The sequence below is a fragment of the Rutidosis leptorrhynchoides genome, chromosome 2, assembly GCF_046630445.1.
Source record: "Rutidosis leptorrhynchoides isolate AG116_Rl617_1_P2 chromosome 2, CSIRO_AGI_Rlap_v1, whole genome shotgun sequence".
NCBI lineage: Eukaryota > Viridiplantae > Streptophyta > Magnoliopsida > Asterales > Asteraceae > Rutidosis > Rutidosis leptorrhynchoides.
Genome location: NC_092334.1, coordinates 484,335,641 through 484,407,729, shown reverse-complemented (window position 1 = coordinate 484,407,729; position 72,089 = coordinate 484,335,641). Strand labels below are relative to the sequence as shown.

The 72,089-nt window shown below is 33.6% G+C and overlaps 3 protein-coding genes, 2 non-coding genes and 2 pseudogenes across 6 annotated transcripts; 5 read left to right on the top strand and 2 right to left on the bottom strand.

Annotated features, from left to right (window-relative positions):
- The first annotated feature begins 30,110 nt into the window (after positions 1–30,110).
- Positions 30,111–33,180, top strand: LOC139892654 (uncharacterized). Its single transcript, XM_071875767.1, has 5 exons — positions 30,111–30,494; positions 31,501–31,621; positions 32,166–32,377; positions 32,479–32,652; positions 32,890–33,180. The coding sequence occupies exons 1-3, from the start codon at positions 30,336–30,338 to the stop codon at positions 32,324–32,326; spliced, it is 441 nt and encodes a 146-aa protein (XP_071731868.1). The 5' UTR covers positions 30,111–30,335; the 3' UTR covers positions 32,327–32,377; positions 32,479–32,652; positions 32,890–33,180.
- Positions 33,181–37,177: 3,997 nt separating this feature from the next.
- On the top strand, positions 37,178–39,692 carry LOC139889443 (zinc finger BED domain-containing protein DAYSLEEPER-like; annotated as a pseudogene).
- Positions 39,693–40,932: 1,240 nt separating this feature from the next.
- Positions 40,933–42,962, bottom strand: LOC139892653 (phosphoribosylglycinamide formyltransferase, chloroplastic-like). The gene is made up of 5 exons (XM_071875766.1): positions 42,582–42,962; positions 41,821–41,932; positions 41,555–41,731; positions 41,340–41,466; positions 40,933–41,231 (listed from the first exon to the last, which is right to left on the bottom strand). Exons 1-5 carry the CDS (start codon positions 42,937–42,939, stop codon positions 41,118–41,120), a joined length of 888 nt encoding a protein of 295 aa, XP_071731867.1. The 5' UTR covers positions 42,940–42,962; the 3' UTR covers positions 40,933–41,117.
- A 3,086-nt stretch (positions 42,963–46,048) lies between these two features.
- On the bottom strand, positions 46,049–48,005 carry LOC139892652 (checkpoint protein hus1-like). 2 transcript variants are annotated; one of them, XR_011774185.1, is made up of 2 exons: positions 47,962–48,003; positions 46,049–46,478 (listed from the first exon to the last, which is right to left on the bottom strand). XR_011774185.1 is itself a non-coding variant. In XM_071875765.1 (2 exons), the coding sequence occupies exon 2, from the start codon at positions 47,625–47,627 to the stop codon at positions 46,659–46,661; it is 969 nt and encodes a 322-aa protein (XP_071731866.1). In that variant the 5' UTR covers positions 47,628–47,657; positions 47,962–48,005; the 3' UTR covers positions 46,522–46,658. The 2 variants fall into 2 exon arrangements, 1 of the variants encoding a protein (XP_071731866.1); XM_071875765.1 differs by lacking the exon at positions 46,049–46,478 and adding an exon at positions 46,522–47,657 and having other exon boundaries at positions 47,962–48,005.
- Positions 48,006–50,954: 2,949 nt separating this feature from the next.
- On the top strand, positions 50,955–51,150 carry LOC139895459 (U2 spliceosomal RNA). Its single transcript, XR_011775905.1, has one exon. It is a non-coding gene; the product is annotated as a U2 spliceosomal RNA (small nuclear RNA).
- Positions 51,151–51,545: 395 nt separating this feature from the next.
- Positions 51,546–51,729, top strand: LOC139895467 (U2 spliceosomal RNA; annotated as a pseudogene).
- Positions 51,730–52,294: 565 nt separating this feature from the next.
- On the top strand, positions 52,295–52,456 carry LOC139895433 (U1 spliceosomal RNA). The gene has a single exon (XR_011775881.1). It is a non-coding gene; the product is annotated as a U1 spliceosomal RNA (small nuclear RNA).
- Positions 52,457–72,089: the final 19,633 nt, after the last annotated feature.

The window sequence follows — 72,089 nt, the reverse complement described above, 5'->3', positions numbered from 1 at the left end:
CATCTGATTTGGGAACTATTGATTAAACTGAGGTGACATCTGATACTGTTGAGGAAACTGATATTGAGGTGGTAACCATTGCTGTTATTGGAAAGCACTTCCAATTTACTGATAATTATTTGACTGCACCGGATACCCACTAATCGTCTGATTCGGTACACTACCACTTGGATTCACGGTTACCTGACGTTGTTCTAATTCCCTTATTCGATCACGTGCTTCCTTTAACTTACTTTGCAAATCTAAAATTTGTTCCTGCGGATCCTCTTCTGACACATATCCGTCTTCATCTGGGGCTCTGAATGTTCCGGGGGCTGACGGACCAGTTGCGTTTCCTGTATTATCTGCCATATCTGCACTACCACAACATCTCACACAAACTCTTAGTGAAAAACAGGTTAGTACCTATCAACTAACACATGTAATCCCTACATTCACTTAACCCGTTCCCTCATATATGTTTGACACAACACAAGGTTTGGGAACATGACATTCAACACAATGTACATGCGGCCAAACCTATGCTCTGATACAAAGTTGTAACACCCTGATTTTTTTTTTAAATCACAGCGGAAGTCTTAATTTACATAAATACTCTTAGTTAATTACGAACATGATTATCACAAATCATTAGCTAGTTACTTATTACAAACCACCGGTGTTACGTTAAACAACTAGTTACATATTTATAAAAGTTAAGACATCAGAGTTCGTCTTGTCAAACATATCGTCAACCCAACTCCCGTCCCTACCAGCACTAAGATCGAAAACCTGCAAGGGATAAGGTGAGGGGGGTTAGCACGAGGCTAAGTGAATGGAATCATCTAATAGATCTAGCATACAGTACCAACTTGTACAACTACAGCAACTACAACAATCCATAACAGGCAACTGACAACTAATAACTAGCAACTATCAACTGACAACAATCAACTAGCAACTATGCTCCAACTAGAGACTCGGCGGCTTGTACGAGCACACGACCACTAGCTGATCAGTCTAGCGTCTACCGAAAGTCCTTACTACTGAATCTCCAGTATAGTAAATCCACACGCAGGTGATGCGTCATTCAGTACTATACTCAACAAACAGTAGCCAACTGGACCCAACCACAACAAGGTTGACCTCTCTGAGCTGAACCTAACAACAATAGGTTCCAACAGGCAACTACAACTTGTGCACACAACTGTTAAGCAATTATCATTACGAACAACTGTTCCTACGACTAGCATGGCAACTCTACGATGATCATTATTACAACATATCTACTAAGCATAGCAACTATAACAGTATAACATAGTAGCACAACTTGCTACTCTATACTACACCCGGAGATAATCTCACTCACCGATTACCAGCTACAGCTCAGTTATCTTACTTCTGAGCTTCTTCCTTGTTCTTATCACCTGAGAACAACACAACAAAGTCAATATACATATCTTAATCAATAGTATAATCAAATCATACTATAAACTAGGTCATAACACCATATATTCATAATTTTATGAGTCTACATCATGACTCCATTCAATAATGGCATACAGGTGAGTGCAAAACACGACATACACACTAAAACTCCTTTTCCGACCCAAAAATAGTTTGATCTAGTTTCTTAAAAGTTCACCATTGAAAAGTATTCTTTATTACGATTCTAACGATAGTTTATTCATCAAAAATGGAGTTACGTTTTGAAAGTTACGCCCGTTTCAATTTCATAAAAGGCACTGTAGCAAATAGAGACACTGTAGCAAATAGTGACACTGTAGCAACTCGGTACTGTAGCAACTCGGGTACTGTAGCAACTCGGCACTGTAGCAAATAGTGGCCTGTAGCAAATAGTGACACTGTAGTAAATAGTGACACTGTAGTAAATAGTGACACTGTAGCAACTCGGTACTGTAGCAACTCGGGGCACTGAAGCAACTCGGGGTACTGTAGCAATTCGGGTACTGTAGCAAACTGGGTTTCGAACCAATTTCGCTGATTTTGTGATTTCTTCCCCAAAAACTCGATTTCTAAGTGTTTTTGACCAAATTTTAAGCACAAGAAAGTTACTAAACATATATACAACCTATTTCTAACATCAATTAAGCATAATAAACATATTTCATGAAGATTCAAGCTCATATTCACACTTTTTATTCAAGAACACAAAAACCCAATTTCTAACAATCAAAGCATGGATTCAACAAGACAAACCTGAGATGATGCTCACAATGATGCTAGAAATCAGTCTCTAAAGTCTCTTAATCCAATTTCAAGTTTAGATCAATTAGGATTTCAAGAGTGAAGGAGTTAGGTACGGGAGTAATATTTCTAATTTGGGGAAAATGATGGAATAATCCAGATTCAAGCTATTTATATTGGGTTATAAAACCATACCCCATAACACACGGGTATTTACCAGTTATCTGATATCTTTCGTACTTAATTTGACTGCCCTAACGGAGTCCAAATTAAACAAACGAACCTATTCTGTTACTCTTGTCACAAACTGGTCTCAACTAAACAACCAAATAAATATAAACATATAATTATAAAAATCACTAATTACGCCATTTCCCAGGGTACAATGGTCATTTCATCTAGACCCAAAACGCGGGTGTTACAAAAAGCTTTTATAAATGAGTTCATATTATGCTACGAAATACTATTAACTACTCTTAATATTCTGTATGATTAACTTGTTCCATTTGACTATTTTGAAGGAAATGGCACCGACTACTCGACACACCGTGAATATGAATGAAGAGGAATTCCGTACTTTTCTAGCTTCAAACATAGCCGCAGTACAGGCTGCGCTACATACCAACAATAACCTTGGATCTAGCAGTACAGGAAATCGTGTAGGATGCACCTACAAAGAATTCACTGCCTGCAAACCTTTGGAATTTGATGGAACCGAAGGACCGATCGGATTGAAACGGTGGACCGAGAAGGTCGAATCGGTGTTTGCCATAAGTAAGTTTACTGAAGAGGACAAAGTGAAGTACGCTACGCATACCTTCACAGGTTCTGCGTTAACATGGTGGAATACCTATCTAGAGCAAGTGGGACAAGATGATGCGTACGCACTACCGTGGTCAGCATTCAAGCACTTGATGAACGAGAAGTACCGTCCCAGAACCGAGGTCAATAAGCTCAAGACAGAACTTAGAGGGTTACAAACCCAAGGATTTGATATTACCACGTACGAAAGACGATTCACAGAATTGTGCCTATTGTGTCCGGGAGCATTCGAAGATGAGGAAGAGAAGATTGACGCGTTTGTGAAAGGATTACCGGAAAGAATCCAAGAAGATATAAGTTCACACGAGCCCGCCTCCATACAACAGGCATGTAGAATGGCTCACAAACTAGTGAACCAGATTGAAGAAATAATTAAAGAATAGACTGCTGAAGAGGCCAATGTGAAGCAAGTCAAAAGAAAGTGGGAGGAAAACGGTGATAAGAATCACCAATACAATAATAACAGCAATTACAACAATAATCGCAATAATTATCCCAACAATCGCAACATCAATCGCAACTACAACAAACGGCCCAACAACAACAACAACAACAACAACAACAACAACATCAGCAACTACAACAATCATCCCAACAACAATAATAACCGCAACAACAACAACAATCAGAAGCAGCTATGCCAAAGGTGTAAAAAGTATCACTCGGGGTTCTGCACCAAATTTTGCAACAAGTGTAAAAGAAATGGTCATAGCGTGGCGAAGTGTGAGGTATACGGACCAGGGGTTAATAGAACGAAAGGAACAAATGGTGTCGGAACGAGTAATGGCGGAGCAAGTAGTGTCGGAGCAAGTTATGCCAATGTAGTTTGTTATAAATGTGGAAAACCGGGCCACATTATTAGAAATTTCCCGAACCAGGAGAACACGAATGGACAAGGCCGCGGAAGAGTTTTCAATATTAATGCGGCAGAGGCACAGGAAGACCCGGAGCTTGTTACGGGTACGTTTCTTATTGACAATATATCTGCTTACGTTTTATTTGATTCGGGTGCAGATAAAAGCTATATGAGTAGAGATTTTTGTGCTAAATTAAGTTGTCCATTGACGCCTTTGGATAGTAAATTTTTACTCGAATTAGCAAATGGTAAATTAATTTCAGCAGATAATATATGTCGGAATCGAGAAATTAAACTGGTTAGCGAAACATTTAAGATTGAATTGATACCAGTAGAGTTAGGGAGTTTTGATGTGATAATCGGTATAGACTGGTTGAAAGAAGTGAAAGCAGAGATCGTTTGTTACAAAAATGCAATTCGCATTATACGAGAAAAAGGAAAACCCTTAATGGTGTACGGAGAAAAAGGCAACACGAAGCTACATCTTATTAGTAATTTGAAGGCACAAAAACTAATAAGAAAAGGTTGCTATGCTGTTCTAGCACACGTCGAGAAAGTACAAACTGAAGAAAAGAGCATCAATGATGTTCCCGTCGCAAAAGAATTTCCCGATGTATTTCCGAAAGAATTACCGGGACTACCTCCACATCGATCTGTTGAATTTCAAATAGATCTTGTACCAGGAGCTGCACCAATAGCTCGTGCTCCTTATAGACTCGTACCCAGTGAGATGAAAGAACTACAAAGCCAATTACAAGAACTTTTAGAGCGTGGTTTCATTCGACCAAGCACATCACCGTGGGGAGCTCCTGTTTTGTTTGTCAAGAAGAAAGATGGTACATTCAGGTTGTGTATCGACTACCGAGAGTTGAACAAACTTACCATCAAGAACCGCTACCCACTACCGAGAATCGACGACTTATTTGATCAACTACAAGGCTCGTCTGTTTATTCAAAGATTGACTTACGTTCCGGGTATCATCAAATGCGGGTGAAAGAAGATGATATTCCAAAGACTACTTTCAGAACACGTTACGGTCATTACGAGTTTATGGTCATGCCGTTTGGTTTAACTAATGCACCAGCTGTGTTCATGGACCTTATAAACCGAGTGTGTGGACCATACCTTGACAAGTTTGTCATTGTTTTCATTGATGACATACTTATTTACTCAAAGAATGACCAAGAACACGGTGAACATTTGAGAAAGGTGTTAGAAGTATTGAGGAAGGAAGAATTGTACGCTAAGTTTTCAAAGTGTGCATTTTGGTTGGAAGAAGTTCAATTCCTCGGTCACATAGTGAACAAAGAAGGTATTAAGGTGGATCCGGCAAAGATAGAAACTGTTGAAAAGTGGGAAACCCCAAAAACTCATAAACACATACGCCAGTTTTTAGGACTAGCTGGTTACTACAGAAGGTTCATCCAAGACTTTTCTAGAATAGAAAAACCCTTGACTGCATTAACGCATAAAGGGAAGAAATTTGAATGGAATGATGAACAAGAGAAAGCGTTTTAGTTATTGAAGAAAAAGCTAACTACGGCACCTATATTGTCATTGCCTGAAGGGAATGATGATTTTGTGATTTATTGTGACGCATCAAAGCAAGGTCTCGGTTGTGTATTAATGCAACGAACGAAGGTGATTGCTTATGCGTCTAGACAATTGAAGATTCACGAACAAAATTATACGACGCATGATTTGGAATTAGGCGCGGTTGTTTTTGTATTAAAGACTTGGAGGCACTACTTATATGGGGTCAAAAGTATTATATATACCGACCACAAAAGTCTTCAACACATATTTAATCAGAAACAACTGAATATGAGGCAGCGTAGGTGGATTGAATTATTGAATGATTACGACTTTGAGATTCATTACCACCCGGGGAAGGAAAATGTGGTAGCCGATGCCTTGAGCAGGAAGGACAGAGAACCCATTCGAGTAAAATCTATGAATATAATGATTCATAATAACCTTACTACTCAAATAAAGGAGGCGCAACAAGGAGTTTTAAAAGAGAGAAATTTAAAGGATGAAATACCCAAAGGATCGGAGAATCATCTTAATATTCGGGAAGACGGAACCCGGTATAGGGCTGAAAGGATTTGGGTACCAAAATTTGGCGATATGAGAGAAATGGTACTTAGAGAAGCTCATAAAACCAGATACTCAATACATCCTGGAACGGGGAAGATGTACAAGGATCTCAAGAAACATTTTTGGTGGCCGGGTATGAAAGCCGATGTTGCTAAATACGTAGGAGAATGTTTGACGTGTTCTAAGGTCAAAGCTGAGCATCAGAAACCATCAGGTCTACTTCAACAACCCGAAATCCCGAAATGGAAATGGGAAAACATTACCATGGATTTCATCACTAAATTGCCAAGGACTGCAAGTGGTTTTGATACTATTTGGATAATAGTTGATCGTCTCACCAAATCAGCACACTTCCTGCCAATAAGAAAATATGACAAGATGCAGAAGTTAGCACGACTGTATTTGAAGGAAGTCGTCTCCAGACATGGAATACCAATCTCTATTATCTCTGATAGGGATGGCAGATTTATTTCAAGATTCTGGCAGACATTACAGCAAGCATTAGGAACTCGTCTAGACATGAGTACTGCCTATCATCCATAAACTGATGGGCAGAGCGAAAGGACGATACAAACGCTTGAAGACATGCTACGAGCATGTGTTATTGATTTCGGAAGCAGTTGGGATCGACATCTACGTTAGCAGAATTTTCCTACAACAACAGCTAACATTCAAGCATTGAGATGGCGCCGTTTGAAGCACTTTATGGTAGAAAGTGCAGGTCTCCAATTTGTTGGAGTGAAGTGGGGGATAGACAGATTACGGGTCCGGAGATTATACAAGAAACTACCGAGAAGATCATCCAAATTCAACAACGGTTGAAAACCGCCCAAAGTCGACAAAAGAGCTACGCTGACATTAAAAGAAAAGATATAGAATTTGAAATTTGAGAGATGGTCATGCTTAAAGTTGCACCTTGGAAAGGCGTTGTTCGATTTGGTAAACGAGGGAAATTAAATCCAAGGTATATTGGACCATTCAAGATTATTGATCGTGTCGGACCAGTAGCTTACCGACTTGAGTTACCTCAACAACTCGCAGCTGTACATAACACTTTCCACGTCTCGAAATTGAAGAAATGCTTTGCTAAAGAAGATCTCACTATTCCGTTAGATAAAATCCAAATCAACGAAAAACTTCAATTCATCGAAGAACCCGTCGAAATAATGGATCGTGAGGTTAAAAGACTTAAGCAAAACAAGATACCAATTGTTAAGGTTCGATGGAATGCTCGTAGAGGACCCGAGTTCACCTGGGAGTGTGAAGATCAGATGAAGAAGAAATACCCGCATCTATTTCCAGAAGATTCGTCAACACCTTCAACAGCTTAAAATTTCGAGACGAAATTTATTTAACGGGTAGGTACTGTAGTGACCAGAACTTTTCCATGTTTATATATATATTAAATGAAATTGTTATTTACATGATTAAGTGTTTCCAACATGTTAAGCAATCAAACTTGTTAAGACTTGATTAATTGAAATAGGTTTCATATAGACAATTGACCACCCAAGTTGATCGGTGATTCACGAACGTTAAAACTTGTAAAAACTATACGATGACATATATATGGTTATATATATAGTTAACATGATTTTGTTATAAGTATGTATCTCATTAGGTATTTTAACAATGAGTTATATACATAAAAATGAGACTATTAATTTAAGAAACTCGAAAACGATATATATAACGATTATCGTTATAACAACGTCTTACTAGGTACATATGAATCATATTAATATATTGATACACTTGGTTAATTATGTTAAATGATAAGTAAATATATTATTAAGTGTATTAACAATGAAATACATATGTAAAATTAAGACTACTAACTTAATGATTTCGAAACGAGACATATATGTAACGATTATCGTTGTAATGACATTTAATTGTATATATATCATACTAAGATATATTATATATCATAATATCATGATAATATAACAATTTAACATCTCATTTGTTATAATAAACAATGGGTTAACAACATTCAACAAGATCGTTAACCTAAAGGTTTCAAAACAACATTTACATGTAACGACTAATGATGACTTAACGACTCAGTTAAAATGTATATACATGTTGTGTTTTAATATGTATTCATACACTTTTGAAAGACTTCAAGACACTTATCAAAATACTTCTACTTAACAAAAATGCTTACAATTACATCCTCGTTCAGTTTCATCAACAATTCTACTTGTATGCACCCGTATTCGTACTCGTACAATACACAGCTTTTAGATGTATGTACTATTGGTATATATACTCCAATGATCAGCTCTTAGCAACCCATTTGAGTCACCTAACACATGTGGGAACCATCATTTGGCAACTAGCATGAAATATCTCATAAAATTACAAAAATATGAGTAATCATTCATGACTTATTTACATGAAAACAAAATTACATATCCTTTATATCTAATCCATACACCAACGACCAAAAACACCTACAAACACTTTCATTCTTCAATTTTCTTCATCTAATTGATCTCTCTCAAGTTCTATCTTCAAGTTCTAAGTGTTCTTCATAAATTCTACAAGTTCTAGTTACATAAAATCAAGAATACTTTCAAGTTTGCTAGCTCACTTCCAATCTTGTAAGGTGATCATCCAACCTCAAGAAATCTTTGTTTCTTACAGTAGGTTATCATTCTAATACAAGGTAATAATCATATTAAAACTTTGGTTCAATTTCTATAACTATAACAATCTTATTTCAAGTGATGATCTTACTTGAACGTGTTTTCGTGTCATGATTCTGCTTCAAGAACTTCGAGCCATCCAAGGATCCGTTGAAGCTAGATCCATTTTTCACTTTTCTAGTAGGTTTATCCAAGGAACTTAAGGTAGTAATGATGTTCATAACATCATTCGATTCATACATATAAAGCTATCTTATTCGAAGGTTTAAACTTGTAATCACTAGAACATAGTTTAGTTAATTCTAAACTTGTTCGCAAACAAAAGTTAATCCTTCTAACTTGACTTTTAAAATCAACTAAACACATGTTATATATCTATATGATATGCTAACTTAATGATTTAAAACCTGGAAACACGAAAAACACCGTAAAACCGGATTTACGCCGTCGTAGTAACACCGCGGGCTGTTTTGGGTTAGTTAATTAAAAACTATGATAAACTTTGATTTAAAAGTTGTTATTTTGAGAAAATGATTTTTATTATGAACGTGAAACTATATCCAAAAATTATGGTTAAACTCAAAGTGGAAGTATGTTTTCTAAAATGGTCATCTAGACGTCGTTCTTTCGACTGAAATGACTACCTTTACAAAAAAGACTTGTAACTTATTTTTCTGACTATAAACCTATACTTTTTATGTTTAGATTCATAAAATAGAGTTTAATATGAAACTACAGCAATTTGATTCACTCAAAACGGATTTAAAATGAAGAAGTTATGGGTAAAACAAGATTGGATAATTTTTCTCATTTTAGCTACGTGAAAATTGGTAACAAATCTATTCCAACCATAACTTAATCAACTTGTATGGTATATTATGTGATCTTGAGATACCATAGACACGTATACAATGTTTCTACCTATCATGTCGACACATCTATATATATTTCGGAACAACCATAGACACTCTATATGTGAATGTTGGAGTTAGCTATACAGGGTTGAGGTTGATTCCAAAATATATATAGTTTGAGTTGTGATCAATACTGAGATACGTATACACTGGGTCGTGGATTGATTCAAGATAATATTTATCGATTTATTTATGTACATCTAACTGTGGACAACTAGTTGTAGGTTACTAACGAGGACAGCTGACTTAATAAACTTAAAACATCAAAATGTATTAAAAGTGTTGTAAATATATTTTGAACATACTTTGATATATATGTATATATTGTTATAGGTTCGTGAATCAACCAGTGGCCAAGTCTTACTTCCCGACGAAGTAAAAATCTATGAAAATGAGTTTCATTTGCCTTTTTACCCTTTATATTTTTGGGCTGAGAATACATGCGCAATTTTTATAACTGTTTTACGAAATAGACACAAGTAATTGAAACTACATTATATGGCTGAATTATCGAAATTGAATATGCCCCTTTTTATTTAGTCTGGTAATCTAAGAATTAGAAAACAGACACCCTAATTGACGCGAATCCTAAAGATAGATCTATTGGGCCTAACAAACCCCATCCAAAGTACCGGATGCTTTAGTACTTTGAAATTTATATCATATCCGAAGGGTGTCCCGGAATGATGGGGATATTCTTATATATGCATCTTGTTAATGTCGGTTATCAGGTGTTCACCATATGAATGATTTTTATCTCTATGTATGGGATGTGTATTGAAATATGAAATCTTGTGGTCTATTATTATGATTTGATATATATAGGTTAAACCTATAACTCACCAACATTTTTGTTGACGTTTTAAGCATGTTTATTCTCAGGTGATTATTAAGAGCTTCCGCTATCGCATACTTAAATAAGGACGAGATTTGGAGTCCATGCTTGTATGATATTGTGTAAAAACTGCATTCAAGAAACTTATTTTGTTGTAACATATTTGTATTGTAAACCATTATGTAATGGTCGTGTGTAAACATGATATTTTAGATTATCATTATTTGATAATCTACGTAAAGCTTTTTAAACCTTTATTGATGAAATAAAGGTTATGGTTTGTTTTAAAATGAATGCAGTCTTTGAAAAACGTCTCATATAGAGGTCAAAACCTTGCAACAAAATCAATTAATATGGAACGTTTTTAATCAATAAGAACGGGACATTTCACTAGGATCCCGAATACACTTTAGGTAGAATAAATCATGTAAGGTAATTTTTTCTTTATTGTGACCTCTCTGTGTAATTGAGTTAGCCAAAAATCTATGAATAATACGAAGCTCGGCTCTGTCAATATGTGTATAGGAGTGTCCTCCTGCTCATGTAAAAATATCAAAATGAAACATATGGCTCCAAATGGCGTCAGCGTCAAAGTTACTATCTACCCTTTCACCATAATGAATCAAATTTGTACAATCGGGTAATAGCAACTCACCAGGAGTATATATCTGTAAGGCCCTGGCCATGTCCAGCATGGACATTCTGTACATCCTACCGCCAAGGATAAACCTAAGAAATCTTCTATCATCTATTCTAACTATATTTGTATCAAGTGATACAGTACTCATCAACTCAACACCCCATTCCTTATATACAGGTCTACGAATGGTGAAAAGTCGTTCCCAATCTGTAAAAGAAGAACTGCCATACCTTTGTACCAAAAGCTGTCTAACACGGTCAGCTAGATGGACCGTTCCCAAAGGGGCCCAATCGATTACCCTTGGCACCTCTACATTTTTTGTTACCAATTTGAATTTGTTCCTTTGATATGTCTCGTAATCTCTCCATCTCCTATCAAATCTTAGATTAGGATGCAGAGTGTGCTCAGGAATCGTTGGGAATTCTACTGGCGGCCTCATTGAGAATACTATGAATTCTTCAACAAACTGTACTGGATCATAATAAGGTATGTGCTGATCAGGCTGTTGTTGTGGTTCTTGTTCGTGTTGCATTTCTGGTTCTGGTTCTGGTGCTGGTGCTGGTCGTCTAGATGATGATGCTCCTGAACCTCCCGTATCGGCTTTCTGTAAAACACATTAAACACAAAATTTGTGCATCCAAATATGCATTAGTGTTAGCAAAATAACAACTTAAAACAATCACTATTCACTATAACATGTTAAATCAAAATTAAACTTATACACATTTTCACAATTTTTCACAATTCTACACTTTTCAAATAAGCACATATGAAAATGTATACAAAATTCATAAGCATTTAACTCAAATAACATGTCAAAATAGTCATTACTAATAATTAAACAAGTCTCAAATGGCAAATATATCAAATTAATCAAGTTCATGAATTTTGGACTTAAAAAGTCCACTTTAATCTCTAAAAATCATGTTTAGGATCAATGTTTGGATCATTTAACTATCTAAACACGTTACACTACTCAATTTAGCAATAATTCATGACAAAAATCGGCCATAACCTGTTTATATCAAAAAGCCCCAAATTGCTCAAGAACACAAACCCTAGATTTCTAAAAATTTTGAAGTTTTTGGCTTCAAATCATGTTAAATAGCATCAATCTAGGTTATACATGCATAAAATACTAACAATTTAACACTAATTACACTAGAAATTAACAAAATTGCATTAGGTAAAAAATTGGAATTTATCACAAAAACTAGCAAATTTATGAGTTTAGGGGTGTAATTTTTACCATTTTGCTGAAGAATGATAATCTAGGCATGATTAGAGCAAGAAAAATGATGAATTACGGTGAAAAATGGCGAATTTTAGAGAGAATTTTGGGGTTGGTTCGTGTAAATGTGTGTGTTTGTGTTGAAGAACAGACTGACTGTCTGTTTTGATCTGGCCAGAAATTTGCCTCCATGCGATCGCATGGAGGTATAGGGAGATTCCCATGCGATCGCATGGGTACCCGGCTACAGTGTTTTGCCCCTTTTTTTTTATAAATAAAACCTTATACTTTATAAAACTTATAATTAATTAAATTTTAAAAATTTGTTTTCCTTTAGGAGCGAGGGTGTTTCGGATCGATGTCCTAGTCTGTCCCTTGACAAAATTTTTAAAATTTGTCAAATCAAAGCGCGGTTTTAAAAGTAAAGATTTTTGGGTTTTTTAATGTTTTTGGCATACTTTAATTCAATAAGATTAAAAATAATGATAATAAAAGTTCTCGTCCCTCCCTCGGGTAAAGCAAATTCGGTTCAACGACCTAGTCTTCAACTCACGACGAATTTTAAAAATCATATTTTTAACTTAGCGAAATAAAGTAAATTTTTGTTTTTAAATTCACACCAAACTTAAATTTAAAATGCATAAAATTAAAAATTCACACCAAACTTAATTAAAAATTTATATTATAAATTCACACCAAACTTATATTATATTTTTGTTTTTATACATACAAACTTATATTAAAAAGATTAATTTTTCAAATATTTACAATTTTAAATATATTAATTTTAAAAAGTTTACAATATTATTTTAATTTTTATATATAAATTTTTAAAACATGGTAAAAATAAAATTAAAAATCTTTTTGGTTTTTATCCCACTTTAATCAATCAAATATTATCAAAAATATACGCCCCTCTTTTCGGTAAAGTAATTTCGGTTCCATGACCTAATTTAACTTATGACGAATTTTTGAAATATATTGGGTTGATTGATTAAAGATATTTATACCTTAAGAATAAACGTTATATTTCGCAGTGATGTAATAAATTTTTGTATGATATCAATAATTTCGGTCGCCAAACCTAATTTTATTCAATACCAATTTAATACTTTATAGCGAACAAATTAGCGTTTATTATCAAAAGGTTAAAAATAAAAATAAAAAATTAAAAAATGTACAGACTTACCTGTGAGATAGTATTCTTAGTGATACGATCTATCCCATTCATAAGATAGTTGGTTTAATTGATTTTCCATGGCTACATAGGCGTAACCTCGAGCATTCAGTGTTTTTTCTTCTAAACATATGAACGGTCCGTCTCTGCATAAAGTAACAAATTCGGTGTTTGAATAGGTTTGATTATTTGAACATTTACCTCCATGTGACCATTTTTCGCATTTGTGACATCTTTCTAGGTGTCGTGCTCTTCTTTTCGCTGCGGATTTTGATTTTCCTTTACCAAATTGTAACTTATTATCTTCGCATCTGGATTCTTTTCTTACTCCGTCCAATCTTTCTCTGATTACTGATACTAGTTCACTCGAAAGTGTGTCATTATTACGTTTAGTGATCAAAGCGTGTAGCATTAGACCATGGTTTAGTTCACAGGAAGTCTTCATTTCCTAAAAAAAATAAAAATTCAGAATGGGGGGAGAAGACTAGTTCTTTAGGGTCTGCTAGGTAAAGACCATACGGGTTCCATTTTCGAGAACTATACGAAAACAGACAATCTAACTCTAACAGAAATACATATTATCCTTTAAAGACTTGATTCTCCCCACACTTAGTTAGCTGTGGTATCGAAATTGTGATTAACTTCATTGTCGATTTCCATTGGACTATCTATGTAATGTTTAACTCTGTGACCATTAACCTTAAATTCAATCTCATTTGAATTTATTAATTCTATCGTTCCGTATGGAAAAATTCTTTTGACTATGAATGGTCCAGACCATCTTGATTTCAATTTTCCAGGAAATAGCTTGAATCTTGAATTGAAAAGAAGAACTCTGTCTCCTTCTTTGAATTCTTTTGAACTTCTGATTCTTTTATCATGCCATTTCTTTGTTCTTTCTTTATAGATTAACGAATTTTCGTATGCTTCATGTCTTAATTCTTCTAATTCATTTAATTGACTTAACCGTAGACGTCCAGCTTCATGTAAATCAAGATTACATGTCTTCAAAGCCCAAAATGCTTTGTGTTCAATTTCTACTGGAAGATGACATGATTTTCTGTAGACGAGTTTAAAAGGTGTGGTTCCAATTGGAGTTTTGTAGGCTGTTCTAAAAGCCCAGAGTGCATCCTCCAATTTAATAGACCATTCCTTCGGATTTGATCCTACGGTTTTTTTCTAGAATACGTTTTAAAGCTCGGTTGGTATTTTCAACTTGTCCACTTGTTTGTGGATGATATGCGGTGGAGATTTTATGAGTTACTCCATATCTTTTGAGAACTTTCTCAAGTTGATTATTACAGAAATGAGTACCCCGATCACTTATTAAAGCTTTCGGTGTTCCAAACCTTGCAAAAAGACGTTTTAAAAAGTTGACTACAACTCGTGCATCGTTAGTTGGGAGAGCTTGTGCTTCCGCCCATTTAGATACATAATCAATGGCTACGAGAATATAGAGATTATTATGAGATTTTGGAAATGGACCCATAAAGTCAATACCCCAAATGTCAAATACTTCACATACTTGAATGACATTTTGTGGCATTTCATCACGTTGACTTATTTTTCCGGCTCTTTGACATGCATCACAGGATTTGCAAAGAAGGTGCGTCTTTGTAAATTGTAGGCCAATAGAATCCAGCATCATAAACTTTTCTTGCTGTTAGTTGAGGCCCATAATGCCCTCCTGTTGGTCCTGTGTGACAATGGTTTAAAATTTTACTAGCTTCATCTCCGAATACACATCGGCGTATTATTTCATCTGGACAACTTTTAAACAGATGTGGATCTTCCCAGAAATAGTGTTTTATATCACTGAAGAATTTCTTTCGTTTTTGGTACGATAATCCTTTTTCAAGGAATCCACATACTAAATAGTTTGCATAGTCTGCAAACCATGGAATTTCATTATAATCTATCTTCAATAGATATTCATCAGGAAAGTTGTCTTGTATGGCCGATTCATTTAGAACTTCTAATTCAGGATTTTCAAGACGAGAAAGATGATCAGCGGCGAGATTTTCTGCTCCTCTTTTATCTCGGATTTCAATATCGAACTCTTGTAAGAGTAAGATCCAACGGATTAATCTTGGTTTGGCATCTTGTTTCGAAAATAGGTATCTGAGAGCAGAATGGTCGGTATAAACCACCGTTTTTGCTAGAACGAGATATGAACGAAATTTGTCAAAAGCAAAGACAATAGCAAGGAGTTCTTTTTCAGTAGTTGTATAGTTCGTTTGTGCTCCTTGTAACGTCTTACTAGCATAATATATAGGTTGAAATCGTTTTTCAATCCTTTGTCCTAAAACGGCTCCCATTGCAAAATCACTTAGATCGCACATTAGTTCAAACGGTAAATTCCAATTCGGTGTTATCATGATCGGCGCATTAGTGAGTTTCTCTTTAAGAATATTAAAAGATTTGATGCATTCATCTGAAAAGATGAATGGAGCATCCTTTTCTAGGAGTTTATTCATAGGAGTGGCAATTTTAGAAAAATCTTTTATGAAACGTCGGTAAAAACCGGCATGCCCTAGAAAACTCCTAACTCCTCTAACATTGGTGGGATGTGGAAGTTTAGCAATTACATCTACTTTAGCTCTATCCACTTCAATTCCTTCTTTTGAAATTTTATGTCCAAGAACGATGCCTTCTTTAACCATGAAATGGCATTTCTCCCAATTAAGTACTAGATTTGATTGTTCGCATCTAATAAGCATTCGTTCAAGATTAACTAGACATGATTCAAATGTATCACCGAAGACTGAAAAGTCATCCATGAAAACTTCCATGCATTCTTCTATCATGTCGTGAAAAATCGCCATCATGCACCTTTGAAAGGTTGCAGGGGCGTTGCAAAGTCCAAATGGCATGCGTTTGTAAGCAAAAGTACCATAAGGGCACGTGAACGTGGTTTTCTCTTGATCTTCGGGTGCTAATGGAATTTGAAAATATCCGGAAAATCCATCAAGAAAACAATAGTAACTGTTTCCGGCTAATCTTTCCAACATTTGATCAATAAAAGGTAAGGGAAAGTGATCTTTTCTGGTGGCGTCATTTAATTTTCTATAATCAATACATACACGCCATCCTGTTACAGACCTAGTAGGAATAAGCTCATTTTTTTAATTTGTAATGACAGTCATGCCACCCTTCTTAGGCACGCATTGAACTGGGCTTACCCATGGACTATCAGAGATTGGATAAATTAAACCTGCATCTAGCAGTTTAATAATTTCTTTTTTAACTACATCTTGCATATTTGAATTTAGTCTTCATTGGCGTTGCACATACGTTTTATGACCTTCTTCCATAAGGATTTTATGTGTGCAATACGAAGGACTTATTCCTTTAATATCATGAATCTTCCATGCAATGGCTGGTTTATGAGCTTTCAACACAGAAATGAGTTGTGATTTTTCATTTTCAGTAAGAGAAGACGATATTATTACAGGTAATTCAGATTCACCATGTAAATAAGCGTATTCTAAATGATTTGGAAGTGGCTTTAACTCTAATTTCGGAGGTTCTTCTATCGATGATTTATATCGATATCTGTCTTCTTCTTTTAGCATTTGAATTTCTTCTGTTGTTGGTTCATATCCATTAGCTATTAGTGTAGCTAACATTTCAGCTTCATCAATTGGTTCATTACCTTCTCCTAAAGAACATTCTCCTGTTCCTTGTAATTCTGGAAATTCTTCTAACAATTCTGCATGTGAATCTATAGTTTGAATATAATAACATGTATCATCTGCAGATTGCGGTTGTTGCATTGCTCTATCAACTAAAAAGGTAACACTCTCATCCTCTATACTTAGGGTCAATTTCTTACCGAACACGTCTATCATTGCTTTAGCCGTGTTTAAGAATGGTCTTCCTAATATGAGAGGAACTTGAGAATCTTCTTCCATGTCCAGAACAACAAAATCTACTGGAAATACTAAAGTACCAACTTTAACTAGCATGTTCTCCATTATCCCTCTAGGATATTTTATTGATCTATCATCTAGTTGTATACTTATTCTTGTTGGTTTCAATTCTCCAAGGTCTAGTTTAGCGTATAATGAATACGACATTAAATTTATACTAGCACCTAAGTCTGCCAATGCTTCTATTGAACTAAGACTACCCAGAAAACATGGTATTGTGAAACTTCCTGGATCAGATAGTTTTTCTGGTATCTTATTCAACAGCACTGCTGAACAATTAGCATTCATAATAACAGCCGAGAGTTCTTCCATTTTCTTTCTATTTGAGATTAGATCTTTCAAGAATTTAGCATATCTAGGCATTCCTGAAATCACATCAATGAAAGGAAGATTTACATTTATCTGTTTAAACATATCCAAGAATTTGGATTGCTCGGCTTCAAGTTTCTCTTTCTTCATTTTACTCGGGTAAGGAAGTGGTGGTTGGTATGGTTTAACATAAGGTTTATCCTTAGCTGTGTTATCTTCATTAACCTTTTCAACTACCGGTTCTTTTTCCTTATCTTGATCAGGTTGTGGTTCTTGTGGAGTAGGAATAGCTTCATCAGAAGTTACAGGTATTTCAGGTGGTTTAAGTGTTGTACCACTTCTTGTGGTAATGGCTTTAGCTGTTTCATTCCGGGGGTTAGCATTTGTATCACTAGGTAAACTTCCCGGTTTTCTTTCACCTATTAACCTTGCTAGGTTACTTACTTCTTGTTCCAAGTTTTGAATAGAAGCTTGTTGATTTCTAAATGCTTGAGCATTTTGTTCATTAGTTTGTTTTTGAGATGTGAAAAACTGCGTTTGAGTTTCAACTAGCTTTGTCATCATATCTTCTAAATTCGGCTTTTTATCATCGGTTTGTGGTGGTTTGTTTTGAAAATTTGGTCTTTGCTGATTGTAAGTATTATTGGATACTTGTTGATTGTTAGGACCTTGTTGGTTGTTGTATGGAATATTTCGATTATAATTCTGGTTTTGATTGTAAATTGGTCTTGGCGGTTGATAATTATTCTGATAATTATTTCCAGGCCTTTGGTTTAGATATGAAACATTCTCTCTTTGTTCCATTGTTAATTCAATACTGAGATAATCTTTTGTCAAATGTGGTCCTCCACACTGCTCACAACTAATTCATATTGAGTGGATATCTTTAGTCATCTTTTCCATTCGTCTCTCGACAGCATCTATCTTTGCGGAAATGGAATCTAAGTCATGGCTAGAATCGACTCTAGCTGCTTTAGATGATCTAACGATATCTTTTTCTTGGTGCCACTCATGTGAGTGGGAAGCAGTGTTATCAATAATTTTGTAAGCATCAGTTTCGGTTTTCTTCATAATAGAACCACCAGCTGCTATATCGATGTCTTTCCTTGTAGTGATGTCGCATCCTTGGTAGAATATTTGTACTATTTGACAGGTGTCTAAACCATGTTGTGGACATCCTCTTAATAACTTTCCAAATCTTGTCCACGCCTCATATAGAGTTTCATTCGGCTTCTGTGTGAACGTAACAATTTCTCCTTGAAGTCTTACGGCTTTAGATGCCGGAAAGAATTGTTTAAGAAATTTTTCAACTAAAACGTCCCATGTATCAATCGCCCCTTCAGGTAACGATTCCAACCAATCTTTGGCTTCTCCCTTTAAAGTCCAGGGAAATAACATGAGATATATCTGTTCATCCTCCACTTCTCGGATTTTAAATAGAGTGCAGATCCTATTAAAGGTACGAAGATGTTCATTTGGATCTTCCTTCGGCGCACCACTAAATTGGCATTGATTAGTCACCATGTGTAGAATTTGTCCTTTGATTTCATAATCTGGCGCATTAATGTCTGGATGAGTAATTGCGTGACCTTGGCCAGTGCGTTTAGCTCTCATTCGGTCTTCCATACTTAAAGGTTCCATATTCTCCATAATTGAATTTGTTGAATCGGAATCACAAGAGGATTCTGATTTAATGGTTCGTTCCTCAACAATCTCTGTTTGAATGATTGGTGGTTCCGGAGGAAAAATTAATGGTTCAGGATCTACGAATTGTCCCTGAATATTCTCCGGATTCTCAATTGTGAGGTCGGGTTCAAAAAATGGATTATCGGAAATTTGAATTGGAGTACTTGGTCGACTGGATAACGATTCTAACGAAAAATCAACGGCGGTAATATTAGCTAGATGTCTTGATCGAGTTACAGGTGGTGAACGTACAAAAGGTGGTGAATGTCTTGCTCGGTGAATTCACTGAATATCCTATTAGTTTTTTAAAAGGAAAGAAAAATTATATAAGTTATCCAATTAATAGACTTTTCTGATTTTGCCCACGTTTCGAATAGCCAAAAGATGCAGCAGAGGGGCAGGATTCGTTTGGTCTCAATATAATTGAGGACTGTTTGGCTCCAATAACCCGGTCCACGTACAAATCCAACTATTACTACGAACCAGAAAATTTTGATGTCTATCAATTTAACCACTTAAAATAATTTTTCGTAATTTTAAGAAGTATAGATAAGAAGTAGAAAAAAAATCTATGTCCTAAAACTAGAATAGCGAGAAATAAGAAAGAAAAAGAGTGCGTCGAAAAAGGTCGAAAAAGAAAAGATCGAAAAAATAAAAGGCGTCGAAAAATAAGAAATAATAAAAAAATGACTTATAGAACTTAAAAACACTCGACTAACCCAACCTTATTACTATCACTAACTTAAAATTATAATCGCAAATTGAGATTACTAATTGGAATGATAATTTATACATAGGTAAAAGGCGTCTAAAAATATTAAAGCTTACAAGTAAAACTATATCCCAAATGGCAATATCTTAAAAAGGTACTAAAACTTAAAAAGGCGTCGCAAAATTCTAAAGCACCTAAATCTTAGTCTAAAGAAAAAGCACATAAGGGATTTTACGGCAAAGCCTAAAAATCTAGAAATAAAAATAACTATAGCAAAAACTATGAATTAAAACTAAATACGAGCGAAAAATACAAAAAATTACGCTAAAACAATTAAAAAGGGACAAAATATAAAAATATACTAAAAGTTGTAAAAAGTACAATTTTTCATAAAAATATTATTTTTATATTATTTATTTAATAAAACTATTAATTTTACAATTTAAATAAACTAATTTAACTAAATATAAAATAAATTAAAAACTAAAATTAAACTAAATAATAAAATATTAAAACCTAATTAGGGTTTATTAAATAATAATAATAATACACCGTAATTAATGCAGTTAGGGTTTCCTGTTGGCGTGTCAGACACTCTCATGCGATCGCATGAGTTTATGCCTTCGGGCTCATGCGATCGCATGAGCCAGGATTTTGGGCCAGGTTACGGGCTGCTACAGTAGCAGGTCCGAGAGTTTATTTTTTTTTATTTAGCTTTGCGCTTCCGGCTTTTAAGCAAGAAAAGTCCCCGGCAGCGGCGCTAAAAATACTTGATGTTGTGCGAGGTGTATATAAAATAGCTTATATTTTACAAGGAAATACTATTAAATACGATACAATTTTACTCAAGATATTTATTTATTTATTGAATGGATATACTTAAACCTTGCTACAACACTTATAGGCAGTGTACCTAATCGTACAGTAGTGTAGTTTTTAGTAAGTCCGGTTCGTTCCACAGGGAAAATCTTTTAATCAAAGCTTAACGCTATATTAGTTTTATTTTATAAAAATACAAATATATATATAAGTAATATTATTATTATAAAGGGGGGTTTTTACCGTTTAATGACCGGTTTGTCGATTTTAAAAACTTTAGTCGCAGTTAAAACAAAATGTAAAATATTGAATAAATAAAAGACTTAATTTAAAGCGTAAAGTAAATAATGATAATGAAATTGCGATAATTAAAAGTGCGATAAAATAAACTTGCGATAATTAAAAAGTACGATAATTAAAAGTGCAATTAAATACAATAACAAAAAATAAAAGTGCGATAATTAGAAGTGCAATTAAATATAAAATAAAGGAAATTAAATATGAAATAAAAGAATTATGCTTATTTAAACTTCCGTAATCATGATGTTTGACGTGTTGATTTTAGTTTTATGCCCATGGGTTAATTGTCCTTTGTCCTGGATTATTTAATATGTCCGTCTGGTTTTTGTCCATAACAGTCCATCAGTCATAAACATAAAGTGCGAGTGTCATCGTCAAATTATCCTTATACCCGAAGTTAAATATTCCAACTAATTGGGGACTTAAACTGTAACAAGATTTTAATACTTTGTTTAATAATTACACCAGGATGTCGACTGAATGTAACCCAAGGTTTTAATACTTTGTTATCAATTATGCCAAGTGTCCTTGTACATGATTTCACCCCTGTTTTAATAATTCTAGTGGCTATTAATCCATTCCCATGTCCGGTTAAATGAACGATTATTCGTACATATAAATACCCCGCCCATCGTGTCCGATCGAGTGTATATGGTTATTTATAGGGACATCCAATTGTAAATCTTTATATTAAAATTAACAAACTATCATTTAGTTAAACAAATATAAATCCCATTAATAGCCCATAGTCTAATCTCCACAAGTGTCGTTCTTTTGTCCAAACCCCAATTATGGTACAAAGCCCAATTACCCAATTTTAATATTTTTAGTCCAACATCATGATTACTTCGGATTAAATAAGCATAATAATAACTTAGCTACGAGACATTAAATTAAAAAGGTTGAACATAACTTACAATGATTAAAAATAGCGTAGCGTTACCAAGACAGAATTTCGACTTACACCCTTACAAAGTTCGCTAACACACCCTTATTATTAGGATTTAAAATTAAAATTAAAATATAAATTATATATACATATACTACGTTTGAGTGAAGAAGAAAAAGATGTGTTTTTGTGGTGCACCAAAGCTCGATTTTTATAGGCATGTGGGCTGGAACTGTGCACCATGCGATCGCATGGATTTATGCCTTCCAGGCCATGCGATCGCATGGCCAGCTGGGGAGACTCAAAAGTCTTTGTTTTTTTATGCCGACGGTTTTTAAATATAATATAATATATAATATATATATTAATTTTAAGAATTAATTATATATTATATTATATTCATGTGCATAGTTGACTTGAAATTTTTAGTCCGTTGCGTCGAGCGTTGAGAGTTGACTCTGATCCCGGTTCCGGATTTTCGAACGTCCTTGCGTACAATTTAATATCTTGTACTTTGCGTTTTGAATCTTGTACTCTTGTAATTTCGAGACGTTTCTTATCAATAATTGGAACCTCTTTGATTGTAATTTGTTCTTTTGAGCTTTTTGGTCGTTTGCGTCTTTAATTCGTCGAATCTGTCTTTTGTCTTCACCTTTTATTATTTAAACGAATATCACTTGTAAATAGAACAATTGCAAATAAAAGCTTGTCTTTCTTGAGGAATAATGCTATGAAATATATGTTCGATTTTAGTATTATCATACATGAATGTAGTTCCAAACTTTTTGAGATTCAACATTACAAATTCTGCTTATCGTGTCGGAAACATATAAAGGTTAGGTTTAAATTTGGTCGAAAATTTCCGGATCGTCACAGTACCTGCCCGTTAAAGAAATTTCGTCCCGAAATTTGATCGAGGTCATCATGGCTAACTTTAAAAATGTTTTCATGAAGAATATGAGTTGATAAATAGAGTTTTATCATCATTGAGTAATATAGATAAAACAATTTGATTACGCGAAGAGTATAAGTGAAGCTATCGCAAGAGAGTGAAATGTGTAAACGTATATTCATTTTAACCGATGACGTAGTTATGATTGATTTTCGGAATTCATGGAATTTAAAGAAATCTTTGCAATAAGATTTGGTTCTTCGGCGATTAAGGAAATCAGGATCTTATTTGATTAAATGCGATAATCTGTCTCGATTTCTCTGTCTGATATTTTACTATAAATCCACCCCCTTCGTTTCTTTATTTTCACAGCTCACACCTTCTAATCTTTCTCCCCAATTCATACTTTAAAGCATTCGTTAATATGCTTCATCCAGTATTGATTCTTGATATACTCTTAACTTTCATATCAGTCATTCTTCTTTTTCATCTACCACCGGAGGAAGTTATTTTCTTCTACCATTACCTTGGGGTTATTGTGTTTTTCATTCTCCCGTGTCTTTATATTGCTATACGCATTGATATACAAGGTTTGTAATTTCGGGGTTGTTATCGGGCTTTATATTCTCCATTATATTTCGGAGCTTCATGCTTTCGTTTTCTCTTCCCGACCTTATGTCAAGCGGATAATGGTCCAGAATTTGTAGATATGAATTTTTGGATGAACATAGTTAATGTTCCAAGAAGAAAATCGTAATGGCACGATCTTGATTTGGCAAATTACCAGAATATCTGAAAACATAGAGCTATCAAGATGATATGTTCTTAATATGTTTGGAAATTGGGTAGAATGTAAGAGTCGTGTAAATAGTACATGATGACGGTATGTTCTGTGAATCATCACGTTCCATTAGAAACTCAATATGACTTACTGTAATATAATCACATTGATCAAGTGTCATTATATTATACTAACTCATGCTTCAGTTCCCAACACTACTTCAAAAACATTCCTATTTTAAATTCGAATTTTTTTTTCTTCAGAATTTAGAAACTAACACAGTTTCTTTTTATGTTGTAACGCAGATATTGCGAATAGATAGAAGATTTCGGATAAGAATAGTTTTGAAAATATCTTCAGGAATATCGAAGATATTTATAATAAAAGATACGATGATATCTTAGAATTCTTAACATAGATGGATGATGAAGAAGATTTGTCTGTGAAGGTTTAGAATAAGAAGTAAGGTGTTTGCTAACGATTTCAGTAGACACTGAATCATTTGGATCCTTTGAAGGCAGGTTTAGTCTTTGTGATTTGTCCACAGCCTCCTTCATGGTCTGCTCAATCCATTTTCCAGTTTCAAACCTTCTCTTTTTCTCAGCTTTACCACCATACTATTCTTTATCATCAAACTTTTGACTGTTAAAGTCGTTTACAGTTTTTGCTGCTTCATCAGCATTTTTCCAATTTCGGAGAACTAGTTCATAGTTTGGGATGTTTTTTCAGAAAATTCACATTCGAAGTATGTAAGTCTAGGAGATAGACGTTATATGTATACATATAACTTTTGACGTAAAATTGTCGCGAAATTCAAAATACTGATTGCTAATTCTCAGTAGTTGGTGTGACAATTATTGTTACAGGATGTATGTGAGTACATGATGGGGTTTTAATGAATAAGTATAGTGGCTTTTCGGAGAGGCTTAAGTCGAAGGTTAATGAAGTTGTTGATAAGTTTACTGCTAATGTGGCGAGATATGAAAGGTTCCCCTGTAACAATGATGAAGGGGTAATTGTTATAATAAGGTTTATTCGTATAAACAAATGAAGGTGATTTGTTGAAGCTATGACAAAACTGTCTATTTTGAAAAGAGATTGAAAAATTATATTTGGTAATAAATATCAAAGGATCTGACACGGATAGGTGTTAAACTATAACTTTGGTTTCGATAGCTTTTCAGGTGCATGATAGTGGATAATATGTGGTTGGATCATCATCTCGCATATCTTTAAGAATTTCGAAGTGTTTGAACACATATTGTAATTGTTAATATACATATGATGTTATAAGATTTTGAATGATACAAATATTTTTGTGAGTTCCATGAATAGAAATGAGGTTCTAGGACAGTTTTGAAGTCAAAGTATAGTTTTGAAAGATGTAGAAATCAAAGAGTGATGATTTCGGTTATATCTTGAATCGAATTCTGAGATTTCAAAATCAGAATATGTAATTAGATTTTGAATGAGTATGGTTGTTTTGATTTCTATAAAAGAATGTATATTGTTGTGAAAGTAGGGAGTATAATGGATGATTTGCTGAATCAGATTCGAAGAATGTAACATATTAATTGTGAATTTATATATCTCTCGGGTATTACCTACCTGTTAAAAAAAAATTTCACAATTAATATTTTGTACAAAAGAATTTTATTACAGTCTTTATGGAAATATATATGTGTATATTTCTTCAGATGTAATATAGATTTAATGAGTTAATATTAAATTAAACTCATTTGATTTATGGTTAAGGCTAGGATAGATAATTTCTAAACTTTAGAAATTACATAATCGTCGTAGAATGTTTCCCCAATGAAGTTATGAATCAATACTTCATCGTTGTGGTATTCCTTGGTATCTACATGGCGTATGACGTTGATGCTCGTGGGACAGATTGTGAAGTTGAGGTTTGCGATGCGGTTGTTGTTGGTGGTGGTAATGGTACTGTTGATGTTGTTGATGGTGGTACTGGTTATGCTGCTGGTGCTGCTGCTGGTGTTTGTAACCTTTGCACCATATTCTCCAAAGCCACTACCCGAGCGCGAAGCTCGTTGACTTCTTCTATTACACCGGGTTGATTGTCGGTTCGGACGAGCGGATAGATAAGATCTAGAATTTGGTGTAGTATATAATCATGACGAGATACTCTGGAAATGAGAGAGAAAATGGTGTTTCGGACAGGTTCGCCGGTAAGTGCTTCAGGTTCATTGCCAAGAGGGCAATGTGGTGGATGAAAGGGATCACCTTCTTCTTGTCTCCAATGGTTAAGTAGATTACGAACCCATCCCCAATTCATCCAAAATAGATGATGGCTAATTGGTTGATCCATTCCGGTCACGGTGCTTTCGGAGCTCGTGTGAAAATCCATATCGGCATAGCTGTCAAAATTCGAGGAACTCGAACTGGTTGAGGGATCCATCTTGTATGATCAGGGAAAGAATTTTTTGGTATGAAATAGAATGTAGAATTTAGATTTGGTATTCTTCAATACATAATTTACATATGTATATATAATACCAAAATCCCATAAATTACGGAGGAATCTTTGAAAGATGTCAATCAAAGTTCACAGTAACAGATATGCTAAGATAAGAATTCGTCTATACATTATTATGCAATAAATGTAGGAAAACGCGTCTAGACTTAAGAATGATAAGCAGGTAATTTCCTAAGGATGGTAAGTAGATGATTTCCGACTAAAAATGATAAGCAAAACTTTTGACATGCAGACACGGTCGAAGTCCAGACTCACTAATGCATCTTAACAACTATCAGTTAGACACACTAATGCAAGACCTGGTTCGCTAAGACCACCGCTCTGATACCAACTGAAAGGACCCGTTCATATACATTATAAACGATTCACAATAGTTGATTACATCGCAAGGTATTTGACCTCTATATGATACATTTTACAAACATTGCATTCGTTTTTAAAAGACATACTTTCTTTACAACGAAAGTTGACGGCATGCACACCATTTCATGATACATCCAACTATAATTGGCTTAATAATAATCTTGATGAACTCAATGACTCGAATGCAACGTCTTTCAAAATATGTCATGAATGACTCCAAGTAATATCCTTAAAATGAGCTAATGCACAGCGGAAGATTTCTTTAATACCTGAGAATAAATATGCTTTAAAGTGTCAACTAAAAGGTTGGTGAGTTCATAGGTTTATCATAACAATCATTTCAATATATTAATAGACCACAAGATTTCCGTTTATAAATATATGTACACTCGCAAGTGTATAAAAGTATTCTATAAGTTGTAGGCACCCGGTAACAAGCCTTAACGTTCATGTTTTACCCTCTGAAGTACACCAGATCAGGTGTGTTTAAAATAACCTCGAAGTACTAAAGCATCCCATAGTCAGGACGGGGTTTGTCAGGCCCAATAGATCTATCTTTAGGATTCGCGCCTACCGTACATAGACAAGTAGTTTAATGTTACCAAGCTAAGGGTATATTTCTGATTTAAACCCACGTAGAATTAGTTTTAGTACTTGTGCCTATTTCTTAAAACATTTATAAAAACAGCGCATGTATTCTCAGTCCCAAAAATATATATAAAAGGGAGCAAATGAAACTCACAATACTGTATTTCGTAGCAATTATGTATATGACGGTACTGAACAAGTGCAGGGTTTGTCTCGAATTCACGAACCTATATTAAGTATATATATTTATATATTGGTCAATATCTGTCTAACAATTTAGGTCAAGTCGTAGTGTATCACAATCCTAATGCTCGAGATCGACATGCAAAAGTCAACAAAAGTCAACTTGACCCAAAATGACTTCCAAAATCTATACATGTTTATTATATAACTTATATATAGTCGTTTTATATATTTAAATATATTTATCATATCTTATTATACTAAATAATACAAGTCATTTATTAATAAATAAAAATTTATTTTTAAATTCATATATGATAAAAATATACTTTTATATATCTCAAGTAATAAAATTTATAAAATTCACTTAATATCATAAAAATATAGTGGTATGTATTATTAATGTAATTATATTACGTGTGGTAAAAATATCTTTGTACGCATATTTATTTGATTAAATAATATTGATAATAATAATAATGATAAAAATAATAAAATGATAGTTTCAATAAAAATATTAATTTCTAGTAATAAAGATAATTTTAGTAATAACATCAACTGATAACAATTATAATAATCGTTTTAATAATATTATTAAAATTAATAATAATTCAGTTGACCATATCTTTTAATCCGTTCATCGAACTCACACGATTTCTAAATGAAAAGTTATTAATTTTTCTTTAGCTTTTCAACGACATGCATATCATATACCTTATCTCAGTAGCATATGTATCAAATTCGTGATTTATCATAAACTATTTAACGACGAAACTAAGCATACAAACATGCATAATCATATATACTCGAGCACTAGTCAGAGATACACTATTAATATATAAAAGATAAGATATGAATGCTCACGTATCAATATTGTGATTCAATATTGCAGGAAAGTACGTAGATGCAATTAAAATGATAAACGTTAGGTTGACCTCACGAGCAATACCCTCGAATAATACCCATAACCTCCATAGCTATAACTCATAATTTCCTTAGCTCTATCCCGTTTGAAAACTTATTTTGAAATCGTCTGAATATAACTCCGTCGTAGTATTTTATGTATACTAATAATATCTTGAAATAATACTAAGTAAATATATATATGTAATTCAATTGAGAGAGTTTAGAGAAATATATTTTCAAGTTTCTATGAAATAATGAAACCTATTGAATTCTATTTATAATAGATTTTTGAATTATTAAAATGAATTATTAAAGTATGAATTATTAAAGTGAATTATTAAAGTATGAATTATTAAAGTGAATTATTAAAGTATGAATTATTAAAGTGAATTATTAAAGTATGAATTATTAAAGTGAATTATTAAAGTGAATTATTAAAGTTAAAGTAAAGTAAAAGTAAAGTAAAAGTAAAGTAAAGGTAAAGTTAAAGTATAGTAAAAGTATAAAATTATGTACGTATAATACGCTTATAAATATATTTAATACTCCCTCCGTCCCAGATTAATTGTCCCCAGACAAAAAGCACACAATTTAAGAAATGTCAATATCACACTGTACTTTTTCTGTACCTTTTTCTTACTTTACTGTTTTACCCTCAACTAATTAATTAGAAATCTCTCTCACATTTGTAATTTAATTAATTCATTAGGGACAATATTGTAAACTTTATCAAAATTACTTTCCATATTTGGAAGTGGACAATTAATCTGGGACGTCCCAAAAAGGAATACTGGACAATTAATCCGGGACGGAGGGAGTATTAATTTAAATCGTTATATCATAAAACATTTTAGAAAAGTAGAATTATATATATTCATAATAGGTTTCAAGTTTTTAAATTACAGTCTGTTGGTGAAGCATGAGATAAAGTCCAAAGGTTTAATAAACGTATGAAATCATCTTAATAAAAAAATGTCGAGTTACTTAACTTGTCGATATCCAACATCTAAGTTATTTACACTCTACGTTCTTACTTATAGATCACTTTACCATTTTCCGAATATTGTCAAAAAGAATAGATTTCTTAAATCACAGTGGACCTCATAACATTGGCCCGTAATTATATCATAATGTATCTGATAATTCAATCATTTGATATTATCTCTTAATTCTGTCGATAAATATATCGAAACAAATACGTTCATGTAAAGTATCATATATATCAAATACTTTGTTAATGTTTTCAGTTATTATATATTATATATACATATCTATATACACATAATTGTTCGAGAATCGTCGAACACGGTCAAAGGGTAATTGATTACATGAATGTAGTTCCAAACTTTTTGAGATTCAACATTACAAATTCTGCTTATCGTGTTGGAAACATATAAAGGTTAGGTTTAAATTTGGTCGAAAATTTCCGGATCGTCACACCAACGGAACTAGCAACGTGCGTTGCTTATTTTTTTATTATAAAAATAATATAGTTTTATACCCTTTTTAATAATTACCCAATTATATTTTGCCACATCACCACACTACTTCTAACCAACACCAACATCCAACACCACCACTACTCCACTCAACAACACAACACGTCCTAGTCACTAAAAAGTACAAAAAGTGCACAACACGAACCCACGACACGAACTACCAGTGTTAGCTATTTTATGTATTCTTTAAAATGTATTTTTGGAATGAAACAAAGATTGCATTTTACGGAATAGAGTAGCGTGGAAAGAGGGAACAAGAAACGGAGTTTCCCCAAATTCAAGCAAACAAAGATTACTTCTACTACTATAAATATATTCAAAAATCAAAACCATTTCATCTAAACTTACTTCCAAATCCTATTTTATCACTTCTCTCACGCCACCGCTTACAAAACCCTAACCCTAATCCAAATTATCTAATCCAATTATTCAAATTCAATTAAAATTATTGAATTATATCAATCAGACCACATCAAATCAGATCAGATCGGATTGATTGTTAGGGTTGTTACGAGTAACCGTACTGAATTTGTGTTTGATTTGGTGAAACACACACACAATGTCTGCGATTGTGTGTGGGAAGAGATCATTCTTTGAAGAATTATCGGCATCACCGGCTTCACCGGTTGCAAAAAAACATCGGTGTTCTTCATCTTCTCCGGTCCGCCTTTCGCCGTTAGATCACCTCCGTTCTGTATTTCCTGATTTGGATAAGCAGGTCGGGGATTTAATGTCTCAATATATAATATACACAATATATATGTGGTTAATGATTGATTGTTTTAAACGAATTAGGTTTTATTTCTCTAATTACTAATTTACTGGCCTGGACTTGCTTTATCAATTTGGAAATGAAGTATTATAGATATGATATATCTATAGTAGTGCTCATTTAATTTGAAAATGAATACTTTCTGTATTGTGCTGCACAGGGGCGGATCTTTTCTAAGACAAAAGGGGGTGGTTGCCCCTACTAGCATTTTTGTTGTAACTAGTTTTTCCCTATTAAATGTGGTAAAAAATATATATGTCTCTGTATTATCCCCTCTCAAGATAATATGAAAACACAAACATGGTCAAACATAAATATGAAATACGGAGTACTATGTATGACCTAGAGCAATCAATTAATTTTTTTTTGAAAAGCTGAGCAATCAATTAATTGAGTTTTCTTATCTTATATTTGGTCAATATATTATTATTTTCAAGTCTTTTTTATTGTTGAGTGTTTTTTCAAGAATATACAATGCCATGTTATGTAATTTTATTAAATTAAATATAAAACAATATCTTCGTTTTAGTATGGAAGTTTGATTCCAAAATATGTATTTAATGAATATAACCATAACCATTAGGAAGTCATAGAGCCTTGCGGTACCAGTACCATATACTGATATACTTCTTGATCATCGTTAATACTCCATATAAATTATTTCTAATGTTGACTGATAATTTCAATTGATTAATAGAAAAATACATTTCATGTTTTTATATGTTTATAATGATGGTTCCATTTTATATTTGTATTTAAAGAAGTACACCAGAATATGATTATAGGATAATGGCTTCGCCCCCTCGACAAAACGTTTCAAGTTCCGCCACTGATTGTGCATTAGAATTGTAACATTTCTATTGTTTAAATAGTTCATCCGGATGTAGTCTTTTGTTTGTGATACAACTCACAAGTTTTTATAAACTGAAGGAATTTTTATTACTAATTGCAGCTGCTGGAGAAAGCTTTAGTAGTAAGCAGAGATGATGTAGATTCCGCTATTAAAAGTCTCAATGAAATGTGTCTTGGATATGTGGATGCTAACGCAGGATCAATCGCATTGTCAAATGCAGGTAGGACAGTTATAATCTTATATTCTGAATCACAAGTATGGTACTAGGGTCCATATAATGATAAGTAATGCCCCGGATTTGAAGTGGCAAATTTTGTGTTGCAAGGTTTTGGGGTAAATGTTTTGACATTTATAATTTCTTGGAATAGAACGTCCCTTGTACAGATTTTTATAGCCAATAGAAAAAATAAAAAATTTCACGCTTATGTCTAGCAATCTGCAATATTGGTTTCATAAGTTTGTGCTCCCGGCAGGTGTCAATTATGTTAGGACTCATTATATCAAAGATCATCACTTGAACACGAATTGAAATGAATTTAAGGACTAACAAATTGCCAGATCAACTTGTCTTTTATCTGCTTATTTATGCACATACAATGATAAGCAATGTAGTTAATTTAGTGTTCTTTAGAGTTTCCAAATCCTCTACACAGTAGGAAATCTGAACGAACAAGATGTGAATAATCCTTTAATTATGGCTTTATAATTGAAAGTTATGTTTACTTGTCATCTTTTTTATCAATGCAAAATTGTATGTTCGGCAGCTACCAGTAAAACATATGTTACTTTGGAGAACTCGTCGGAACATGCCAACAATCCTAGAAGTGGTGCAGAATGGGTTGAACTGTTTGTTAACGAAATGATGAATGCTACAAGTGTTGACGATGCTAGATCACGTGCCATGCGATTACTCGAGAGTTTATAGAAATCTATAAGTGAACGTTCTGGTGGTGAGGTGGCACAAAGCCTTCAAAAGGTTGGTCTCTTTGTCTCTCTCATATGTATATAATATGTTTTAGATATGGTTGACTTTTTTTCTTAGTTGTGTATTCTTGTTTGGCCTTCTGCTTATAATAGGATAACATGGTTCTGAAGGAACAAATTGAAATACTACTGCGGGAAAACACAATACTAAAACGTGCTGTATCTATCCAACATGAACGACAGAAAGATTATGAAGAGAGCACCCAAGAGGTCCAACGCTTAAAGCAGTTATTGTCAATGCACCAAGAGCAGCTAAGGGTGCTTGAGGTCAGACTTTAAACTTTGACCATCTTTTTGTATAACATTATCCATTGCAATTTGAATTTTTTTTTATAACAGAATCTTTTCATAGTAGGTGAACTGTAATAACTTTTTACAATTTGGATTAGAAATGTGGGGTCGTCATTGATGACTCTGATTGGTTATGATATTATGTTAGTTGATTATAGATGTAATGAAAGCGTTTGTTTAATAATGGATGTTGTGGTATGTTGATGTATGCAGTTGAACAACTATGCATTATCAATGCATTTAAAGCAAGCTCAGGAAAGCAGCTCAATACCTGGACGTTATCACCCAGATGTCTTCTAATAAAATAAATATATGTGATATGGTAACGGGTAGATGAGCTATTGATGATAATCAGAATGAAACATACAAGTGTTTAGATAAAAATTTGTTTGTTATTTAAGGCTGTATTTGCCATGTAAAGTAGTGTAGAATGTAAGCTTTGTATTGTTAAAACATTAATTGAAAGAATAATTTAGAGGAAAAGACCTATGCTATATCTTCTAATGTGATTTCGAGTTTACGCTCTGTTAGCATTGAATTTTTTTTTTTTTTTTGGCTAATGTGTAACATTTACATACATCTTCATAACGATGACCTCTCCATGGTATATAAAAACATTTTACTCTTTTAGGTCTGGTAATGGAAGGACAATGAGTGACTCCTAATTGCCCTCAGAAAAAAGGAGGGATAGTATGATGTTATTTTAAAATCAAAGATAAAGCCTTAAAGAAGATGAAAGGAAAAAATTGTGTTATCATACGCTTTCATAGTGTATAAGCATCAAGGATCGTGGGGTTTTGTGGTGCAATTCAACGTGTTTGTTGAGTCCTGTTGAAAGTTTTTTTTTTTTTTTTTTTTTTTTTTTTTAAAGGAGAATTATATTAATAATCAGAGTAAAACACAAAGATGGCCCAGGCACAAAACCTGCCCAAAAACAACAAACCCAAATGGGCACCCCAAACAACAAACAACACAGAACAACCTAATTAAAGCCGCCTCATCTTTCACGACACGCTAAAACAAGGGATACAAAGACAATCAAACAGTAAAATTCAAATTTTCCCATCTCAAATTCCACATCTGAGCAGCTTTTGCAACTGCATCACTCTTCTTGACTTTTAAAGTCAACATTTTGACCCGAATAAACTGCACAATGATTTCCACCAATTCATCTACAGACCTTTTCCTATTCTTAAAGATTCTCCCATTTCTTTCCTGCCAAATACACCACAGCAGCAAGAACAATTCTCCTGTTGAAAGTTAGGAAACAACTGTTTTAACTTTTTGGCGAAAAATACATATATATACTGTATAAATATAAAGAAAAAGATAAGATGATCTAGAAGTGTTACATGTGATAAGTAGTGGTGTATAAAAGAGTAATCAATCCAATAAATATCCTGCTATTTTTGGCGCATAAAGAAAATACTACATATAGCTTCATAAGCCATCCTATTTACAGGATGATACTACTTGTGTTTGCGATCATAAGCATACAATGTTCTATTTTAACATAATAAATTATGTATTCGATTAGAACTGCACTAGTACAAGCAACATCCCAATAAGTCATGTTTCGGCAACGTAAAATGAACAGATAGCATAGATGAAACACACGATATTGAAATTACGATGCAACAAATCGTTTGAGTTTACTTGATTTTTTACTCTTTACATAGTAAAAAGAGGGTGTTAGACTTAAGATATCGCAGCGTGATGGGATTTCCATGATTCCATCACGCCATTCATCACCTCACTAATTGAGCGTGATGCACAAAAAACATGTTGGCGTGATTGTAGCTATCACTGAACGTAAAACGTGTGTGAAGAGGTTATCAACCAATCACATTCAACTATTATATAACAAAATAAAATTAAAATTAAATCTATCCTCAACTACACTAAAAATGTGAGACATACTCCCCATCACAATCCATTTTTTCATCGTCACTACAAACTTTTCTTTCACATTTGTCACATCACCACTATACCCCACAAAAACCTCTCATCATACGCTATTATACCATCACCACAAATTTTGGTCTTAGTGAGAAGTTGCTAAGTGCACAAAATGCTAAAACATTTTAGATACAATTAAAAGTTTACTTTATAATATATTATCATTTTATTTTTTTGATAAAATACGAACATGAATTCTTTTCTCAGAAAAAGAAAAGAAAACGGGAGATGATCGCAACGGGTGGTTTAGTCTCCCTCGGGTGATCCCAATCGCTGTCAAAAAAAAAAAAAAAAAAAAAAGAGGATACAAGTAATAATCAACTAGGCTCAAGAATACATAATAAAAACCAAAAGAAACAAACCTAAGAACGAACTAAATTAACAAAACCTGAGCCGACACGTTAACTACAGAAAACCACAACCAACTAGACGAAACAAAAAGAAGAAAACCTTTAAGCATGAGTGATTTATATAACTTTATGGGAAATTGACAAAAATACACTTTTTGCACACAAAAAAATGTCAAAATACCACATTAGGTCGACCAAGTTTTGATCGGCCACCTAATAACATGGGTCGGCCACCTCATTTTCAAGGTGGTCGACCATCCTTACATTGTGGTCGACCAAGTTTTGGTCGACAACCTCATGTGTGACTAAAAGGTAGTATACACAAATTTTTGGTGGTCGACTACAAAGTAAGGATGGTCGACTATGTAGTCGACCAAACTTATATTCTGGTCGACCAAGCCTTTGATAATAGTTGGTAGACCACCTTAAAAATGATGTGATCGATCCATGTTATGAGGTGGTCGACCAAAACTTGGTCGATCTAAATGTGGTATTTTGACAAAAAAAATTATGCAAAAAGTGTATTTTTGTTTAAATATTTTTTTAAAAAAGTATATTTTTCTCAATTTCCCTAACTTTATGTTATAGACCTTTCAACATGAGTGGATTTTTACACTTTGGTTGCTGTAAATTTTTATAAAGTCAAAACCTGTTTTGAAGGTCAATGGTTTAAAAGGCATATATTTCGTTGCTGCGGGTTAAGATTCACCCCCAAGTAACACGTAAATAAATTAATTAAATAATTAAATTAAATTCAAATAAAAATGTATAAATACAGATACATAAATTGGACCTAGAAACACAAAAGCCTTTGGACTCCCATCTTCTAGGGTTTAAGAGCAGCAGACCCCAAAACAAAATCTGTAAGCCCATCATTTTTTAATCTTCATCAACCTCCAAATAGATGGAGAAATTTTCCTGCTTTATATTCTTACTTATTTTTATTAATTGTCATTATTATTATTAGTCGTTTACAAAGTATCTGTATTTTGTACTGTATATAAGTTAAGACCTTAAACCCTAGTTTTCATATTGTTTGCAGTTTATTAATATTGATTGTTTATTCATCTTTAACGGATCACTGTCGCATTATGGTTAGTTTATATTCAACTAAAATCATGCAATGTTTATATACTCTGTAAAATGCCTAAACCCCTGATGATTTTTTATATCTTTTGTGTATCCATACATAATTTATTATACTTTTTTATGAATACAAAGTCTTGATCTTGATGAAAATATATTGTTGTTTTCTTGATAATTTTTGTTTTATTTATATTTAAAAATAATATATGCTTGATGGAATAAGATATTTTTGAATTGTGATTATTGTTATGTATTTTTTTCGCACACAAAATAATACTATATGCAGTGGCGGTACCAGGATTCCAAGTCACCGGGGGCAAAAAAAAAAATTTAAAATCGTGGCAACTTTTTGGGCAAAATATGAAGATTTTGGGGCAAAAAATGGAGGTTTTTAAGCAAATTATGGAGGTTTTGGGGCAAAATTTTAACATTTGTGGACAAAATTTGAAGGTTTTGGGGTAAAATTTAATGGTTTTGGGGCAAAAAAAAATCCACTGGGGCAAAGTCGAAAAATCCAAAAATTTTACACTGAAAATTGCAAATCCACTGGTGGCGGCTGCCCCCGCTTGTCCCCATTAAAAACCGCCCCTGACTATATGCCTTTTGGAATCTAAATATTTTGAATCGTGATCATTGTTATGTATTTTTGTTTCCATATAATCATTGATACTAATACTAATGTGACTTGTTGAGTGAAAAATATGATCTTTTGATGTTTTAGGGCAAGTGCTAAGTATTCGAATGCAGCATAAGAAAACCCACATTACAAAATCGATTCATTTCATTTTTTTGCCTAGAATTGGGGCTCAACTAAAACCAAATTCACAAGATTGTATTACTTTTTAAACAAAGAAACCGATAAAAATCTCTGAACTATTTAAAAATCGGTGTTTTGAACTTTAATTTGTATGTATATTAGCTAGGTTGAATTGTAGTTTATTGAATTTTCTTTAATAAATTTGGTGTTGAACTTTTCGTTAAACTAACTAGATTAGTTGAAATCGATTATACATAGTACATAAGCATAGTTTACCACCTTCAAACTTTTATCGAATCTTAACAGTTGTCCCATAATTGATATGTGCATTGCAGAACTTGTTATAAAGATGGCTAACCCTGCAAATAGTAGTGACCCTTATAATGCCGATGGGCCCATTATTGGAAAACGAAGGACGAAGAAATCCATGGTTTGGGACCACTTCACAATCGAGAAAATTGATGCTCAATGTACAAAAGCTCGTTGTATGAAATGCAACAAGGTATATGCATACATTTCAGGCTCAAAATCAGCCGGTACTAGTCACCTAAAGCGACATATTTCATCTGGAATTTGTTCCCCAAGTCATAGTTATGAAAAAAGTGGTCAAGTTTCACCATTTAACCCAACTCAAAAGATTCAAAATCTCTCAAGAAAACGTCATAAAATCAGTTCTGAAGATTGTTACATAAGTGATATTGTGAAGATGATAATTATGCATGAATGTTCACTTAATATAGTTGAATGTCCGGCCTTTTTGAACTTTGTGAAATCTCTTCACCCTAAATTTCCAGTTTTATCGATTGATGCTGTCGAACGAAGTTGCGTGGGGGTATATCAAAGAGAAAGGCAAAACCTTTTGAACGTCATTCATAATAATATCTCAGGACGTGTAAATCTTTCACTTGAAATGTGGCGTACGGATCAAAGTGTAGGGTACATATTCATAACAGGACAGTTCATCGATCGAGACTGGAAATTGCATAAAAAAATTCTTACGGTTGTATTATTACCGTTTCCCGATTCAGATTCTGCTTTTAATCATGCTATTCTTTCATGCATATCCGATTGGAATCTGGATAATAAGATGTTTGCAGTAACTTTTGATGAATCTTTTGTGAATAAATCTGTAAGGACGAATATAAATCATCTGCTTTCTGCTAAGAACCCGCTTATTCTTGATGGTAAACTTTTGATCGGGAGTTGTTTCGCTCGAGCTTTGTGTCATGTTGCACAAGATGCTTTATCTTCCTTAGGTGAAACGGTTCGAAAAGTTCGCGATTGCGTGAAGTATGTTGTAACGATGGACGCTCATTTAGAAAGATATAACGATGTTAAACTACAACGTCGGGTACCGAGCACAAAAAGTCTCGTTCTTGATGATCAAACGCAATGGAACACAACTTATTATATGTTGGTTGCTGCGTGTGAACTTAAAGAGGTGTTTTCTTGTTTGGATACTTTTGACCCGAGTTATAATATCACTGTTACAATGGACGAATGGAAAAAAGTTGAGATTTTGTGTACGTTTTTGACACTTTTGCTCGATGCTGCTAATCTTTTGACGGGCCCCACGTATCCAACGACAAATGTGTTTTTTCATGAAGCTTGTAAGATAGAGCTTGAGCTTACACATGCTGCAACAGGTGATGATGTTTTTGTTAGAACTTAGAAGTTTGACTCGGTCAATGCACGAAAGGTTTAATAAATACTGGAATGAATGCTTTTTAGTGTTGTCTATTGCTGTTGTTATGGACCCACGGTTTAAAATGGAGCATGTGGAGCTCAGCTTTATTAGATTATATGATGATGATGCTGACCGTTGGATTAAAGCAGTGAGTGACGGCGTTCAAGAACTGTTTCTTGATTACGTCGTCCAAATGCTTCCTTCGCCAACTTTTCTTGTTAATGGAAACGAAGGTTATTTGAATACCGAAGAACAAGAAGAAAATGTAGAAACTTTGCTTCATTGTGACATCATAAAAACAGAGGTTCCTTGTTAGACTGCAACAACAACATAACCAAATAACCATGTTTGGTTATTTGGTTTAATGGGATCAGAAACTTAGTTTCATCCTTTCCCAATTTAGACAAGTCACAAGATCACCTCAACAACAACAAGGTGCCAAAACCAACGGATCCAAAGTCAGCAAGTCATCAAGACAAGTCAACAAAGACAAACTGCATTTCCTCATTTGTAATTAGGGGTTCCAAAAGTATATTTGGATCCATCCTAATTTAGAAATAGCTGTTAGAATTGTCTATGTATAAATAGACTCACTCTGTCAATTGTAAGAAAAACACAACCAACACATGTAATTCACAATGTAACCCATTTAAATTTTTGCTATCTTTTATTTTCTTTTTCCAGCAGCTCATCATCTTAAATCAGTAAATATTCAATCTTATAGCAATAATCAATTACATATTTCCGCATATCAATTGTTAACATTCCTGATAATAATGAATTGTTTTCATTAAAAAATGATGAGATTACTGATTTTGATGTTTATATTTCTGATATTTCTAGTGAGGAGAATATGAAACCAGAACTCGACCAGTACCTAGAAGAACCAGTGTTAGTGTTACCTAGGATGCAGGAGTTTGATGTTTTGGGTTGGTGGAAACAAAACGAAATAAAGTATCCAACTTTATCGAAAATGGCGGCTGATGTTTTGTGCATACCTGTTTCTACAGTTTCTAAATATTCTGTGTTCGAGGTGACGTGTAAGAAGATGGATAAATATCGATGCTCGTTAAAACCGTCTACCCTTGAAGCGCTTACGTGTGCAAAAGATTGGATGCAACATGGGTTTTTAGATTACTCGCATTTGGGGTTTTCAAAATCAATTGTTAAAAGTTAGTTTTAGTCTTATATAGTTTACAATCACAATGGTGTTTTTGCAGGTATTCTTTATAGAATTTTTGTCCAAGAAAACTAGGTAATAATCTCGTCCCTTTGAGGTTTCTGTTAAACACAGGTTTCAATCGATTTTTTTTGTGGTATAATGTAAATTTTTTGGGATATTTTGGTTATATAAAGGAAATGGAATTGATTTGTACACAACAAATAATTTGTCATACACAACCAATTATGTATTACATTGTTGTAATGTACAACAGTTTAAAACGTAGTTGGTTGTGTATGGTTAATTTTCGGTTGTGTACAGATTAACTCCCGTTTTATATAGTTCTATTATGTTTTTTTTGTCTTTTCTATTAACGAGGTAAGGTGAGCAGTTCGTACGTTGGTGTGGAAATGGAGTATAACTTAATACTTGCCCAACTTTCCATTCTCCAACAAATTCGCACAACCAACCTAACTATCAATTAAGTTGTAAGAAAATATAATATATATATATATATATATATATATATATATATATATATATATATATATATATATATATATATATATATATATATCTCATTTACTGGCTATTGTTATAAGAAAATAATATTTAAAAAAACTAGTGAACAGTACTCTTCAATTTGTAGTATACAAGTATAAATGCACCAATGCTATTTGTGTTCTACATAGTTTATCAAGCTTTTCCTTTTTACCCATCTAAGAGAACACTTTGACTCAGTTGACTTTGATAATGTGTTTTCGAGAACACATAGATCATGTGTTTGTCACGCGAGCCCATGACCTTTTAATGTACATAAAGTAACCTCTTTTAGCAACACCACCTTATTTAAGATCTCATGTTTAAACCGCCCCAATTTTAAACTGATTAAAGAAAATTTTGAGTTGATTAAGGAAAAGGGTTGAAAACAATCACATGATAACCTGGGTTAGGCCTCATAAATCTAATACAAATACTCACCTTACGAGATAACATCAATATGAAAAACCTAACCAATTTATCGTTTTATGTATTGAAATCAGTTAAATGTTGCATTATTCAACACATTATTTTATAGAATCACAACATACATGTCAAATAGGTCTTAACTAACTATTAACTATCACACTGCTTACGTTTCTGCTTTGAACATTAGACTATAACTCTATAAGATCACAGCAATCAGTAAATCGAAGACAAATTGTTCCATGCCATATCCAAAAATTTGTATTTCAATAATAAGTAAATCCTTCCAAAAATTTATAAGCTACATAGGAAACCATAACTCCTTTCAAAAACACTCTGCTCAGCAACAATAACAGTCCCGAAAACACATTTGCAAGGCACACAAATGTAAACAAGTTTGGACCAACTGCATTTGGTCAACAACAAACCATACCGACATAGTTGACTATAGATAGGAAGGTAGATATCCATTTTCTAGCTATAATGATTTGGGTTAGCTTTACTTCTAATAATTGGAACACCATCTTCTCTCCAGATCACACGATCTTCACATACTGCGGCTGCTACCTCTGCATACATTTTATGTTCCTACATGAAACAATTTAAGTAATTCACATTATTGGCAAAAATTCATTAAATATTACAAAAGATTATAAAAGCCACCAACTTTATTTTGTATGATGTAAAGCCGGTTACCTGGCAAAGAACCCTTGCAGCAAGTTCTTCAGCAGTGTCGTTAGCAAGCACAGGAACAATTCTTTGCGCGAGAATTCGACCCATGTCATAATTCTCATCAACAAAATGAATTGTGGGTCCTGAATATCTTTCAAATAAACCATAAAAAATTTAAGACATGAGGAATTGAGTCATGTGCTAATCTTGAAATCCAAGTGGGTAAGCATTGCAATTACCTAGCTCCAGAAGCAATAACAGCTTTATGCACCTTTTTACCATAATACCCTTTGCCCCCAAAAGCAGGAAGAAGTGAAGGATGAATATTCAGTATTGAATTTGGATAAGCTCGAATTAACTCGGTTGGTATAAGCTTTTGGTATCCAGCTAATAGAATAAAGTCAATCTTGTACATACTACACAACACAACAAATGTATTGTACATCAAAATATAGAAGGAGCCAGAAAGAGATCAAAAACAGAAATGATCATAATATAAGCTGACCTTAGAGCAGCTACAAGGTCGTTTGAAGACAAACCATCCGGTTCGTTTTTTGTGTTAGGATATATAATAACAGGGATACCGTTCTCTCTTGCATATCGTGCACCTCCACAATCTACAGAACACATAATTCGGAATTACTCGGGGAGTAGTACGCGATTTCTCGGTCTTTGCAACTCGGGCTTCGGGGAGTACCCGGCGAGTACTGGGTCAAACTAGGTTGAACTTGGTCAAACTCGTGATTTACTCGGAAAATTGGTCAAAACTCGGCAAAAACCCAGGATTATTAGGAAAATCGGTCAAAACTCGATCAAAATCAGTCAAAGTCAAACTCGGTCAACATCCGAGAATTCCCTAAATAGTCCTGACCGATTACTCCCCGAGTAGCGATTTGTACAACCTTGTAACAAGTCAAACACCAAATTACAAACGAAAAGGCATCACATTCTCTTAAAGGTTACACACAATGCCTAATCGCATAACATATACTGCTAATATAAGGTCATTACGGAAAGAATGTGCATTCACAGTTGAACATGTAGCATGAAATTTATCTTCTCCAAATATATATCTAGTTTTCGCCTAACTAATTAATCCCAATTTAACTATCAATTGATCTTAACTACATTAATGATTAAAAATCAAAAGGATGCATCCACCTGCTAATACTAGTTTCAGTAACACAGCATATTGATGAATTCTAAGTGCATATAATATTGAATTCAAACAAAACATCATAATAGAAACAAAGATGCTATAGTTACCATGTTTATTGGTGACCAAAACAACAAATTGTCCATTGACATCACCATTAAGAATTGCAAGATGAACAGCTCGAAAATTCGAACCACCGCCTGAAACAAAAACAGCAAGATTTTTTTTTCGAACACCATTATTTAAACTCTCCTTTTCATCATTATTTACACACGCAGACACTCTGTTTTGAGATACTACAAACGGCTGTAAATAATCAAACTTTTGGGGGTTTAAGGACACCCAATTCTTGGAATTTGAACTGAATTGGACAGCACCGGAAGTTGGAAATCGCAAAAAGGTTTGATTTTGAGGGTTTTGAACTGAAGAAAATAACGAATTTGAAGCAACTCTAAATAGGGTTTCCATAAAATTAGAATAAGATAAGAACACTTCGGGAAGAAAGCCCACAATACAATACTCAATTTGGCGAATTTTTACCAGAAACAATTATTTGGCGAATTTTTTTTATTTGCGAAATTTTGGAATTTTAATATCATGTAAAATAAAATAATTTGCATGGTATTTGTTTAGTAGTCTTAGACTACTAGTACTAGGTATAAACAAAACCTTTGTTGCCGTAAGAGCACTGAGAGTGGTGACGGTCACTTGACATATCAGGTCTGACTTGCTGAGTCAGAAAAAGTGGAGAATGGTCAGGGCCGGTTCCGAGATTTTGAGGGGCCTAAGCGAGGCGGGGAAAAAAGGCCCCAAGACCCTAACGTACACTCGGATAATTGTTTAAGAGCCATCGGTGATCCTATTCACCAAATCAATAACTAGCGGTGTAAATGAGCCGAGCCGAGTCGAGCCCGGGCTTGGCAGTGGTTGAGCTCGGCTCGTCTGTTTTTTGGAAAACTCGAGTTCGGCTAGTGTCGAGCTTTGATTTTTTGTTCGAGCTCGACTCATTATTAGCTCATTTTATATTAAAAAATCAGTCAAATTTAAGCTCGGCTTGTTAAGCAAACACTTAAATTCGAGTATGCGTGTTAATCATGTTAGTAGTAAATCATAAGTTCATTCACAAAAATATATTAATGTCCTCTAATTCATTGGTCATAATTCATACGTGAACATAGCATTTGGGATAATTATGAGTAGTAGTGGCTATGGGATGATTATGGGTACATTAAAATATGAAGATAAATAAATAAATATAGGTAATACTCAATCAAATTAAAAGTAGGTATAATCAATTAAGTTGTCCAAGTCTATACTCTATACCCCTTATGTTTCGGTAATTGCTCACCATCACTTTGTTAGTTTGTTGGGTGAGATTAATTTATTTTTCGTAATACACAACAATTCTTTTAAATTTATTATTAGTTCCCACAACGATTTCAATGAAATTCTCTATGAACTTTATAATACATAGCAGACCATCACCAACATAACGTACATTTACTGGGCCTTCTAAAGAGACTTCCATCCCACTATTGGGCCTTGATAGTCTACAACTGGATCTAGAGTACATCTATACATAAAAAAAAGGCTTGAATGTTTATATAAATGGGCCCTGTGCCACTTGCACCCTATTGGCCGGGCCTGTGTTTATATAAATGGGCCCTGTGCAAGTGACCCACATGCACCCTATTGGGAATGGTAACCTATGTCATTTGGGCATGTCAGTTTTTATATTTATTATTATTTTTATGATTTTAAATATAACTTAAATTAATGAAATTATAAAAAATAACATAAACATAACCGAACAGTGCAAAAATTCAAATTTTTTTTTTTTTTTGTAAACTCGTGTGTTTAATTAATATGACTATATGAGTGAAGGGGTTGTGTATATATATATATATATAGTGGTAGGATCAAGAGGGAAGTAACCAATCGGGGGGAAGCAAAAACTTTTTTTTTTCGTATTTTGAAAAAACTTTGTTCACGAACATTATAGATGAGATGAAAATATGAACATTTAGTAGAGACACTTTGTGATAAATGTTTTTATTTTTGGCGGGAAAACGCTCGAAGAAGTAATATATAACAATTATCGTTTTTTTCGAGCGTATATTTAGGTTTCAGCTATTGGGGTTTAGATATTAGGGTTTAGATATTAGGGTTTATAGGGTTTATATATTAGGGTTTAGAAATTTAGGGTTTAGATTTAGAATTTAGATTGAGTTTTTAACACGAACGGTTTAGGGTTTAGGGTTTAGGGTTTGGTGTTTTGGGACCAAACCCTAAACTCTAAACCCTAAACCCTAAACCCTAAACCCTAAATCGGGCTAAATTTTACTTCACAAAACATGGAAAAAAAAAAAGTTCATTTTCTTCACGAACAATATTATCTTGAATGTTATTTTTGTCAATCGTTTTCCCGCCTAAATAATAACATTTATCACGAAGTGTCTCTTCTAAATGTTCATATTTTCGTGTGATCTTGATGCCGAAAAAAAAAATTCCAAAAAATACGAGAAAAAATTTTTTTGCTTCCCCCCACTTCCTCCCGATTGGTTACTTCCCCATTGATCCTGCCCCTATATATACAAGTGGCCATTGATCCTGACCGAGGTGGAACGGAGGCTTGCGACGGGAGAGGTGAGTGGGGCGACGGGCACAGCGACGTGGGGGAGACGAGCTCCCACTCCCAGGCTCTAACGGTATAAGCTTTGGATGTAACTGATAGAGCATTGATTATATTTGATATTTATAATAAGCGCATTGATTGTAATTTGATACTTATAATAAGTAGGCTTGATGCATTATGATATGGCGAATAAGCAATCCTTTTGATGATATGATGACACGGTTTGCGGGGAATGCGCACCGGGTGATAGATCCGCTAAGGTGTTTTCTTACAAGATTGAGAATCGATGGGGAAAAATTCTTTGAAAGAGAAGATCAATGGAAAATTGAAAAGGGCGGGTCCCCGAGGTTGATTTTTGTGGTCCGTTTTGTGTTCTTCGATTCATTTCGTTCCTTTTATTTTCATGTATTCTACGGTTATTGTTTGGTTTATATGTTTGTAAGGTTTCTCTCCCGATGTTAGGATGCTCATTTATAGATAGTTCTTGTTTAGGCGGTTGCTTTCTAGGTACGAGCTTCCCCATTTTCTCCTTGTCCTTTTGTATTCCTGGTGAGATCGTTTTCCTTTAGAAAACGGCTTCATTTCTATATGAGTATTCATTTTTTCGCAACAAAAAAAAGACACTGAACACTCATACAACTATACAAGTACCAATGAAGCAGGAGGTTAGTCCAGAATTTCCCTTCTTTTTCTACATGCTGTGAAGCTGAGACAAAATGGGTTGGTTGGTTGGTTGGTTGGGTAAGTGGTGGTCAAAACGGGTCTGGGTCTAACAGGTAATCTTCATACTTTTTGGCTGATGATTTGCAAATACCCGTTATTCATCTATAAAGTTATCTTTTTTATAGTTAAAAGATAAATACATATATTGCATAATTGAAGTGCAATACAATCACAGTAACAATCTAAATTTCAACATTTAACAGTTTTAAAGGTTTAACGTATGTATAAAGCTTATAATAGCTACAGTCATACTATTATCAGTCATGATTTGGAAACTGATCATACTAACAATTTAACAGAATCACATTTGTAGCAAAACATAAAATTTATAATTTCCAGCTCCATTTGTGTCAAAACGTGTATATATGGCAGGGACACGCTAACCCTGTGTGCCGTAGCACCCACCAATCCCACCCCGAAAGAGACCTGTGCCGGAAAAGTACCTCCTCCCAGTACCCACAGTGGCGGCAAGAGCAATTTTTACCCCAGCTAGCTAGATCCCCGAAAACACTTCACAAATTCCCCCCGGAGGAGAAATAATTCCATGCGGAGCGCCCAGACTGAGAATCGAACTTGCGCCTTCCTTGTGTCAAAGCTTCCCCCACTGTGGGCCCAGGGATCAAAGGCATCGGGTACCACTGAGCTACACCTTTTACACAACAGATAAAAAAAAACTACCAGTTAAACAGGTGACTTGTTATCAGCCCATAAAAACTTTATATAAAGTCAATACCATAGTCATATACACCTCAATGATAATCATCAACCAACAAAAGCAAAAAACAACAAACATTAACACAAACTAACAAACTAGTTTCAATCTCCATCTTCAATCTGCACCAGGATCAAGTACAGGAAGCCGACAATGTAAACTGATAGATTTATCAGTTTGTCGAGTACCCGGTACAAAGAACTGAAACACAACAGTTAAACAAGAACCATGTTGCCCAATTCCATAAAACGCACAATCCGGTTTAGCAAAATGACACTGCAACGACTTGAAAAAATGCTTCACACTCACTTGCACATTCATCGCATCACCTCGATCAATCGCCACTCTAGTTCGCCTCTGCGCACTCAAATCATCATCTCCCGGTACTCCACGTGCCTGCTCACCAATAACCTTCAGTTTCCTAAACTCTGATCCAAGCGTAATTAAACTAGTCGAAATCTGCAAATGCAAGTCGCCGTATTTGCTTATCGAAACATTCAAAACATCACCTACGTATTTCATTCGGTCCACAAAGTTCTGCAACATATTCATATCCGGAACTAGCACTAAAGTCTGCGGCAAATCCTGCGCCAAATCCAACGCAGCCTGAAGCTCAACGACATCCGATCTCGACAACGGTTTCGAAATCGGCACGTCCTGAATCACTGCAGATTTATAACCTTTCGTTTCGAAAGTCAAAAACGGCATCGGTTGAGACGAGTGCGGTGGTTGCTTCTTAACAAGCTTAATCTGAAGACGATTTGCAGTAAGACAGCTGTGGGACCCACCGAATTCAGTGTAGATAGTTAGGATACTGCGCAGGGCACGGTGAAGGAGAGATAAGTCGATTGTAAAAGCGATTCGATCGTCGTTTTGGCTCGAAATTCGATAGTCTTCGAATAGGGCTTCTTTTTTGAATTGAGCGATCGATTGGATTCCGTCACCGTTAACGAGATTGTGAAGGAAAATTGTGTGGTCTTTTGTTAAGTAGAGATGACAAATTTTGCCCATTTTTTCTAGGGCTTGAAGGAATCGTTTTTCTAGAAGGTTGATTCCATGATCAGTTAACAAGGCCTTAAACTTCATGTTTTTGTAATTCAGTTGGTAACTAGTTAACTACAATCATAAACATAACCAAATGTTGGATTCAGATTGTATATATGATGAACGAATGCAAATGAAAACAGCAGATATACGTATATATATATATATATATATATATATATATATATATATATATATATATATATATATATATATATATATATATATATATATATAAAATTGCCCTAACGTAATTTAACATACTAGCATAAATTAAGTACGCATAAACTGTAAATCAACTCTAGTAATCTTTGAAAATCGTAAACATTATACTAATTTATAAAAAAAGAAGGTCAATCAAATTGTTGAAAGATACCTCGATTTGGGGGGAAACTGGGTTGACGAATCGGAGGGAAAGTGTTCCGCCTCCAATTCAATCCAAAACTAGAAGAAAAGAAAGGGAAAACTTTTAAAAGTAGGCTATTTTACACCCCTCAAGATTTCGATGTTTTCAATTTAAGTACCTCTTTTGGGTTCACGTTATTTGATTTTACAATTTTTCAAACTACCACCTTGTATTAACTTGCTAAAAACTTTTTTAGAATGGCACTATCGGCATCAGCGAGAGGACTTAACCATCTTCGCGATCATATGTCATCCACACACACGTTAGGTGTAAACTCCTCACACACCATCGCGCAATCTTTACCCGATGTGTTTTGGATTAAACCGAGTGGCTTGCGACATGCACCTTGTCACCACGACAGAATTATGGAGAAAACCTCCCCTAGGATTCGAACCCGCGCCGATGGAGTATATCATGAATGTGGACCCGTCTCAACACAAAGCTTCCATACTGTGTTGGTAACACCTACTTGGTTTAACTTGCTAAAAACTATTGAATCATAATTTTTGAAAAGAATACCGGTGAGGCTCGAACTAGACAAAAGGGGTATCGACCTCCATAGTGTGCGTTGCCCAATTTGTGACGATGATTTGGAATCCGTAGATCACACACTTATTTTCTGTAAACGTGTTCTTGACGTTTGGGATCGTGTTTTTAGATGGTGGAACTTGGGTAACTTTTCTCATTTCAGTCTACAAGAAATATTCGGAGGAATCGCAGCTGCAAATGTGACACCTTCGAGTTTTGGTGTGAAAATTTGGCAAGATTTTTTGTGGGTTTGTGCGTATCTCATTTAGAAAAACCGGAACAAAATGGTATTCGAAAACAAGCGTTGGAATGCCCCGGTAGCTATAAATGAAATACAAGTCAAATCCTTCGATTGTATTTCAACTAGAGCGAGAGGAAGGAAGTTCGATTGACACGTATGGTTAACCAACCCAAGCATTTATCTCACGGCTCCTTAGTTTTTTTCTTTGAGCTGCAGTCTTTGCAACTCAAGAACTTGATGTATAGCATGTAATAGTGTCCAGAATATTTGTCGTGTTTCTGTAGTTCCCGAATTGTTGTGCATGGGTTTATTCCTATGCCTCCTGTATGTTTTTAATGGTTAATAAAATCTTTGCTTTTCAAAAAAAAAAAACTATTGGAAAAAAAAAAAAAAAAAAAACTATTGAATCAAAAGCCTTATAACATCAAGAAGCAACAATAAACTGAACTCCAAATCAAGAGGTGGGCGTCCACATGTCCAAAAAGCGAAGATGACGAAGAACTTGAGGTAAACAATGTGATACCAGATGATGAAGCTATTAAAGAAGTTGACATAGTTCACGAGCATGCATTGAAATCACTATCACCAGAAGAAGTTGAAGATCCATAAGGTAGAACTAACATAACTGAAAGCAAACTTTCAGCTTCTGCTCAACCATTTATCCCAGCTGTTGTTCCTTTTACTCATCCCCCCTGCGTAACGTAACTGATTGCTTGTTAGTGGGTTATATAACGTTGCTCAGCAACAATCTGTACCTGCTTTAGTATGCTGAAGCGAATTGGTTTAAGTGAGAAAGGAAGCAATTTGAGATTAAAATTATATTAATTTTAAGATTAAAATTTGTGGTTATTTTTTTGATAACATATGCCATATTAGTAGTTGTTAATATGGTAGGCATATGTGGGTTTGTGCATATAAGTTATGGCAAAACAGGAATAACATCGTGTTTCGCAAAACGAGTCCGCCGGGTTCAATAGCGTTATAGGAAATCCAAGTTCGTAGCTTGGAGTGAATATCAAACCAAACGAAGAAAAGATCTCTCGATTGGTTGATTTGGATCACCAAACCAAGAAGCATAGAAGACCACGGTTAATTTCTTTTCGAGACGTTTCCTCAGCTAGTCATAATCGTTTATCTAGTGTATCGTTGTTTTACATAGCACATAGTCATTGTAGTTTGAGCTAGTATTTCGATTATCGTTTTATTTTCAGCCTTAATCTCAAAGACTCTATTGTAATAACCCCAAAGGGTAGCTTGGTGGTAAGATGCTTGGAAAATTCCAAAGGGGCCCAAGTTCAATCCTCGCCTGCCCCACTCTGGGGGGCTTGCTTTTCAAAAAAAGACTCTATTGTAATACTCTATACTCTATCAATTTAATAATAGAAGTGGTTTGCTTTTCAAAAAAATTAGTAGTTTTTGTATGACTAACAATGAAATTATATATGTGCATTAATCATATGCTAGAGGTTTTTAGTTTTTACCTTTCAAATAACACTTGGTTTCTTATTTTTTTAGATGTACAGCTATTGTATTCATTTCTTTGTGTGCTTAGAACGTTTTTCACATCACTATTATTGGTAAAAAAATCTAAATTTTTCTACATTGAGCATGTTATATCTACACAAATATGTACTTCAGTTGAAACAAAATTATACAATCTAGTTGTATACACACACACAATTCGAAAACGTTGTTTTGTTTGTAGTTTCTTGTAATTTGATCGCACCAATTTTTGACGTATTACCAACTTGTATTTTGAAAACCTCTGTCACAAAATCTTGAAATGTTCAGGTAAAGAATGTGTGTTAACGTATAGCGTAAAAGTGTAAAACTAAATATAATTTATACAAGCTTGCAGCCTGCAATTTTCATCTGCAACAAAAAAGCAAAATTATTAGAACTTATATGATTATGATTTAAAAGCAACTTTAAGATTTCAACTATTGAGAATTTCTAGAGAGATCAAACTTGAAACTTTTTCATTTGCTTTTATTAATACAACTCACTTGAAGTTTAGAGGACCTGAAGTTGAACATAGAAGTCTTGAAACAACTCCAGATGGTTTATAAATACACTGCAGAAAGAATGTATTGAGCAGAAAAGTTTAATTCAGTTATATCCCACATCGCCCAAGAGAAGAAAGAAATTAATAGGAGACTGCCTATAAAAACCAAGGTGTGATATGAGAGAAAGCATACCTTTCTTGGCCTTTTGGCTAAGATCAAGTGTAGTATTTGTTTTTATCAGTTTAATATCTGATATGTGAGCTATTAGCTGACTTGATATTAATCTTATTTTTCACGGGGAAAGGTCCATTACGGTAGCTTGTTATCGGGGTCTTTGCGAGTTGTCTTGGTGTTGCACTATTGTCTTGGCCTGGCTCACTCCAAATCAGTCTTGAAACTTTGTTTGATAAAATTTCCTTGGGCTTTCACGTTTTCCTTGACCTGGTTTACGTCTCTTAACACAAGAATGTTTTGCAAGTTGATGACTTAATCTTCCATAGCAAAATTTTAAATTATCCTAAATGAGTTGAACTCATCTAATGCGTCATTAGTTATAACCTCAACTTCAAAGGATTTTAAGGATGGTTATATGTTCTTTGTAAAACTATTCTGTACACAGAATCAATTGAGCAGAGACAAAAGTTGTAAGCTTTGAACTGTAAAAAACCCCTGTATTTACCAATAATTTGACACTTGTGTCTGATGTACTCAAATTTATTTCTAATTATATCGTCTTTCATTTTGAAAAAAAAAAACCAACGCATGAGATGATTAAAAGCATACTTTTCTCAGCCTTTTGGCTGGGCTAAGATAAAGTGTAGTTGATATATGCTATGTAAACCATTGGTTCATTCGATATTAATCTTATTTTTTTATTAGGAAAGACCCACAACAATAGTTCACTATTGGGCCTTTGTGAGTCGTTTTGTTGTTGCACTATTGCCTTGGCCAAGCTCACCCCTCCCAAATGTTAGTCGAAACCTTTTAATTGTGAATATAGATAGATATTTTGTGAGTGACCTTGTTGCAGTATTGAATTGGCATGGCTCACTCACCCCTCCAGTTGTTAGTCAATACTTTTTTCATATAGATATTGAGTGCTAAGTCACGTATTAGTTGATTATCATTAGATCACATAATATTCTAACAGCAAATATTCATCCATCCATCCAAGTTTCTAACGAAAAATTATTATCTTACACAATAATTTAAGGGATAGAAAAATGACTGAAAGTTGTGTGTGACATTGATATGCCCAAGATCATTAGTTAAGAACACTAATAGCTGACTTTTTGCTTTAATTTTAGTATTCTCTTCCACAAATAAATGCTTCTGAAGATTTTAACGCCTTAACTTCCTTTGATGTTGAGGTTATGGTGTTTTTTCTTCTTATGGTACGATAAAATTCGACAAAAATCACCACACTCAATGCTGTGGTATATAGTGCAATTCTGATCCCACATTGGGAGAAGAAGAAAACGAAAAGAGAAGGTGGTATTATAAAAAGTAAAGGAGGGCAATGTAAAAGTCACTTACCTGGACGGGATTTTTGAGCGATCAAGAAGGCTCATGGTCTAGGCTAGTGATCTCCATTGCACATAACGGAGATGTACTAGTTTAAGGTCGGCCTAAGTGGTCGAACCTACGTCAAAATTTGTGGTAGCGAGGGCTTGCGTTCGCGCAGCCCTCATCAAGTCGTTAGTCTTTAATGTTTATTATAATATTAATGTCGATAGCAATAGCAATAATAATTTACTTCATTGTAATTTGTAATGCATAGTCAACTACAAACTTAGCTTTATTGATGTTGCAAGTTATTTGATCACTCACTTGTATTAATTAATTACTCGTAGTATGTATCTCACTCTTTATTATCGGAGCCACCAAACAGTACTAGCCCGAATGATTAATGAATGATTGAAAAAATTAAGTCCAGGTCAAATAAAATAATTTCGATTTAGATTTGGCAATTCTATGTTGGAAGCATACCATTGGAATAAAGAGATACATAGACATTTCCTTGCAAGAATATGCAAGAATATGGTATGCAACTTTTGGTTATATTGTATAGTACCCAAAATTTTCGGTTCGGGGCGCTGCCCTTGACCCCCGCTATTTCCGCGACAATGTCTAGTAAATTGTTACGAGGCGTGACTCTCCAAACTCGTTATCAACTTATCAAGTTTTACTAATCGCAATTACTTAAAATGTATGTTAGATGACACTAAAATAACCAACATGATATAGCCTTCGTGATGGCACCAACATGGGTTGAAGATGAGGCGAGTGTGGCCATTAGCGAGTTAAGTTGGTCCAAAATAGAAGATGGTAGCTAGTCATGGAGCCAAGAGAGCTAGGATAGTAAATGCAAGAGGTGGGGGTGGACTTGGGCTTAACAAGATTGGGCTCATCTATAGGTAGAGTATGGTTTGAGGCCCAAGAGTATTGGGCTTGGAACTGAATTAGGTGCTTATCAATTCTGCCTTCAGGGACCTTGAGTTGTTGTTCCATTTTTTTAATGAAAGACAAGTAATTCATTGATTAAACATAGATACTACAATTACATCTTGGGAAAATGCAGTACTCATGATCCACTACACTCACGAATATGCATATCTAAATGCTACACAGTACATGAACACATACGAACATACATCGGTACACGAACCATGAACACATACGAACATACATCAGTATGCAATCATACGTTGAAATTTGATGCCACTACCACTGCTGAGTTTATATATAGACCCGTGCGGTCCCGTGACACCGGTTGTTACGAAATTTTTTTCACAAACGATCATTAAAAATTTAACAGAACACCACTAAATATAATTGTAAGACCCCATATATTTTTTAAGTTTAGAATTTTATAGTATGAGCCACTGAAAAATACTTAAAATTAGCTTACTTATTATTTTACAATATGAGCCATTAATAAACACAGAGTATATAAATATATAAAGGAAAAATGAACCCCTTTCGTTTTTGTTTTCTTATACACGGTAACACATGCACACCCTTTACGCTTTTGTTCAACACGACAAGACCAAATTACGCTTTCATTCTTCAAAGGTGACAAAATGAATTTTAACATGTAGTGTTCACGAGTTACACATATCTTATCTTATCTTATCTTACTATTATACAAAAAAAAAAAAAACTATTTTTTGGTCATATGCTTCAACTGTTGACACGTGTCACTTTTTAACTGGGTAAACAAGCAACTGGGTAGGGTTAAGCATATAGTACGGGTTTGTATCTCATCTACATGTGCCGACACGTAAATCGTATGTTTGCCTCATTGCAGCCCAGCTACCTGACATGCGTTTGCTTCTCATTAGACCTTCCCTCTCCACCTTATCGACCATTTTTGCCTATAGTTAATTAAACACTTCTGCGTGTTAATTTTATTTTATTCTTAATTTAGCATCTCTAAATAATTTGAGTTATTATGATATCAACTTCAAAACGACTTTCATTCATTCTTAGTTCATATTAGATACCTTATCCAATGTCACTTGAATATGAGGTCGAAACACTATAACTGACGACTTGAATTATTTTTTCGTGATCGGCATCGACGATGAAAGTAAGAAGTATTCAGGCGCTGCTATACTCACCTAACATCGAGCAGTTAATGCCATTAACTGTTAGATATAGGGTATGTAAACAGATAATCCAGATATTTCTAGAATCGTGAAACACTTTTCTAATTGAATATTCCGACCCTCCTTGTCTCGGGTTACATGAAATTTCAATTGGGATAAGACTAGAAATGCAAATCGTTTCCAGACAAGAAGAACGCGATTTAGTGTATAGATTTTTGTGTATGTTTCTGTGTGAAATTGAAAGAATATATGAAAGCAGTTTTCAAACTGATGATATAAAACAGTTTAATCGGCGGTTATTATTTGAATGGTTATGACTGTTGAAAGGAGCGGGAAAAACGTTTTCTTTAAACGTTCATTAAAACGTATCACTCAGCCAGGGGCTCTGCCCCTTGGACCCCGCCAGGGGCGCTGCCCCTTGGATCCCGCAAGGGGGCGCAGCCCCCTTGACCCCGCCATTACCGTGCGCCAGTGTCTAGTTCACTCTTATGGGCGTGTACTCCGCATTCACTGATAATGCTAAAAATGAACATATATTTCATAGCATTATCCTTCAAGAAAGACAAGCTTTTAGTTGCAATTGTTCTATTTACAAGTGATATTCGTTTAAATAATAAAAAGGTGAAGACAAAAGACAAATTCGACGAATTGAAGACGCAAATGACCAAAACGCTAAAAAGTACAAAGTACAATCCAAGAGGTTCAAATTATTAATGAGAAACGTCTAAAAGTTACAAGAGTACGAGCCGCGGAACGCAAAGTACAAGATATTAAATAGTACGCAAGGACCTTCGAAAATCTGGAAATGGAACATGAACCAACTATCAACGCGCGACGCAACGGGCCTAAAGTTACAAGTCAACAATGCACAAGAATATAATATAATATATATATAATTATATAAAATTATATATATTATATAATATATATTAAATAATACGAGCAGCCCACGTTTTGGAATCACATGTCACCAGTGGAAGGCGGCCATGCGATCGCATGGCTATGTAGAAGAAACTCCATGCGATCGCATGGAGTACTGTTGCTGAACACATCTATAAATTGAAGCGAATTCTGACCGAAGTATACACACCATATATTATCTATCTCTCACTCTCTTAAATATATATTTATATTTATATTTATATTTTAATTATAATTTTAATATTAAAGTTTAATAATAATAAGGTTATGTTAGCGAATGTTTTAAGTTTGTAAGTCAAAATTCTGTCCATGTAACGCTACGCTATTAATACTCATTGTAAGTTATGTTCAACCTTTTTAAATTAATGTCCCGTAGCTAAGTTATTATTATACTTATTTAAGTCGAAGTAATCGTGATGTTGGGCTAAATATTAAAGACGGGGTTATTGGGTTTTGGACCATAATTGGGGTTTGGACAAAAGAACGACACTTGTGAAAATTAGACTATGGGCTATTAATGGGCTTTATATTAACTAAACGATACCTCGTTAATTTAATATAAAGGTTATGTGACGATCGCTCCAAATCTATATGGACGAACACGTCATTCATCGATTTCATTGCGAGGTATTTGACCTCTATATGATACGTTTTGTAAACATTGCATTCTTTTGAAAAGGCACACCATAAATGAATATTTAAATCAAAGGTTTTCGACATCTGATGATTTCTACATATAGACAATCACCGTAATATAAAAATTTACAATAATACTTCCATTGACAATGCAGTCAAAATAAGATACATGGTGATGATTTGGTGAATGCAACGTTTCCTTGAAAAATATGCCATGTATGACTCCATGCACATAGCTTGTCTAACATATAAGCAAACAGCGGAAGACTTCTAGGGAACCTGAGAATAAACATGCTAACAAGTGTCAACACAAAGGTTGGTGAGTTCATAGTTTTAATGTTGCGCATAATCTGTATATAAAGGTGGATCACAAGATTTCAGTTGTTTCATCCAGAAATGTTTATAAATATATTATACGAAATTGAGCACCCTGGTAACTAAACTTAACGTATATATAATTTATACCCTTTGTATAATCATCTTAATAATACACGCAAACCAACGTGTACGCTTCTCAAATAGTATACGTCCGTTAAAAGACTAGTGCTCTAGCTCGGACGGGGATATCAAGCCCTATGGATCCATATACTACTACTCGCGCCCACCAGTTCTTATAACTGGCAGTTACTAGTTACCAAAGCTAAGGGATTTTCGGTTCAAACTCGGTGTAGAATTTAGTATGTACTTGTATCCATTGCGTTTAAAATAAAGTGCATGTATTCTCAGCCCAAAAATATAGATTTCAAAAGCAATTAAAAAGGGAGCAAATGAAACTCACGCATATAAATCTAGTATTTTAAGTATTTATAAACAGTCGCATGTATTCTCAGCCCAAAAATATATTGAGTAAAAAGGATCATATGAAACTCACCTTAGCAGCATATAAAGTTGTTCATCGTAATGTGATCGAAACTCAGAGTATCAAATAACCGTAGATCTCAACGTATCAATATTGTGATTCAATATTACAGAAAAGTACGTAGACGTAACGGAGATGATAAATACTAGATTTGATTCACAAATATACCCCCGAACATTACCCATAACCTCCTTGGCAATAACCCATAATTTTGTTAGCTCTATCCCGCTCAAAACCCATTTTGAAAGTGACACGCTCAAGACCTCGTCGTAGTATTTTATGTATAATAATACTACTAATAATAATAAGATTAATAATAATAATTATCTTAATAATAATAATAATAATAATAATAATAATAATAATAATAATAATAATAATAATAATAATATAAATTATAATAATAATATAAATTATAATAATAATACGGAGTAAAAAAAAAGAGATAGATTGAGGATATAAATTGGCCAAATGATCGAGCTTTATAATGTCTCCTGGAAATCCCTGCCATGCGATCGCATGGCATATGTGAGGGGAACCCATGCGATCGCATGGCCCCTGGTGACAGCTCAAAGTTGCTTGTTTTCTTGCTTGTCGACATAATATTATAATATATATAATATATTCAATTTAAATAATTAATTATATATTATATTAAATTCACGTGCATAGTTGACTTGTAATTTTTGTTCCGATAAATCGTACGTCATTACGCGACTTATGTCCCGGTTTCGGTTTTTCGAACGCATTTTCGTACGCTTAGAAAACTAGCATTTTACGTTTTGTAACACGTACACTTGTCAAAATATAGACTTAGATTATCCCTAAATTATACCTCTCAAAATATAACTTATACATTTGAGTGTTTTGGTCATTTACTTCTATAAATCATCGTCTCGCTATTTGTTGAAATACATTTTAAAATAGTGTTTTACTGTAGCAATTCACTGTAGCAAAGTCAATTTCACTGTAGCAAATAGTGATTTTTGAAAACAATGTAGCATTTTGGGTACTGTAGCAATTTGAAAATACTGTAGCAAGTTAGTGTTTTACTGGTTCATCTTAAACGCTTTAGTTAACTTATCTAAATATCAATCGAATCAATAAACGAATGTTACTATCGTTTACTAAATAACTTAAAATTATATATATGTATATATCTTTTTAATATACATAAATCAGTTTTTAAATACACATTGGAAGTTATTTATAAATAAATTTTAATAATAAATATTTCAACTTATCATATATATTCAAATAGATATTTAAACCAATAAGTTTAATGTACGGTATCAAACAATTAATACATTGTTACCTTTTCAAGTTATAGTATATATGTATCTATTTACATATAATTGTTAGCGAATCGTCGAAAATAACCGAAGGGTATTTAAATATATAAAAGTAGTTCAAAAATTTTGAGATTCAGTTTTACAGACTTTGCTTTTCTTGTCGAAAATGTTAATCATACAAAGATTAAGTTTAAATTTGGTCAGAAATTTCCGGGTCATCACAGGTTACAATTTTACGTATCTATATATAACCACATACGCTTAATCGGGTACGGTGGGCGAGATATCTATAAATACCAATAATTGTTCATTTAACCGGACACGGGGATGGATTAATAGTTAATGGAATCATTAAAACAGGGGTGGATTACATTCAAGGGTAATTGGTGTAATTGTTAACAAAGTAGTAAAACCTTGGATTACACGCAGTCGATAACCTGGTGTATTCATTAAACAAAGTATTAAGACCTTGTTACAGTTCGAATCCCCAATTAGTTGGAATATTTGACTTCGGGTATAAGGATAATTTGACGAGGACACTCGCACTTTATATTTATGACTGATGGACTGTTATGGACAAAAACCAGATGGACATATCGAATAATCCAGGACAAAGGACAATTAACCCATGGTAATAAACTAAAATCAACACGTCGAACATCATGATTACGGAAGTTTAAATAAGCATAATTCCTTTATTTTATATCTCATCGCACTTTTATTTACTATCATTTTATTTATCGTACTTTAAATTATTGCACTTTTATTTATCGCACTTTTAATTATCGTCATTTACTTTACGCTTTAAATTAAGTTATATTTATTTTTAATATTTTACATTAGGTTTTAATTGTGACTTAAGACATAAAATCGACAAACCGGTTATATATATATATATATATATATATATATATATATATATATATATATATATATATATATATTTATACAAATTTAGTTTAAAAATATAGCGTTAAACTTGGCTAGCTCCCTACGGAATGAACCGAACTTACTAAAAACTACACTACTTTATGATTAGGTACACTGCCTATAGTGTTGTAGCAAGGTTTAGGTATATCCACTCTATAAATAAATAAATAGCTTGTGTAAAATTTTATCGTATATAATAGTATTTCGTAGTAAAAATAATAACTATTTCGTATACACCTCACATAACATCAAGTATTTTTGGCGCCGCTGTCGGGGAACATCTTAAACGCCGAAGCAAAACGCTATAAAAAAAATTCTTATTAAGTTTTAATTTATTTTTGTAAAAATACGTTTTAAATTTAAAAAAAAAATTCAAAAATATATAAAAAATATATTTTTAAGAGTTGTTCAAAATATATAAAATTATAAAGTATTTCTATTTCTATTGTTAAAATATAAGTTTTTATTTATTTACATACTTTATATAATATAAATCAAAAAAAAAAATTTAATTAAAAGAGTATACGGGCCCAACTGTAGCAACCTAACTATCCGGCCTGGTAACCAACACCATACGAACGCATGGAATTCGTTCACAAACCTCATGCGACCGCATGAGGTGATTTGACAGGTCTGGTACCTCAGCTGGTATGAATTAGGGTTAGGTTAAATATAATTTTAATTAATTAATTAGTAATTAGGGTTAACATTTAATATTAATTAGTTTTAGTTTATTTAATTTTGTATTTTTAAGTTTTATTTAGTTTTATTAATTATATAAAATTAATACTTTTATAAAATAATAATATGAAAATAATATTTTTATAAAGATTGTATTTTTATAACTTTAGTTTTATTTTTATATTTTGTATCCTTTTATTAATTAAATTCGTAATTTGTATATTTATCGTTCGTAATTAGTTTTAAGACTAGTATTTTGCCGTAGTTATTTTTATACTTCTAGATTTTTAGGCTTTGCAGTAAAATCCCTTAAGTGCTTTTTCTTTAGATTATGATTTAGGTGCTTTAGAATTTTGCGACACTGTTTATAAAATTTAGTACCTTTTAAGTTACAACGCGCTACTTTCTTATTATTATTTTTCGACCTTTGTTTTTCGACGCTTATTTTTCGACCTTTTATTTTTCGACGCACTCTTTTTCCTTCTTATTTCTCGACGCTCTAGTTTTTAGGACATAGAATTCTCTTTATTTTCTTTAAAGCTCGACGAGAAATTATTTTAAGCGGTTAAATTGATAGACATCCAAAATTTTCTGGTTCGTAGTAATAGTTGGATTTGTTAGTGGCGAGTTGTGGGCTTCTGTAATGACCCGGAATTTTCCGACCAAATTATACTTATGAGATTAATATTTACATAAATTAAACCATACCAACATGATAAGCAATCCAAATTGTTGAGACTTGTGTTTTTGAAAAGAGTTTTACACAACGTTTGACAGTCCAATATGACCGATGATATCACGAACTATATAACATACGATAATTATACGTTTGTGTATATATATGTATTTATATATATTTAACATGATCTAAGGATGGTTTAACATCTCATTGTGTACTAATGACAATGAGTTATAAGTATATTTTGAAACTACTAACTTAAGTTTTCAAAACGATAACTATACGTAACATTATTTGATATATATACTTATAATCTATAATGCTTATACATGTATCATATATATAATGTATTTAATCACTTTTTAAGGACTTAAATACATAAAACAATATAAGTATATTCATAAAAGATAGCAATATTTGAATTCTCGTTCCGTTTCCTCAAGATTTCTATACGTATATCTAGGGTATATGTACCTGTATCATACCCAGCTTCTATACGTATTTACTATTGGTATATACACATCAAATCAACATCCTAATCAACATTATTACTGCCCTAGATATGAGGTAACTAGGATTTGTCAAGTAGTATGAATTATTAGTAAGAAAACAAAATTAGGAATCCTTTTCTTTCTTTATAAACTAAAAACGTTTTTATAAATGAACACCATTTCTTCACTCCATTTTCTCATACCTACACCCTCATTTCTCTCTCAAAATACTCCTAACTTCATACTTTATCATCTCCAAGCATTTTCCCCATCATTTAGCTTCAATTACAAGCCTTAAACACCATAAGAAAACTCTTTCAAGAACATATCAAAATAACCACCCATTTGAAGAAGTTTACTTCCAACCTTTTGATCTAACTCCACCACTCTTTGATTCCAATATTATTTTTTATCTTTTACAGTAACTTTGTCCAAGTAACTTGAGGTAGTAACCATGTTCATAATCTTATTCAATTCATATTCATATAGCTATCTTATTTTGTGGTATAAAATTTTAACAACAAGAACATAGTTTGAATGATTTCAAACTTGTTTGCAAACTAAATAGATCTTTCTAACTTGACTTTTAAAACACTTCAAGACCTTTAATATATCATAATGATATGCTAACCTAACAAGATATAACTTGGTTTTACAAAGAACATCTTAAAAACTGAATCTACGTCGTCGGAGTGCAACCGGGGGCTGTTTTGGGTTGGATAATTAAAAACCATCTTGAACTTTGAATTGAAAGTTCATGTTCTGGAAAAATAATATTTCTTATGAATATGTTAACACATAAAAATTTCATGGTTTAACTCAAAGTGTAAGTATTTTTAGAAAAATGATCATTAAATGTTGTTTTTATGATGGAAAATGATCACTTTCATAAGTTTCACCAAAGTTTGACCTATAACCTATGATTTCGAATACAAACTAAGGTATTTTCAGTTCATGTTCTTAAAATTTGACTCGATCCAAAGAAGTGGCAAGTTGAACCAACAAAAACGGAGTTGTAATGAAGAAACTACGACTAAAACAAGATTGGGTATCCGAAGCTAGTTTAGCTACGAAAATATTTGGAGAAAAAGTAAATTAATCATATATTTTCTAATTAATATGATATTTTATATATAATTACTTATGATTTGATTTTATATATTTCAGGACCACCCGTAAACAACACGAGAAGATTAATCATAAGACCTCATGATTGTACGCAACACGTCATTTGACAACACGGTACTTTATGTACGCAACACGTCATTTGACAACATGGTACCATGGGTCGAGATTAATTCTGATCAATACGAATACGATGGGGTCTTTATTTATTTTATTTAAGCAACAAATTGTGGACCACTAACATCGGACTGCTAACCACGGACTAAGAAAATATTAAAAGTATTAAAAGTATATATATATATATATATATATATATATATATATATATATATATATATATATATATATATATATATATATATATATATATATATATATATATATATATATATATATATATATATATATATATATATATATATGTAACGATTACTTAAAAAGAAAATATGTTGATATATTATATATGGTTAGGTTCGTCATATCTATCGGAGACCAAGTCGAATTAAATACCTTCAAGGCAAAAGTGAGTTTCATTTGCTCCCTTTTTAATTGCTTTTGAAATATATATTTTGGGCTGAGAATACATGCGCTGCTTTTATAAATGTTTACAAAATAGACACAAGTACTTAAAAATATATTCTACGTTGAGTTGTACCACTGGCATATTTCCCTGTAGCTTGGTAACTACTATTTACATGGGTATTGTAAACGCGAATCCTGTTGATAGATCTATCGGGCCTGACAACCCCAACCGGACTGGACGACCAGTATTCAACGGTTGCACAGTACTTCGTTTTGGTGACTACACTTGGTACGGTGTAGTGAGATTTCATAATAAAGGGAATATGCGACGTTGATTAAATGTTAAGTATGGTTACCAAGTGCTCAACCACTTAGAATGCTTTACATACACTTGCGAGTGTATTATGTTTATGATTATGAAATCTTGTGGTCTATTAACATATTGAAATGATTGTTATGATAAACCTATGAACTCACCAACCTTTTGGTTGACACTTTAAAGCATGTTTATTCTCAGGTACGAATTAAGTCTTCCGCTGTGCATTTGCTCAATATAAGGACATTACTTGGAGCTGATCATCGCAATGGGACCAAATGTTGATGACTTCATCCAGGTGGATTAGGACGGGTCCTTTCAGTTGGTATCAGAGCGGTGGTCGTAGCGAACCAGGTCTTGCATTAGTGTGTCTAACTAGTAGTTGTTAGGATGCATTAATGAGTCTGGACTTCGACCGTGTCTACATGTCAAAAGTTTTGCTTATCATTTCTAGTCGGAAATCATCTGCTTATCATCCTTAGGAAATTACCTGCTTATCATTCATAAGTCTAGACACGTTTTACTGCATTTACTACATTGATAGTGTATAGACGAATTCTTATCTTAGCATATCTGTTATTGCGAACTTTGACTGATATCTTTTCAAAGATTCTCCGTAATTTACTGGATTTTGGTATTATATATACATATGTAAATTATGTATTGAAGAGTACCAAATCTAACTCCTATAATCTATTCCATACCAAAAATTCATTTTCCCCATTATACAAGATAGATTCCGCATCTAGTTCGAATTCTTCAGATTCCGACAGTTATGCCGATATGGATTTCCATTCGGGCTCCGAAAGCAGCGTCACCAGAATGGATCAACCAATTTCCCATCATCTATTCTGGATGAATTGGGGATGGGTTCGTAATATACTAAATCACTGGAGACACGAAGAAGGTGATCCATTCCATCCACCAAATTGCACTCTTGGCGATGAACCTGAAGCACTTACCGGCGAACCTATTCGACCATTTTCTCTCTCATTTCTAGAGTATCTCGTCACGATTATATACTATCCCATATTACAAATCTTGTTCATTCGCTCGCTCCAACCGCCAATCATCCCGGTGTACTAGCAGAAGTTAACGAACTTCGCGCTCACGTGACGGCTTTGGAGAACATGGTGCGAAGGTTGCAAACACCAGCAGCAGCACCAGCAGCATAATCAGCACCACCATCAATAACATCAACAATACCATCATCACCACTAACAAACAACATCCGCATCACACGTCTCGACATCATAATCTGTCCCACAAAAATCAACATCATACGCACCATAGATACCAAGGAGTACCAACAATAATGAATGACGAAGTATTGATCCATAACTTCATTGATATTCTGCGAAGAATATGTGGTTTCAAAAAGTTTTAGAGATTTCTTATTCTAGCTCAAACCGAAAAGCAAATGAGATTAATATCATATTAACTCATTAAATTCATGATTTCATCTGAAGAAAATATATATGTATATATGTTTTCATAAAGATTGTAATTAAAAGTTCTTTTGTACAAAATATTAATGGTGAAATTTTCTTTTAACGGGTAGGTAATACCCGAGGAATAATTAGATTTCATCTTAATAAGTTACATTGTACATTCGTCGAAGCTGATTCAACAGTCATTTACTATCCTACTTACAACCACCGATATACGTATCCGTTCACCGCAGAATAACCATTTTCATTCAATTTCATATTTGGATTTTGACTTCCCAGAATCCAACAAGTGGCATATGAAGAAAACATATGACAAAATAAAATCTGTTAGAAACAAACAAATTAACTATGAAAATTTTTGTTAAGAATCCACGCTAACTGTTCCAGCTAACTGTTCCTAGCTAACTGATTACATTTTATTTATCGCAGTTTATTTATCACAATTTAATTATCGCACTTTTATTTATCGTCATTTAATTTCTGTAATTATTTTACGCACTTTAAATATCGGGACACGTATACAATGTTTTGACATATCATATCGACGCATCTATATATATTATTTGAAATCACCATAGACACTCTATATGCAGTAATGATCGAGTTCTCTATACAGGGTTGAGGTTGATTCTACAATAATATATATAGTTTGAGTTGTGATCGAGTCTGAGACGTATACGGGTCACGACACGTATTAATTAATTCGTATATTATATATTAAACTATATATGAATTATTGGGCTGTTACTGTGGACTATCGACTGTGGACTAATGACATTGGACAATTAAAATGAATTAAAATATTGATTATAACATATGAAACTAAATATTTCTTCAAGATTGCCACTTGATTTCATCTTAAACCTCATTGTATCTCGACGATTACAATCAGCATTCAAATCTATCATGATTCTTAAAAACACCTCAATCGAGAGGATAAACCAACCGCACTTCATCTACGGAAGAAAAGATTAATGCATATAGTTATGCACCTGAAAAACCCTCAAAAACTGAGTAAACGTTTGACACGTATCTGTTCTAGTTCCTTTGACATTGTTATTACCGAAGATCGTTTTGCAATCCCTTTCCAAAGTAGCTAATTTTGTCACAGCTCCAGCAAGTCAACTCCGACTTTTCATCCGAAACAACTTTATTATAACCGCGATATATATGCGTACTCTTTATTGTTACTAGGGAACCTTTTATATTCTACAATATTACCATCAGCGATTAATCATTCTAAAAACACAATTCTCCTGAAACTACCTCGGTTTGATAACCGATGACCCAGATCAGTTAACTTTGAAAATGCTGACGAAGCAGCATGTTGTAGATGATCTTAATGGCCAAAAGTTTGATGATAAAGAAAGGAGTGTTAGGAACGCTCGATAGAAAATTTAGTACCGAAAAGCGGATTATGCGAAACTATGAAGAAAGCCGTGGACAAATCACAAAGAATAAGTTTGCCTTCAAAGAATCCAAATGATTCTGTGCCTGCTGAAATCGTTAGCAAACATCTTATTTCTCATTCTAAACCTTCACAAATAAATCTTCTTCATCATCCATTGATATTAGAAATTCTAAGATATTCTCGTATGTTCTATTATAAATATCCTCCATATTTCTGGCGATATTTTCACAACTATTCTTATCTGAGATCATTTATCTCTCCGTAATATCTGCAACATAAAAGAAACTGTGTTAGTTTCTAAATTCTGAAACCTTCGAGTTTAAAATATGAATGTTTTGAAGTAGTGTTGGGAACTGAAGCATGGATTAGTATAATATAATGACACTTGATCAACGTCATTATATTACAGTAAGTCATGCTGAGTTTCTAATGAAGCATGATGATTCACAGTACCGTCATCATGTGCCATTTACACGACTCTTACATTCTATCTAATCTCTAAACATATCAAGAGAATATTTTTCTGGATGACTCGGTCTTCTCCAGGGTATTCTGGTAATTTAACAAATCAAAATCGTTCTATTACCATTTTCTTCTTAGAGCATTAGCTATGTTCATTCTGAATTTCATATCTACGAATTCCGGACCATTACTCGCTTGACTCGAAGTCAGGAAGAGAAAACGAAAGCATGAAGCTTCGAAAAATAATGAAGAATATAAACTCCGATAATAACCCCGAAATTACAAACCGTGTATATCGATGCAGATAGCAATATAGAGACACGGGAGAATTAGAAACACTATAAACACAAGAGTATAATAGAAGTAAATAGATTCTTCTGGTGGTAGATGAAAAAGAAGAATGACATATATAAAAGTTAGGAGTATATCAAGAATCAGGACTGGATGGAGCATATTGATGAATGCTTTAAAGTAAGAATCAAGGGAGAAAGAATAGAAGGTGTGAGTCATGGAAAATAAGGAAACGAAGGGGTGAATTTATAGTGAAATATCCGACAGAGCAATCGAAACAGATTATTGCATATAATCAAAGAAGATCCTGATTTTCTTAATCACCAAAGAACAAAATCTTATTACGTAAGATTCTCTTTAAATCCCTTAAATCCCGGAAATCAATCATAACTACGTCATCGGTTAAGACGAATATATTTTACTCATCTCACTCTTTTACGATAGTCTCATTTATATTCTTCGCATAATCGAATCGTTTTATCTACATTACTCAATGATGATAAAACTCCATTATCACCTTATATTTGTCATGAAAACCTTCTTATTGTTATCCATAACAACCTCTATCAAATTTCGGGGACGAAATTTCTTTAACGGGTAGGTACTGTAATGACCCAGAATTTTCTGACCAAATTATACTTATGAGATTAATATTTACATAAATTAAACCATACCAACATGATAAGCAATCCAAATTGTTGAGACTTGTGTTTTTGAAAAGAGTTTTACACAACGTTTGACCGTCCAATATGACCGATGATATCACGAACTATATAACATACGATAATTATACGTTTGTGTATATATATGTATTTATATATATTTAACATGATCTAAGGATGGTTTAACATCTCATTGTGTACTAATGACAATGAGTTATAAGTATATTTTGAAACTACTAACTTAAGTTTTCAAAACGATAACTATACGTAACATTCTTTGATATATATACTTATAATCTATAATGCTTATACATGTATCATATATATAATGTATTTAATCACTTTTTAAGGACTTAAATACATAAAACAATATAAGTATATTCATAAAAGATAGCTATATTTGAATTCTCGTTCCGTTTCCTCAAGATTTCTATACGTATATCTAGGGTATATGTACCCGTATCATACCCAGCTTCTATACGTATTTACTATTGGTATATACACATCAAATCAACATCCTAATCAACATTATTACTGCCCTAGATATGAGGTAACTAGGATTTGTCAAGTAGTATGAATTATTAGTAAGAAAACAAAATTAGGAATCCTTTTCTTTCTTTATAAACTAAAAACGTTTTTATAAATGAACACCATTTCTTCACTCCATTTTCTCATACCTACACCCTCATTTCTCTCTCAAAATACTCCTAACTTCATACTTTATCATCTCCAAGCATTTTCCCCATCATTTAGCTTCAATTACAAGCCTTAAACACCATAAGAAAACTCTTTCAAGAACATATCAAAATAACCACCCATTTGAAGAAGTTTACTTCCAACCTTTTGATCTAACTCCACCACTCTTTGATTCCAAGATTATTTTTTATCTTTTACAGTAACTTTGTCCAAGTAACTTGAGGTAGTAACCTTGTTCATAATCTTATTCAATTCATATTCATATAGCTATCTTATTTTGTGGTATAAAATTTTAACAACAAGAACATAGTTTGAATGATTTCAAACTTGTTTGCAAACTAAATAGATCTTTCTAACTTGACTTTTAAAACACTTCAAGACCTGTAATATATCATAATGATATGCTAACCTAACAAGATATAACTTGGTTTTACAAAGAACATCTTAAAAACTGAATCTACGTCGTCGGAGTGCAACCGGGGGCTGTTTTGGGTTGGATAATTAAAAACCATCTTGAACTTTGAATTGAAAGTTCATGTTCTGGAAAAATAATATTTCTTATGAATATGTTAACACATAAAAATTTCATGGTTTAACTCATAGTGTAAGTATTTTTAGAAAAATGATCATTAAATGTTGTTTTTATGATGGAAAATGATCACTTTCATAAGTTTCACCAAAGTTTGACCTATAACCTATGATTTCGATACAAACTAAGGTATTTTCAGTTCATGTTCTTAAAATTTGACTCGATCCAAGGAAGTGGCAAGTTGAACCAACAAAAACAGAGTTGTAATGAAGAAACTACGACTAAAACAAGATTGGGTATCCGAAGCTAGTTTAGCTACGAAAATATTTGGAGAAAAAGTAAATTAATCATATATTTTCTAATTAATATGATATTTTATATATAATTACTTATGATTTGATTTTATATATTTCAGGACCACCCGTAAACAACACGAGAAGATTAATCATAAGACCTCATGATTGTACGCAACACGTCATTTGACAACACGGTACTTTATGTACGCAACACGTCATTTGACAACATGGTACCATGGGTCGAGATTAATTCTGATCAATACGAATACGATGGGGTCTTTATTTATTTTATTTAAGCAACAAATTGTGGACCACTAACATCGGACTGCTAACCACGGACTAAGAAAATATTAAAAGTATTAAAAGTATATATATATATATATATATATATATATATATATATATATATATATATATATATATATATATATATATATATATATATATATATATATATAACGATTACTTAAAAAGAAAATATGTTGATATATTATATATGGTTAGGTTCGTCATATCTATCGGAGACCAAGTCGAATTAAATACCTTCAAGGCAAAAGTGAGTTTCATTTGCTCCCTTTTTAATTGCTTTTGCAATATATATTTTGGGCTGAGAATACATGCGCTGCTTTTATAAATGTTTACAAAATAGACACAAGTACTTAAAAATATATTCTACGTTGAGTTGTACCACTGGCATATTTTCCTGTAGCTTGGTAACTACTATTTACATGGGTATTGTAAACGCGAATCCTGTTGATAGATCTATCGGGCCTGACAACCCCAACCGGACTGGACGACCAGTATTCAACGGTTGCACAGTACTTCGTTTTGGTGACTACACTTGGTACGGTGTAGTGAGATTTCATAATAAAGGGAATATGCGACGTTGATTAAATGTTAAGTATGGTTACCAAGTGCTCAACCACTTAGAATGCTTTACATACACTTGCGAGTGTATTATGTTTATGATTATGAAATCTTGTGGTCTATTAACATATTGAAATGATTGTTATGATAAACCTATGAACTCACCAACCTTTTGGTTGACACTTTAAAGCATGTTTATTCTCAGGTACGAATTAAGTCTTCCGCTGTGCATTTGCTCAATATAAGGACATTACTTGGAGCTGATCATCGCAATGGGACCAAATGTTGATGACTTCGTCCAGGTGGATTAGGACGGGTCCTTTCAGCTTCCGATTTAAAGGGTCCTGGCTACCTGCTGTATCTTTTGGCTATTCAAAACGCGGGAAAAATAAAAAAAGTCTATTAATTTGATAACTTATATAATTTTTTATCTTTTATAACTAATAGGATATTCTGTGAATGCACCGAGCAAAACGTTCACCACCATTCATACGATCACCACATGTAACTCGATCAAGACATCTATCCAGTTGATAACGCCATTTTCATACATATATTTTGGGCGTTATCTTGTTCCATTTGCTGGTATTTTGAAGACTTTGATTAAGATATCGAGTTATTTGAGTTCAAAATGAAGAAAGTGTCAAGATATGGTTCGTTGGCCCATTATTGTTGATTTTATTGAAGATATAGCCAAAACGAAGTTAGAGTTGAAGATAAACGTGCCCCGGGTGAAAAAGTCAGTTTCCATCGCTTCAGGATGAGGTTTATCGCGTTTTGGTCATCGTGATACGTGATGAAGTGCATCAGAACGCGATATGGAAAAGGGGCCGTTCTGACCATTCTGTCGCGTTTTAATCACCTTTGTCGCGTCCTGTTTATCGCGTTTCGCGATGAGGTTGTCGCGGATCGCGATGGTATGTCGCGGATCGCGACCAGAGTCGGTTCCAGATTTCTGTTTACTCCTATAAATAGACGAATTTTACCCCAATTTAGGGTATGCAGTTTTTATTCCGAACTTTAGCCTACAGCAACTTTAGTTACGAATTTCTTTGTCTTTCTTCATTATTTTACAAGGGTTTAAGCTACAATATCAGTCTTGGTTAGTTTAATTACTTTTATTAATTTGTTCTTCATTCAATTCAATGATTATGTTTAATTGTTTTTCTTATTTATTTGTTCTTTGCTTTACCATGAGTAGCTAAATATTTAGTATTCGCTTAGATGCATGAACCTAGGTGATGGATTGCGATCTTTTGGTTAACAACAATTAATTAAAATTACACAAGTTTATGTCTAGCTAAGATCCACCGTTATTAAAGCTTATTGATTGTTAGATCACGGAAGTTATTGATTAACTAACGACAGTTAAATTGATTAATAGCTTTTACTAGATTATTAACGTGAATAATTTAGGAATACGTGAGATTTTATGAGGGACACCGATAATAAAATAAATCGTATAGTAGTTGAGCTTGAAATTAGTTGCAATAATTGTGAGGTTGTAAGGAAAACCAAACCAACCTAAGTTAGATTATAATCTTGAGTAATACCATTGTGAATTGGTTAGTAACTCTAGGTTAATGACAGTTATACTTAGGTTGCTAGTCTTAAACTGTAGGAATCGACAGATAAATACAGTGTCACATCATTGTAATTGTTCAATTAACGGGTTTAAACGAGCAATCCTAGCCTAGGAAATTGTAGCTAAGTGGATACGTTTGCTTCTTATTGAGTTAAGTTTAACTTACTTTCGCGTTTAATCAGTTTTACAACAAAACTCCCCTTTTTAAATCTTAAAATAATTAATAGTTCAAGTTTTCAATTACCTGCTCTCTGTGGAACGAATTGGTCAAATACTTGTTTAATTACTACACGAACTGGTTATAGTTGCCTGTATTGTGTGATAATCGATAGGTATTTAGCTAATAATTTAGAGTACGAAATTACACATCAACTTTTTGACGCCACTGTCGGGGAGCGGTGTAATTATTGGAAATTTAGTTAAGCTTTTGATTATTCGATCCTTTTGTGAGAAGCAATTCTTGCAAAAGTTCCTTTTCTGTTATTTTTGTTTGATTTTACGCGCGGTTTTGTTGTGGTGTGATCGCAGGTTAGGTACCAATAACTCTGGAACCGTCTAGAGTTTACTACACACGCAGCAAGGCTAAAGAAGAACAGGAAATCACCGAGGATTTCGCTGAGTTACCTTTTTCTATTCCGGACTTTGAGTATATTAAGGAAGAAGTTAACATGGCTGAAGGAGCAGCAGGACAGACTATGGAAGCATTGATGAAAGCCACAAGGGCTGGTAACGGACATGCTATCAGGCAACCACCAGTCACTACAGATTTTGAAGTCAAGGGACAGATACTTAATATGATAACTCACCAATGCCAATTCAGAGGTACACCGAAGGAGGATGCATTCGAGCATCTTCGTTCCTTTAAAAGCATTTGCAACTTGTTCAAGATTGCAAATATTGCAGAGACAGTTATCTATTTGAGGGTTTTTCCTTGGTCTTTGAAAGATGACGCCAAGGATTGGTTAGACTCATTGCCTGAAGGTGAAATTGATAGTTGGGCTACAATGGAA

Excerpts from the sequence above, each read along its gene's own strand:
- LOC139892652 (XM_071875765.1), bottom strand. The coding sequence starts at position 47,627 with ATGAAGTTTAAGGCCTTGTTAACTGATCATGGAATCAACCTTCTAGAA.
- LOC139892653 (XM_071875766.1), bottom strand. The coding sequence starts at position 42,939 with ATGGAAACCCTATTTAGAGTTGCTTCAAATTCGTTATTTTCTTCAGTT. Across the intron at positions 41,732-41,820 it reads GACCTTGTAGCTGCTCTAAG|TATGTACAAGATTGACTTTA; the intron begins GTCAGCTTATAT and ends TGTGTTGTGTAG. Across the intron at positions 41,232-41,339 it reads CTGCAAGGGTTCTTTGCCAG|GAACATAAAATGTATGCAGA; the intron begins GTAACCGGCTTT and ends TGTTTCATGTAG.
- LOC139892654 (XM_071875767.1), top strand. The coding sequence starts at position 30,336 with ATGTCTGCGATTGTGTGTGGGAAGAGATCATTCTTTGAAGAATTATCG. Across the intron at positions 30,495-31,500 it reads TTCCTGATTTGGATAAGCAG|CTGCTGGAGAAAGCTTTAGT; the intron begins GTCGGGGATTTA and ends TACTAATTGCAG. Across the intron at positions 31,622-32,165 it reads AATCGCATTGTCAAATGCAG|CTACCAGTAAAACATATGTT; the intron begins GTAGGACAGTTA and ends TATGTTCGGCAG.